The 57,016-nt window shown below is 46.3% G+C and overlaps 5 protein-coding genes across 12 annotated transcripts in view; 4 read left to right on the top strand and 1 right to left on the bottom strand.

Annotated features, from left to right (window-relative positions):
* Positions 1-1,004: 1,004 nt before the first annotated feature.
* Positions 1,005-8,108, top strand: LOC147131988 (major histocompatibility complex class I-related protein 1-like). 3 transcript variants are annotated; one of them, XM_086014038.1, is made up of 8 exons: positions 1,005-1,170; positions 1,705-1,971; positions 2,083-2,361; positions 3,101-3,409; positions 3,521-3,628; positions 3,727-3,744; positions 3,991-4,073; positions 6,361-8,108. In XM_086014038.1, exons 1-7 carry the CDS (start codon positions 1,083-1,085, stop codon positions 4,053-4,055), a joined length of 1,134 nt encoding a protein of 377 aa, XP_085870164.1. In that variant the 5' UTR covers positions 1,005-1,082; the 3' UTR covers positions 4,056-4,073; positions 6,361-8,108. The 3 variants fall into 3 exon arrangements, 2 of the variants coding, with proteins under 2 accessions (XP_085870164.1, XP_085870165.1); XM_086014039.1 differs by lacking the exons at positions 3,991-4,073; positions 6,361-8,108 and having other exon boundaries at positions 3,727-3,752; XR_015082027.1 differs by lacking the exons at positions 3,727-3,744; positions 3,991-4,073; positions 6,361-8,108 and having other exon boundaries at positions 2,083-2,405.
* Positions 8,109-8,186: 78 nt separating this feature from the next.
* LOC147131987 (flotillin-1) lies at positions 8,187-13,257 on the bottom strand. 3 transcript variants are annotated; one of them, XM_086014036.1, is made up of 12 exons: positions 13,027-13,257; positions 12,516-12,579; positions 12,344-12,419; positions 11,998-12,088; positions 11,756-11,899; positions 11,545-11,664; positions 11,312-11,407; positions 10,363-10,697; positions 9,806-9,851; positions 9,580-9,717; positions 9,321-9,482; positions 8,187-8,524 (listed from the first exon to the last, which is right to left on the bottom strand). In XM_086014036.1, exons 2-12 carry the CDS (start codon positions 12,556-12,558, stop codon positions 8,504-8,506), a joined length of 1,272 nt encoding a protein of 423 aa, XP_085870162.1. In that variant the 5' UTR covers positions 12,559-12,579; positions 13,027-13,257; the 3' UTR covers positions 8,187-8,503. The 3 variants fall into 3 exon arrangements, with proteins under 3 accessions (XP_085870162.1, XP_085870161.1, XP_085870160.1); XM_086014035.1 differs by having other exon boundaries at positions 8,187-9,482; positions 12,996-13,257; XM_086014034.1 differs by having other exon boundaries at positions 8,187-9,482.
* A 548-nt stretch (positions 13,258-13,805) lies between these two features.
* Positions 13,806-25,050, top strand: LOC147131986 (uncharacterized). 2 transcript variants are annotated; one of them, XM_086014033.1, is made up of 11 exons: positions 13,806-14,045; positions 15,914-15,973; positions 16,226-16,246; positions 16,522-16,788; positions 16,873-16,960; positions 17,451-17,680; positions 17,750-18,037; positions 19,066-19,247; positions 20,099-20,124; positions 21,665-21,757; positions 22,290-22,504. In XM_086014033.1, the coding sequence occupies exons 2-11, from the start codon at positions 15,919-15,921 to the stop codon at positions 22,354-22,356; spliced, it is 1,317 nt and encodes a 438-aa protein (XP_085870159.1). In that variant the 5' UTR covers positions 13,806-14,045; positions 15,914-15,918; the 3' UTR covers positions 22,357-22,504. The 2 variants fall into 2 exon arrangements, with proteins under 2 accessions (XP_085870159.1, XP_085870158.1); XM_086014032.1 differs by lacking the exon at positions 20,099-20,124 and having other exon boundaries at positions 13,814-14,045; positions 22,290-25,050.
* Positions 25,051-26,924: 1,874 nt separating this feature from the next.
* Positions 26,925-32,488, top strand: tcf19l (transcription factor 19 (SC1), like). 2 transcript variants are annotated; one of them, XR_015082226.1, is made up of 7 exons: positions 26,925-27,136; positions 28,188-28,816; positions 29,456-29,625; positions 29,697-30,093; positions 30,196-30,664; positions 31,229-31,650; positions 31,715-32,488. XR_015082226.1 is itself a non-coding variant. In XM_086015238.1 (6 exons), exons 2-6 carry the CDS (start codon positions 28,540-28,542, stop codon positions 31,581-31,583), a joined length of 1,668 nt encoding a protein of 555 aa, XP_085871364.1. In that variant the 5' UTR covers positions 26,925-27,136; positions 28,188-28,539; the 3' UTR covers positions 31,584-32,488. The 2 variants fall into 2 exon arrangements, 1 of the variants encoding a protein (XP_085871364.1); XM_086015238.1 differs by having other exon boundaries at positions 31,229-32,488.
* Positions 32,489-43,089: 10,601 nt separating this feature from the next.
* Positions 43,090-57,016, top strand: part of pvrl2l (PVR cell adhesion molecule related 2 like) — a 107,495-nt gene continuing 93,568 nt past the window's right edge. Inside the window, exon 1 of one of the 2 annotated variants that reach the window (XM_086014142.1) lies at positions 43,090-43,668. In XM_086014142.1, the coding sequence (XP_085870268.1) occupies positions 43,563-43,668 (106 nt within the window). In that variant the 5' untranslated portion in view covers positions 43,090-43,562. The remainder of the gene's footprint in view (positions 43,669-57,016) is intronic. The other variant, XM_086014144.1, reaches the window with a different exon arrangement.

Here is a 57,016-nt window from a genome sequence, read left to right as displayed (position 1 = left end):
AGATCTTTGAAATCTGTGAAGAGTAAGAAAACCTTTGAATTTCTTTCATTGATCAAGAGACCTCGTTTACGGGAAATGGGCGGTACGTCTGAGTGGTGTGGAGGCGGGTTTCAAGCCAACATTGTGCTGTGCACATACAGGATTTCATAGTATTGGCCACAAAGGCATCGCATTCTCTTGGCAAAATGATGTTACAATGGCCAAATATGATCCAAAGTCATTGGCTGTGTTGGGATTCACGTTCTAAACTAACCAATGAGTTGCGATGGGCAAAATATCCTTAATATGAAAGGAGAGCAACACAAATGGACAAAAAGAGTTGTGCGTTCACTTTGTAAAACACACCATAAACAGCTTGAAGATTTTTGGGGAATTCTGCCAACCTGCTTTTTGTTTTCAATGAGTTAAGTTGAATGATCTGCCAATATAAACTGTAGCGATTATACAGTCGGGAATAAGTCATTTGGAAAACCATAGCTCAGCCTTAAAAGCTTTACCAAGTGCCCCTCTTTTCCACATCCAATACGGCGGCGACGTTAACATACGTTTAGCAATCAAAGTGGGCTCATGGACGTTTGCATCTCGACGGTAACGACGCACTCGGGTCACGTGATTTCAGAGAAAGCCAAACTAGCGCTTCCTTGCTGTAGTTACCGCTCGCTACCAGGAGGAGGGCGTCGCTGTTTTCACCACAAATCTCACAACCACTTGTGCTGCTTTTCACCCCATCTGACGTCTTCTCACACACACACACACACACACACATACATTTGCTGTCGTTTTAGCAACAGATGCAGCATGACGGAAGTGAACTGGTTTCCATTCGGGTCTAAAATGAATCGCTGCCATCAAACTCGAACGGGCACTATCCAGTTTGAGTGCTGCGTGACGTCTTCGCCACGCTGTACTCTGATTGGCTCAGGTGGGGTAGTCAAAAGCGAGTGCTGCGTGACGTCATCGCCACGCTGTACTCTGATTGGCTCGGGTGGGGTTGTCAAAAGCGCGTCCTACCGTTTTTTGTCATTTCGCGTCAGCCTTTCGGACGGGCAGCCGCCCCTTTGACTTGTTCGTTGCCCAGCTCGATGAAAACAGCAAAACAACTTTTGATGCCAGCTATGAATGTATTTTTCCTCTTTGTTGCGGCTGTACAAGTGCACAGCGTGACGCCTGGTAAGTGCGCTTTTTAAAATAACTTTATTATCCCATTGCTGTCGCTTGTCGCTCTTGATTTTGAGGCCAGGCCTCAAGTTTTTCATTTTCTTCATTTGTCCGCTGGGTAATAAAGTTGATCAACTTAAAAGACGACACAAATAAAGATGATGCACACCAGCATGGCAAATAAATATGAAATATGGAAAAGCTAACAGGCAGCCGTGAAATGTTATACTGTGTCATTCTAGAAATCACTTTTATATTTCTTTGTCTGTTCGACGTGGGGGGTAATTGCTAAAACAATAGAGTTACACTTCAAATGCTCTAAGCCGTCACATTGTCACAAGTAGAAAAAAACCGAGTGTGGGTCGTCACTCTCACGGGCGGGGAAGGTTGTGAGAAACAATGCGCCGAGATCGAGATGATATCAATGACGTCAAGTGTGTCGACGTTCACACTGCAGGCAGAATTATTTGAAAGAGGAATTGCGCAAGATTGCTGAATGTAAAACAAGTGAATAAAACGGGGGTCATTTTCCTGTTTTTCTTCCAGCTGGTCACACGCTCGAGTATTTCCTGACAGCGTCCTCTCAAGTTGCAAAGCTACCCGAGTTCTGGGAGGTCGCGTACGTTGACGGCGTTCCGATTTTGCACTACGACAGCAACGGCAGGAAAATGCAAATCAAACAGGACTGGGTGAACAAAATCACGGCAGACGATCCACACTTCTGGCAGAGAGAGACGCGGGGCAGTGTTATAAATGAGCAGGTCTTCAAAGCCAACATTGAAATTGCTAAAGAGCGCTTCAACCAAACTGGAGGTTTGTTTCCCTTCAACCTTCTTCTAATGAAATTCACCTGACGCGCTCAAACAAACACGTCACTGCTGGCTTCTCCTGTCGCTTCATCGTGTGTGCGTGCGATACTTTCAGGTGTTCACATGTTCCAGGTGATCCATGGCTGTGAGTGGGATGACGAGACCGGTGAGGTTGACGGTTGGGATGACATCAGTTATGACGGAGAAGACTTCATATCGTTTGAGGTGAAGACGATGAGATGGATCGCAGCCAATCAACAAGCTGTCATCACCAAAAACAAGTGGGAACAAAGGGAAGGATTCAGTCAACGCAGAAAGCATATTCTCACTGAGATTTGTCCAGCTTTTTTGGAGAAGCATGTGAGCAATGGGAGGGACTTCCTGATGAGAACAGGTGCAGCGGCCTCTCACACCTTCGAGCCTCACACTCTCGCCATGGTTCGCCCTCTCACACCTTCTTTCATCCTGGCCCACGTGTCCGTCGTTCGCCTCTCGCCCTTTTGGCCATCTTCTGTCCTCTCACACCTGGTCTCCAATCTTTGGATGCCCCCCAGTGTTTGTACTCTTGCACGTTCGCTCCCCTCTTTCACTCATCCTCGCATGCTGTTTTCAGTTCCACATTCGAACCCACATACTCTCAAGATCCCTCACATATTTCTTCCATCCGTCCTTCTCCGCACATTTTCTCACGTTGTCTTCATGCCTACTCTCTTCAACTTTCATCCTCTCACAGGTTCATCATTCGCCTGTCCTGTTTTCCTTCCATCTTGAGTCACGTCACTCATTCTCTCATACTTTTCGCGTTTTCCTCTCTCACGTCTCTGTTGAATTTGCTCTCACATTTGCGCCGCCCTTTGTCCTCTCACACATTTGTCATTTTCCATCTTTCATCCTTTCACACTTTGTCTCCAGCTCTAGTCCTCTCAGACATTGTCGCAACGTTTCTCCCTCTCACACATTTTCATCGTCTTTTGTCCCCTTGCGACTTCATTTCCTTTTTCTTCCCCTCTTTCTATCTTGCAGATTCTCCTTGTTGTCTCGTCCACATTTCTTTCCTTCTCTCGCACATTCTCTCCATCTTTGGCTCCTTCCATCTTTGCTCCCTCACGCCTTCTCTCCACCTCCGTGTGCAGAGCTTCCCACGGTGTCTCTGCTGCAAAAGACGCCTTCCTCTCCGGTCACCTGCCACGCCACCGGTTTCTACCCCAGGGCGTCGGCCCTATTTTGGAGGAGGGACGGCGAGGAGATCCACGAGGACGTGGAGATGGGGGAGACCCTCCCCAACCACGACGGAACCTTCCAGACGGCGGCCCACCTCAAAGTGGGGGTGACGCCCGACGTGGAGGGCAAGTACGAATGCGTGTTCCAGCTGGCCGGCGTCGAGGGAGACGTCGTCGTCAAGCTGGAGAGAGGAAGCGTCCTGAGCAACGCGCGCATCCAAGGTGACCGGCGCCCACCCGCTTGAATTGTCGCGTGTCGGGCACGGTGGCCGACCGGCGTCTTGACAGCAGTCGGTCACGTGTTTGTCTTCATCTCTTGCTTGCCTTGTGAAGAAGAAGAAGACCGAAAGAAGGCGGTGGCCATCGCTGTCTACTTGGCGGTCCTCGCTCTGGCGGCGGCGGCGGCGGCCGTCCTTGCCAAGCGTCACGCAACCAGACGAGGTGAGCGACACAAATGTTTGGCTGACCAAAGAGAAGATTTTTGGCCTCGTGCCGTTTGTGACGGAAAGTAATCTTCTCTTGTTTCTCTTTCATTTCAGCCAAATGCTCTCAAGCTTGTGAGTAAATCCTTTTTCTGTTTCCTTAGAGTCAAAATAAACCAGGCAGTGCTCAGAAGCCCCCGTTTAGACCTTTGCCACCCAAGTGTGAACGAGGGGTCACTTGACATGTCCCAAATTGAGATTCAACTGCTCTCTTTGCTCATCAGTACAGCACTAATTTAGTCATTCTATATGCTGAGGATATAAATTAGGGAACATTTGGATGTGGATTCTTGTGCACTATTTGCTCTGCTCTTCCTCCAGGTGCTGGACAACAACAACAAAAACAACAAGAAGAAGAACAACAACACTATTTCAACCCACACTGACTGTTCAAACAGCAAAAAGTACGATATTCCCTTTCACCCCTTCTGAAGCACCGACACACACTGTAAACGGACTCACAATTCGCCCCTCGCGGGTGAAGCCTGAGGGCATCCATCTTGCGTTGCCAGTGATGCTTACCACTTCCGCTTGTTTTTCGCTGAAAACACCGTTCTCGGTGCATGTTTTATGCAGAAGGCGTGTCCCTGTTTCCATGGACGCTAAAAACATTTATCCGATTCGCGGACTTGCGTGCTCATGCACTTTCAATCGGGGGAAAAAAACCCTATTTTGACATGCGCGGATTGACCAAACATACCAGAAGTAGTCATAGAAGAAGCCGTAGCGACTGCTGTGTCAACAAAACATCATTCCGTCCATTTTCTTCTCCAAACCTTAGCGTTATTTCGCTACATTTTTCCCCGTTTGCACTTTTACGTCGAGTTAACACTTCCTAACGGAGCTTCAAATATCCCATTTCAGTCGCCATGTCTTTCGCACTTTGTGCTACCACTAGCTTCCGGGAATAACAGAAACGCGTAAACACAGACACGCGCAGTAAACATTTCTGAATATGTTTTCATGTGAGCCGCTCGGATTAACAATCGAAATTAAACCACCCCTCTCGTTTGGAACAATATTCACTCATTGGAATGGACTGAATAGTCCCAACGGGTCGTGTACACAAAGCCTTTTTTTCCGATCGGGCTTTTAATCCGAGTAAATGTCGCCGTTGTTGATGCTAACACGATGCAGTCGAATCTTTCAGTAGCACTTGAAGATCACTACATTCTTAGCGATGAAATGTGGTTGTAGCACTTAACAGACTTTTTGGTACAACCGTTTTTGCCGTGTCGACAGGCAAAGTGAAATTGCAAGATGGCCGCCAGTGGCTTCATTTCTCGCTACGGCGAGTAAGTGGCATTGTGAGTCCATTCATTTAAAAAAAAAAAAAAAAAAAAGTCGTTCTTTAGGGGTGGGGGAGTCGACCGAAGCAATTCCCTCTCTGTATTCGAGATGAAGTCATGCCTTTTCTTATGTAGTTTCTCGGCGTTTTCCAAGCCATTCATTAGTAGGCACTTGAAGTGAGTACTACAAATCGTTCTGTGAAATCCATCCAGATGTGGTCGGGTGGGCATAAAAAGGTCCCTTGGTATTTTGTCACCAAGTCAGGGCGAGACGCGATCGTTTTCGTGTGCAGTCTGCATCTCGTTTTGATGTTAGGCTTGCTGTTTTGATCCACAGGCATTGCAATTGTATTATAGTTTAGACCAAGTTAAATACAGCATAACAAAACGATGGAGCCTATAGTCACTGTCACCATTTGCACCTTGATCTGCCCTCGGAAAATTGTACATTTGTTTTTACTGACTTGAGGACATGTAGTAGAATTGCAATGTACCTGTTTTTTTTCAACTGTGCAGATGCCAATTAATTCTTCTAGAACAGCTATCGCTGCATAAATGTTTTTCTTGGCTTATTCCACCACCCTCGCACACGGTTAAAGCACGCGTATCGTGTAATTCGTCTCGTCTTCATGTTGGTCTCTATTCTGACGCTTCCTCTCCTGGGAGTTTCAATGTTGTTTGGTGCAATTCCATTTTTGGCCATTGGGGGGGGCAGCGCGCCATTATTTAAAATGAAGAGAGAACAGCAAGCTCAGCATTTTAAAAATCCCCTCAAAAATGATAGTAACATCGCGTGTCCTAACACGCGAACAAGCAGGCAATCAGTCATCTTTGAAAAGCACAAATTTATTGAAAAAAAAAAAAAATTTAGTAAGAGTTAGATGTGAGTACATGCGTATAGTGGCCATCTTCAGACAACAAGGTCTTGTCTAAAAATAAACAATGAACCAATTGTGTGTTATACTCTGTAAATAAGCTTGTACACAAGCCAATTTGTAGGGTTGACAATAACTGAGTAGGATCAAGCACATACATATCATAAACATTCCATAAAATTATATGCACGTTCCGTCACTTCAGCACACACCTGAGAAATGCTACAGTAGCTAACTAGCAAGACCACTCCCACCCGAGAGTGATTAACTATTGACATTTGGTTACACCCCCCCCCCCCCCAGGGAAAAAAAAATGACACCAATAAATAATATATTTTTTCTTTTGCTAAACTGCTACGTTAGTCATCCACAACTGGATTAGTGGACAAAAAGTCAGTAAGGTGAGTAGCACTTGAAGTTCCAGGGCGTAGTAGTAACACAAATGATGACCTGAATTTTAATGTCTTGATTAATTTTCATTTCGATTAATCAATGACATGCCCCTTTTTTTTTTTTTTTTTCTTCAGTCGAACCCCAGGGTTCTCTTCTCCACTCTCTTCTCTTCTCATATTTACATGAGGAAACACTGGAAAGTTTTGCCCTGGTGATGCAAGGACACTTGTTCGAGTTTTCTCCCAGGTAAACCCAACAACCTGCCTTTTGGATCCAATTCCCACATTTCTTTTTAAGACATTTTATGGATTTTTTGAAGAACAAATTTTAAATATAGTCAATTGCTCTCTTCAGACAGGCGTCTTCCCAGCTGCCTTTAAAACGGCGGTGGTGAAGCCCCTTCTGAAGAAGAGCGGTTCTGACCCGAGCGTTTTTAATAACTACAGACCCGTATCCAACTTGCCGTTTTTAAGTAAGATTTTAGAAAAACTGGTTTTCATCCAGTTGAATCATTTTTTAAATACAAATAATATTTTGGAGAAATATCAATCTGGTTTTAGGATGAACCACAGTACGGAGACTGCTCTTTTAAGGATCTTAAATGATATTAGGTGCACTGCAGACGTGAGAAAACTCACAGTCTTGGTGCTACTGGATCTAAGCGCTGCTTTTGATACAGTAGATCACCAAATTTGATTAAATAGACTTAAAAATCTAGTGGGCATCTCTGGTACTGTTTTTGACTGGTTTTATTCCTATCTCACAGACCGATATTTCTTTGTAAGTATGGATACTTGTTCCTCTAAAACTCATGAAATTAAATGTGGGGTTCCTCAAGGTTCGATTTTAGGCCCCTTACTTTTTAATCTTTATATGCTTCCCCTCGGGGATGTCATCAGGGGACACGGCATCAGCTTTCACAGCTATGCTGATGACACGCAGCTGTATATTGCCGTGTCTCCTGATGACACAGGACCCATTGATACCCTTTTAAATTGCATTTTAGATATCAAGTCATGGATGGCAGATAATTTCCTACAGCTCAATGAGCACAAGACTGAGGTTTTAGTTATCGGTCCCGAAGGTCAGAGAGAGAAGCTTTTACCAAAACTACACATTTTTAATCCCTCACACTGTGTGAAGAACCTTGGCGTCATTTTTGACTCTGAGCTCAGTTTTATTCCTCATATTAAAAATGTAACCAAGATTGGTTTTTATCACCTTAAGAATATCGCCGGAGTCCGCCCGTTTCTCTCTCAGGCTAACACGGAAGTGCTGATGCATGCCTTTATTTCCTGTCGTTTAGATTACTGTAATGCCCTGCTCTCTGGCCTCCCGAAAAAGAGCATTTCACCACTGCAACTACTGCAGAATTCAGCCGCTCGGTTGCTGACGAGAACCAGAGGGCGGGAGCACATTACGCCAGTTTTGAAATTGCTGCATTGGCTCCCTGTGTGTTTCAGGATCGATTTTAAAGTACTTTTATTAGTTTATAAATGTGTTAATGGTCTTGGGCCATCTTATTTATCTGATTTGCTTTTATCATACCAGCCCTCGCGGATCCTGAGGTCCTCTGGCGCCGGCCTTTTATTTATTCCAAGGGTGGGGACCAAAATGCATGGCGAGACTGCATTCAGCCATTTTGGTCCTCACCTTTGGAATAGCCTGCCAGAGGATGTCATGTCTGCAGAGACTGTTGATATTTTTAAGAGGAAGCTCAAGACACACCTTTTTAGTTTGGCTTTCAACAACTTTTAAATAATTTATCTTTTCTTTTGATTGAAGATAATTCTATGTTTTGCTTTGAATGTTTTAAAGCACTTTGAGTTGCATTTTTATGTATGAAAAGTGCTATATAAATAAAATGTGATTGATTGATTGATTGATTGAGTCCAGTCACATTCCTTCAACTGCCTGTTGCTTTCAAGGAGGTGACTTCGTTCATGCCGAAGCACGTGACTACGATTTATCGACAAGCTTTATTTTTTTCAATTCTTTTTGTCATGTTATTGGATAAATACTAACACATACGTGACACATTAGCGTGCTGGTATATGTTGCATTTCTTATTTTTTCCAAGCATTGATGATTTCTATAATTGCGTCCACCGCTGCCAAACTTAAAACACAATTGCTAATACTGCTGGTGAGCCACAAATGTAGCAACAAAAATGTGTGAAGGAGGTGAGTGTGTCTGTGACTGTGTGTAGTGATGATGATGATGATGATGATCAATGCAGTTGATCGACAGCCCAAACACGAGGCCGGCTGCTCCTCCTCAGCCACTGCGGGAGCTCACCTGCAACGAGGAGAGATGACAGAAGGAAGGAGGCGGAGTTATCGAGTTCCTTCCTAAAATAGCACCTGTTTTAAAATCCTGAACGGCCAGTCAGAAGCCAGAAGGAAGTCATTTCCAGAAAAGGCACAGATATGGGAATTGGAGTGCATTTGTGAGTTCAGGTTACAAATGAATTGCGCACTTAAATATAAACTTAAAGAAGCATGAATTTATTCATGTTAAGTAATTGGTAAATTGATTTATTGAAAGTTAAAAATATAGCTAAATATATATTTTAAATCGTTGGTTGATTTTAATAACTATAAATAATATGGGCCCGTAACATTAAAATGAACAACTTCCACATTTTGCTAAATAATACAAAATGCATTTATCTGATTTAGAGGCACAACAATCAAGTAGTCGATGAACACGTTTATTTGAAAACAATTTTCAGAATTCATTAATCGTTTTGGGACTTTAAAATTGTCCAAAGGTAAATGCTTGAATGATTTTTGTCCAATTTCTGACAGGCTAAACTAGTCATTGAATGACAACCAATTTGTGCATTTTCTGAACGGTTAATTTCTGTTTTGGAATAATAAAGGGTGCGAAGTTAAAAAAAAAAAAAAAAAAAGATTTATAAATTAATTGAAAAAGCAATCAACAGATTAATCAATGATTAAAATAATTGTTAGTTGTGGCCCTAATCTGAAAACTTGAGCAATGGGAGGGATAAATGGTACAATAATCAATTCTCAACATGTCACATTGGCCCAGCACTAGTTCAGTCAACGTGTGCGTGCAAGTGTGTGACCTGGGCGATGTTGACCCCAGTTAGCTTCTCTAGTGTTTCGGGGAGTCGGGTCATGATGTCCAGAACCTCGCCGGACAGTTTGGCGGCCCCCACTTCGCCTCCGCTGGACACCATGGTCACTTTGTTGGCTTGGCACAGAGGCTTGCTGATCTCTTCCGCCATCTAGTGGAAGTAAGTGCAAAAAGCGCCTCAAGTACGTCAATCCACCATTTTCTGTTTGGGTGAGCTGGAGTCCACCCGGGACTGGTGCGTGTCTCACCAGGGGCAGTTTCTCCAGCAACATGTCCACCATGGCGCCGTCGCCGTACAGCTGGAAGGCTTCGGCCTTCTTGGCCATTTGCTCGGCTTCGGCGCGGCCCTTAGCCTCCACGGCAAACGCCTCCGCCTCGCCCTTCATCTGCCGGCGGAAAAAAGAAAAGTGTCAACAGTTTACGTTTTTGTTTTTATCTGTCGTTAATCCCCCCCACCCCCACCCCCGCCCTCACCCTGATGGACTCAGCCTCGGCTTCCGCCTCCATGATCATCTTGAGGCTGCCAGGACACAAAAATCAACTATTTTACATAGAATTTTTTTTTTTTTTTTAATCAACATCATGAAAAAAGTGGCAAGGTCATTGTAGTTGATGCAATCTGACAAAACTCAAATGAAATGGAAATGCTTTAAAAAAAACAACAACTAACTTTAGCAACATCTCACGTTCATAAAAGTAACTACAGTTATCGTGAAAAATCCTTTGTTTTTAATTTCAGTCATGCGGCTCCGGGGCTCATTTGAAGTGTGCTGCGTTTATTTTACTATTGCGTTTTATGTCCGTACAAATAAGACAGCTATTTAAGAAAGACTAAGAGTAATTAAAAAAACTCAAATGAAACGTTTTCCAAAAAATAAAAGGTTACAAACCTGCTCTGAAAGTAACTAAATAACGACAATCAAAATCCTCTTCCAACTATTTTCCATTGACGTTTTTTTTTCTGCCCTCCCATCGGTGCATTTAAAAAAAAATTTTTTTTTTTTTTTTTTAAAAAAGCGTGCACGACTGACCGCTGGGCCTCGGCCAGCTTCTCCAGGCGGTACTTCTCGGCCTCGGCGGGTTTCTTGACCTTGGCCTCCAGCTCCTTCTCCTTGCGCGTGATCTCCTGCTCCTGCAGCGTGATCTGCTGGCTGCGCTCCACCACCTGCACCTGCATGCGCTCCTCCTCGATGCGCTGCTTGGTCTTGGCCACCTGCAGCTGGTAGGCCATCTCCGACTCGGCCTTCTTGGTGTTCACCTCCACGTCGTACGCCGCCTTCTTCAGCTCGTAGTCGCGCTGCGCCTTGGCCATGTCGATCTCGTTCTTGTACTGGGCCGACACCTTCTCCTGCATGGCGTGCGCCTCCTGCGGGGGGGGGGGGGGGGGGGTGGTTGGGTGGCCGAGCCGAGCCGTTAACGGGGACGCCACTTCAAAAACGTCTCCGCGATCAATGACCAATGGCCGAGCGGAACCTTCAGACTTCTGCTAGAAATCAAAAAACGTGACAGGAAAAGCCTACTAGAACATCTGAAATGGATCTAGGGTTAATCAGATGCACTTCAGTTGTCGGCAGGTGTGCGCTAACTCCCGTTTAACACGAGTCTGAATGCGACCGCTTCATTCTGCGGGCCATGACCAGTTTGGATGTAACAAAAGCAAAGTAAGCAAAAAAAAAAATAAATAAATAAATGGTCAGGAAAAGCCTACTAGAACAGAGGAGCTTTTAAATGCGCTATCAAAATGAAATTGTGTTGTATTAAGGCGACTTTGAATGTGATTGGTTCGTGCTGAACACAGCCACGCCCCAGCTCACCCCCCCCCCACCCCCAGTTATGAGGAGGGTGTGCACACTTGTGCAACCACATCATCTCATTTGTTTTTCTGTTTTCAGTAATCCAGTCCCAAGAGTAACAGCTCCAATCCTGCCTTCTCATGTGCAGTTTTTTCTCAAAAGGTGAGACCGAGCCGGACCTTCTCACCCTGATGACGGCGTCCCTCTTGTTAAGCGCCTCGCCGATGCGGGCGTCCTTCTGCACCTGCGCCGTGCGGGCCTTCCCCAGGGAGTGAAGGTAATCCTAAGAGAAAAAAAAAATCCCAAAACACACAATGGATTGCAACTTGAAGAACTGGCAAGTCAGGGAAAAAGTAAATGGCGGTTTCTGGTATGTGCGATACGTGAGGCGGCGTTGCCGGGGTGGGCGGAGCCACCGACCTGGTCGTCGTGCACGTCTTTGAGCGTGTAGCTGACCACGCTGATGCCCATGTTGAGCAAGTCGGACGACGCCACTTTGAAAACCTGCTCCGAGAACTTCTTGCGGTCCTTGTAGATCTCCTGCGGGGGTTGGGGTGGGGGGGGGGGGGGTGGGGGGGGCAATGGCATGATGAATCGCAATCACGCAATCCAAGTCCCGCGTTCGAGTCACCTCGACGGTCAGGTGCGCGATGATGGCCCTCTGGTGTCCCTCCAGCGTCTCCAAGGCGATGTGCGCAATCTCCGCCTCCGATTTGCCCATGAACATCTGGCAGGCGGCGGCCAGCATTTGCTTGTTGTGACCCTGAATCTTCATCTGTGGCAAAATCAAGACCAAAAAAAATCAATAAAATAAGGCTCGCGAACGCAGAATCTGCCCGGTTTCTTCACGCCCGAGTCGGTCTTCCAGCTGACCTGCGCGATGCCCGTGACGGAGATGGGCACGCCGTGGCGGGTGTACACTTTGTCGCTCTTGACGTTCAGGGTCAACGTGTTGAGGGAGATCCTTAGGATGAAAAATGATCACTTTAAAAAAATGTTTGTACATTTAAATACTATTTTAGCCCAGCAAAGTTTTTGTTCAAAATGATTACGTCATCCGTTGTAATCCTGCTTTTTAACGCCTCCAGAAACCAACGACTGTTGGTTCATTTTCTAATGAGATTTTTGGGAATGACTATTGATGTTGTGAGGCGATACGTTTAATCCTTCCTGTTGCTGTATTTGTATACGTTTCAGGCCTCTGTGTCGTTTCGGCTACCTCTGCAACTGCTGAACGCAGGGGATGACGAAGACTCGGCCTCCGGCGATCATCAGCGGAGGGGAGCGGCAGAAGCCTGGGATGTGGTGGACGGCACAAGAGAACACGTTATCTTCGAGGATTCACAAAGTTTGCGGCGGTTGAAGCTCGAGAGCCGCTGTTGTGATGTTACCTGACACCACCATTGCTTCGTTGGGCCCACAGGTGTAGAACATGTCGGCCGGTGCTCCTGCAGCCTGAAAAGCAAACGTTCCTCTTTGTGTATTTATGGCACAAAAGGATGGGAGGCCAATTCAGTACTTTAGCTGCTAGATTTAGCAACATTTTAGCCTACCATTTGCCTTCAGTGACAATCCCAAAATAGACAATTGTGTATAAATACAACCGATTGTGTGTTTTTATATGACTAAATGACGATAAACTCCAAACTGACACATTTCATGTGATTGTTTCTCAGCTTAATTCAATAATAATAATAATAATAATGATGACGTATTGACGCAATGACGTCTTCAACGTCATCTAGCAACAGAGACCCGCCTTGAGCAACATCCGCGCACATAAATCACTTGATAACACTGGGGGCAGTTTGCGAATTAAATGTAATGTAAAACGTTGAAATAAGCACGAAAAAACAACGTCGGCAATTTACCAAGCAAGCAGAAGAGATGATTGAAACCCACCAGCAGGGAATGAGCCGAACGGGGCTTGCGTTTGTGTGGATGAGACGAGCACAGCGCAGATGCGTAGCGGGTGGTCGAATAGCAAAACAATGTGTGTAAATTAACAGCAACAACGATGCGCTCAGTTTACGGAGCAGACGGTAGAAAAATAATGACGTCGATTCCCGGTGGCCGTCGTTTGAGTGACGCAGGAGACGGCAGCTCGACGCTTTTTCACGAGGACGTGCTCTGTCGCCCTCAAAAGGCCTAATGGGGAATTACACAAATTGTACACTTCGTGTCTCAAGCGCTTATAATACTATATTTATTGTATTTGACTGACTTAAGCCTGTTAATGTTGAATTATAGGCAATGTTTTATTTCCCATTGATATACAGCATATTTCACTTGTTTTTAGCCTGTGAAAGGTGCATTTTAAGTAATCTCACCGTTAAGACACCATTTCCTGCGTATTTTAAGACTCTCTGAATACATGCTTGGACATAATTATCGATTGAACAACCTTGATTCACGAAATCTTGCCAAGTGAAATTCTCTTGCTAAAACCCGATCATTTAACTTGTTTTGAGTACCGTTGGCCCTCAGATTTAAAGATTTCCTCTTGTTTTAATCAGATTTTGTAGCAGTAGCAGTTCTGATAGTCCAGCGGAGAAGACCTTGCTGTCGCTGACCGCTTACCACTAATGTTTCGTGACAAAATAATCGCACGGAAGGCGTCTGTATCCAAATACAGTAGAGCGCCAGCTGGCGGCTTCCGGCGATATCTGCCGAAAGCAGCCGAAGATTGCCGAGCGTCACCGAGTCCCTGAAGGCGCACAAAGGCAGCATCGTCGTGGTGGTCGTTACGGGGGAAGTCCCGCTCTCGCTCTCCTCCTCTCTCATATTCTCTCGTTTTTCTCCAGATGGCTGTCGTGCTGTGGTGCGTTCAGCTTGGTCGAGCTTTTTGAAAGAGAGAAAAAGGTGATTTCCACATAAGAAAGGAGCACTTTGCGTCCTCGTTTCTCCAACACGACGTTAAGGTAAGACACCAACTAGTCCACTGCAGCACCGTGCACTGTATGCACGTATTACGAATTGGCATTCTTGGTTTTGGGCGTATTGGTGTCGTTACAATCATTTTCACACCACCACGACGCAATTATTACCTCTTTGCACACACAATGGACTTTTGCTATTACTCACACATGCATTCATTACCTCTGTGTATTGATTATGAGATGTATGTAAACGTGCCACATTCTTTCTGCTTTTGACGAGTTCTGATTTAAAGTGCTCTCCAGCGTGCTGTAATATAGACATCAACATCATTTATTTCAAATGCGTCCTACACACACAGGATGCCCCCCCCCCCCCCGCCTTCCCTCCACCCAAAATCTCATTACGCACAAACTTGACCAGCATTGCACTCCCATCATCCTCCATCTTTCTTCCATCTGGGACAACCCCCCCAACCCACTCACCCCCCACCCCCAGGAGTGGGCCGGGACTGACAGCAGGCATGCTGGTCCTGACACACCCTTGGCTGCATCACTAGCTGCATGGAGGAAGATGAAGAGGAGGAGGAGGCGGGGCCTCCCGGGACAAGAGAGGACCGAGCGACCCGCTTTTTCAATTTGGATTGAAGCGCGCTAAAATGGCGTCTGATTTTTCAGCCGTCATGAGTGAATATAACGTTAGCAGGTGGAGTGGATGTGGTCGCACCTTGACTTGCTTGCTTTGTGGTGTCAGCTAAAATTTGACATACACGCCATTGAAGTGGACAAAACAAAGCGATTAAGGTACTTCAATGCCCTCCGTGTGGGCAAGGAGAGCCACAGTCACCGATGCGCTTTCAGCCGTCTCTTGAACGGGACCGACCTACAAACAAACACCCAAAATGAAAACGCTTTCGAGAAGCTGCTGTCGACCACAACTCACAGCCAGATGCTTACGTGCAGATGACTCACTTGGCCACACCCCTTAAACGTGATTATTATTATTTTTGATTTTGTGTTGAAATTTGTATTTTTTTTTTTTTTTTTTTCCTAACACTTGCCCAGCCCTTAGTTGAAAGGAAGGACGTGAAAGTCGGTGGTGGAATGAATTAATTGCATTTCAATTACAATAGGGGGAAATTGAATTGTAAATTGAGTTAGTAGCTTGGTCACAAATTGAGTTAAACACACAAGTCAAGCTATCGCTATGTAACAAAAAAAAAAAAGAAAAATGGAGAATCCGACTGAAAGTGCAAGTGGAGAATGTTGGAAGCCCGATACCTTCCTCTCCTCCTCCTCCTCCTCCTCGCTGAGTGACTGACTCGGCGGGATGGAAGCTGCCGACGTCAACAAAGCTGTGCTAATTGCGGCTAATTGGCAGAGGAGCAATGACCACCCGTCAGGAGGGACATGTTTAGCCAACGTGCATTTGGTACCCGGACCTTCAGTGGCGATTTCATCCATCTCTTAATAAAAAAAAAAATAAAATGCATACAGTTGAGTTGAACGTTCTACTCTAGAAGCTCTACTTTGACTATAATTGACCTTGGTCTAAAACATCTATTTTGATTTGGAGTGATATTTGTCATGAACCTTGTTGATTTTTGTACATATTATTGTGTAATGTACACAGTCAAATCAGTTCATTGTAAATGTTTTTATAAATTTTAGCAACAAAGGCCAAAAATGCTACGTTAATTCTAAGGCTTCATGAATTATGTATAAAATGTCGTCTCAATTGCCCTGTATTGATTTTGGCTCTCTTGTGACACCATATGCCAATATTTAACCAATCATGCTGACGTGACATGGATCGTTTTTTTTTTTGTTTATTTTTTAAAAATATTTTGTGTTTATGGTGTATGAATGTCTTATCCAACAATCTTCATTTTTATTAATTTTTTTCCCCCCAGCCTGCATGTTGAAGATGAGAGGGATGGCGTGTGTGTTGCTTAGCAACCTGCTCTGCACGGGTAAGCATCACCGCTCGCTGGGGAGACCTTCTCCAGACGCTCATCGCAGGAATCCGCCGCGTTCCGCTTAATCGCTCCCCCCTCGCCGTAATTTGTGCCAACTCGGCGTATCCACCCCCCACGCGTGCTATTGTTAGCTGTCGCTACATTTCAAAGGCTCCGGCACTAAGAACGCTTTTAACTTATTTACAGATCAAATAAAGCTCGCAAAGATTTGTTAAATTTAACTCTCTCTAACTCTGTCTTTTTCAGCTGCGTCGGCGTCCTTTAAAGGTAAGCCTCTCCTCCACTTAGGCTTGGCAATAGCACAACTGGGATGTTATTAACTGAGATGTTGATAAATGTGAGCAAGGGGGACGAAAAGATACCAAAATCATCAACATACTCAGCTCGGCTCAACTTTATTTACAGAGCGCTTTAAAAACAGGCAACAGCAAATACAATGAAAACCGCAGAGGCCCCAGAATTGAACTCTGTGGAACACCAAATGATAATGGGCAGACTAACTAACTAACTAACTAAGCTTTTTATTTTCCCGCGGCGTCCAGTCAAGGAAGAGCACAGGACGGCCTTCTTCGGCGAAGACATCCACATCGACATCCCGCCCGGCGACCTCGGCGAAGTGATCTTCCGCCCCAAGACCAACAAGAGTGCAGAGGTGCCGCTCCTTCGAGCGGGAAAAGTGCTGCACCGACGAGCTCGTCTCAATCCCTACGGCCACCTGGTGCTCGACGACGTGCAGGAGGAGGACGAGGGCGTCTACGTGGTCAGCAGGACCGAAGGCGTGCTTAGGCGCCTCACACTCGACGTCCGAGGTAAACGACAAAAAGGGGGTTGGGGGGAAAAGACGAAAAGTTCACATCAGCCTCGTATTTAGATTCTTTTTTTTTCCTCTTTAGATTGTGCCGTGGAGGAGGTGGTCAAGTATGGAGACACTTACTACATCCACTTGAACCAAGTGCAAGGTCCAATCAGCTTGGAGTTCAGGTACACTTGACTTGATGTTGCTCAGAAAAGAAAAAAAAAAAAAAACAGACTTCAATTCAATGTTTTACTAAACTAAAAACTGAGAAAATTACAACTTGTGTATTTCGAATACACCACATTCCAACACATAACTTCAGCTTTGGCCCACAAGTTTAGCTTAATGCTAACAAACGATACCAAAACTCCATAGACATGCTAACGCATAGCAGTGGTGTTAGGGCCTGTAAAAAATGGACAGTTGAAGAAGCAACACATGTGACAGATAAAATAACAATACAATGCAAGTTCGCTAGCTTAATGCTAGCAATGCTAACATCATAGAAAGTAACTGCATCTCTTCTCATTTTGGCCCATGAATTCGGCCGGCCGATTCATCGCTACTAAAAAAAAACAATATAAAACAATCACTTCAAAATCTGCGACAGTACTCCCCGGCCGACGTCATTGGAAGTCTCCGCCACTGATCCGCTCTCTCCCCCTCGCCGCTCAGGCCCGGTCCCGTCCGCCACGGCAACCACTCGGACTTCCTGCACGCCACCGAGCCGCCGGCCGCGCTGCTCTTCCGCCACGCGCTGGTGCTGGCCGACGCCTACGCCGGACGCCTGAGCGTGACGGACAAGAGCGTGGCGCTGCACTCGGTCAAGATGGCGGACGAGGGCAGTTTCACCGTGCGCGACCACGAGGGGAAAGTGCGCAGGAGGAACTGCCTGCATGTGCGAGGTGGGGAGGTAACCCGCGCCTGTTCCAGTATACAGTAAGTCTGTTTCGATGTTTCCCTTGGGACCGCAGAGCACCAGGACTTCCTGCACCCCTCCAACGGAGCCGACATGACGGTGAAGCTCTACCTGCACCACGCCGACGTGAACGTGGCCTACAGGCCGAAATCCGCCCACCAGGACCGGCCGGTCCTGGAGCGAGGCGTTCTGGTGACGCCGCCGGAGTCCCGGCTGGCGGGCCGCGTCAGCGTGGACGGATCCCAGCTGCTGGTGAGGAAGGTGCGAGGGTCTGACGAGGGCGTCTTCAAAATCACCGACCTGGCAGGATTCCCCGTGGCTCACGTTTATGTGGACGTGGTCGGTAAGAGATAGGGTTACGATGGTTTTGGAGTTTGCAATTTAGTTCCTTTTTATTTTGTTATTCGTCATTAGTTTTTTTTTCTAATTCAGTGAGTTTCAATTCGTTAATAGTGTTTATTTTTTTCAAAAATTATTTTGTTTTCATTTCGTTGATTAGTTTTAGTATTAGTTTTTTTTATACATATATGGAGATTTGATGAGTGCAAGATTAAAAGAAAATAAAAAAAATAAAGTCACATTTAGTATTAAGAAAATTACGAATTCCCAAACGACTGTTTGACCTTTCTTCTTCTTCACGGCCCGATAGTAATACCGAAATGGGTACATTTAAAAAAAAAAAAAAAAAAAAACTCAGAAAAGTGACATATGAATTGAATTGACAGATGAAAACAAAGGGCATTTTGGCTACAATTATAAAGTTAGTTTTCTAAAAATAGAATATAATTTCAGTTAGTTTTTAAAAAGCACTCTCATTTTTATTTTATTTTGTTGAGAAAAATGTTGTTGTTTTTCTTCCAATTTTAGTTTTAGTCACGTTTCCGATCTAAATTGCAGTGATTGAACGATAACTTTGTCGGACTATAGTCCATTGGCTTAATGCTAGCTATGCTAACATAACTAGCGTCAATGTCGCAGTCTTATCACACTGAAAAAAAATTACAACAAATTTTTATTTTGCAAAATCCAGATACATGCAACATTTTTCCAGACGCAAGTAAAAAAAAAAAAAAAAAAATTCTGTCAACCTTTTAAGCAACCAATATTTGAACATAAACATTGCTGCAATATATGAATACGACAATACTCACTGGCATATATTCTTTATCCTCCGCGAAAAGTGATGACTGCATCTTACTGACCAGCTGTGGTATACAGTATACATTCGCTTGTGTTATACTGCCCCCTGGTGGAGCTGCACAATGAATGCGTAACTCTTAAATCCAATACCGTGGAAGTGTACAATTTTGTCGTATTCGAAACCATTCTCGCATGAAGTTGCTGAATGGCCCTGTGCCATGTCGCCGGCAGCCTCCAAGCTTCCGCCGCTGACGCTGGCCGTGCTGTCGCTGCTCAGCCTGCTGGCCTTCATGCTGCTGGTGTGCCTGCTCTCGTGCCTCTACAAAGTGCACCAGAGGAACCAGAAGAACAAGAAGCTGACGCTGCTCGCCCAGCAGGCCGGCAAGGGCGAGGAGGGCGAGGCCTTTCGGCAGGTAAGGTCGCGCCTGGCGGCCGCCGGTGCTGCGCGTGGGGGCGAAAAAAAAAATGGGCCGCGTTTGAGTTTTAAAACGCACGGATGGGCCGGGTCGGATCTACTCAAGGTTATTATAAAAATACTACTACTATTGCTGCTACTGTGACTACGACACTGATTACTTATAATAATAAATACAATATTACTCATGAATAAAAATACAAAAGTATAATCTTGGTTTAAAAACAGCAACAAAAAAACAGCATGGTGACTTTGAGACACTCTGCATGTTATGTGAAGATTTGTAATTGAGGGAAACCTTCAAATTATTTCTATGCATTTATTTTGCGTATAAAATGCTGTCTACATTTTATTTATTTATTTATTTATTTAAATGATCATTATTTTGAATGAAATATTCTCATTTGACTTGAATGTCATTCATCAGCCAATTATTTCACGAAATACGTTTAGAAAATGTAACGTAAAAATGTGAACTTGTTTGTTTCAACAATGAAATCATTGTTCATTCCATTTTGCATTTTGCTCATGCTTGATTGTTTAATGAGTTAAAAAGTTAAAGGTTTTCATAGATTTATTGCATATGGACAGTATACGCTGTATTTTTACATGAAAAATTGGACTGCTCATTTCTATCATTTTTTTTAATTTCATGAGCAATATTTACAATTAGCTTGAATGTAATTGACTGGCTAATTATCTTATAAAATGTAATGAACGCACCAAATATGTCCGGAGTCCTGTTAATGTAAAAGTTTCATTCAAGAAGGGATCGGACCCCCACTGCGTATTTTGACTGCTTTGGTTGTGTTGCGCAATAACGTTGTCGCCTGTGCCTCTGACTTGAAGGAGCGTCGAGTGGGAGCGTTTTCCCGGTGAGACAAACGTGTTGTGGCTTCCTTCCTTCCTTCCTTCCTTCCTTCCGTCCTTCTTTCTTTCTGCTCTTCGTCTTGCAGCTAAATGTCCCGTCCAGGAACTTTTCTGCCAAATAAGATCCCCGATCAACTTGAATGGCGGCAAAGCCGAGTGAGCGCATGAATTTGTGGTGCTGTGTTGACCGACGGGGGCGGGCGGGCACAAGTTGATCCATGGACTTATTTGGCAAAAAGTCCAAAAGTCACCATGAGCGGATCCGGCACAAAATGTTTCGGGGATCCCGACAAGCTGCCCGGTTGCGCAGTCTTGAAGGAGAAAAAAAGAAAAAGAAAGATCCATTTCAATGTACTTGCTGACTGCAATTTGAACTTTTCACCCCAAATGCTGCACGCATGCAAACATTCTCACGTCGTCATCAAAAATTCTTCATCGTGGCTCGTTTGCAAATCGATCCCGTTCCCTTTTCAAAATCTGGTGACATTTTTAAAAATCAAACATGCTGAAATGGTTCTGTCGTGTCAGCTACTTGCTAGTAGAGCAAAGTTTCACCTTCTTTCGCCCTTCCTTCCTTCCATGTTCACTTTCTTCCGGAGTTTGTTCCCGCCTTCATGCTTCTTTGTTTGGTCCTAATTCCTTCCTTACTTGTTTTTTTTTCATCTTTGCTTCTTCCTCTCCTTCCTCACTTTCTCGTTCCCTAGCCCACCTTCCTTCCCTCATGACTCTTTCCTTCACTCATTTGCCCTCCCTCCTTCATTCTTTTCTTCCTTCATAACCTTCATTCCTTCACCCTTTCCTTCCTCTCTTCCTCCCTCCCTTCTTGACACCCTTCATTTCGTCCAACCTTCCTCTCCGTCCCTTTCTCCTTTCTTCCCTCCTTCCTTCTTATCCCCTTAATTTCTTCCCGCTTTTCCTTCAATACTTTCTACTTCCTTTCTTCGCTCCCTCCCTCCTCCCCTCAATTTCTTCCTCGCTTCCTTCCCCCTTTTCTTCCATTCTTGTGTCCCTCCTTTTTTTCCTTGCTTCTTTGACTCCCTTGTTCGCCTGTCTTCTCCTTGTCCTTCCTCCGCTGCCGCAGTTGAAGCTTGGTCACTGTGTGTGTTTGTCCCGTCCCGTCACGTCACGTCACTTCCTGTTGTTTGCGTATTTGTGTGTCTTTTCCTGACCGTGTGTGTTTGTCTGTGTCGTGCTCAGTCCGAAAGCTGTTGCGCTCTCCTTTCCGGAAGGTATCCCAAGCGTTCAACGAGGCTTTACTTATATGTGGGTGTGTCCTCGTGTGTTTGTGCCGCCAAGTCTTCCACCCTCTGCGTGTGCGTGGGCGGCGGAGGTTGAGATGATTATGGCGCGACTGGACAGGACGTGGGCCGTCTTTCGGGGGGTGACCCCAAAGACCGCCAGGACCGCGTGTCCATCCTCCGCCATCTCGCTTCGTCCCCTCCTGCTTCCTACGTGGCGCAACCTCGAGATGTCCCGCCACCCTGAAAGTGTCTCCCATGGTGATCTTTGTTTATGTTTTGATATTTCTGTGTGCGCCGCGTACAGGTGGTCCACGAGGCATACAGCAGGTTCACGGAAGAGTCGCTCACACAGTCGACGTGCAACAAACCAGTTGAGGACAGCGACGTCACCGTCAAGGTCAGTGTGGCCAATAATGCGAAAAAAAAAAAAAATCCAAAATGTTACTTTAGGCTGATATCGCTCAACCGACACTAGCGTTGTCGCCTGTGTGTGAGGAGTGGAATGAATCTAAAAATAATCTGGGTGGATTGTGTTCATAAATGAGTGATGACGTTTTTTTTTTTTTTTTTTTGCGCTGACCTCAATTTGGACCACTTTCTGTTGTGTAAACTCTTCCCCGTTATGCCTGCTCTACACTACTTCATCCTTAAAAAAAAAAAATACACTCAAAATGTACTCCTCTTCAATGTCAAATGACATGTTCACTGTGTTTATGTGACATTAGCCGTTAAACTAACTGCTGGGAATGGACCATAAATGGACCATAAACATTTTTAATGTGGCTTTGGCGGAGGTCCTTTTACATTTCTTCCAATCAAGGGCACGTTCACCCTTGATTGGTCACCAGGTAATGTCAGGTCACATTTGAACAAACAAAGTTCTTGAATCAATCCCATTCCCGTCCAAACTGCCGCTTCGCTCGGTGCAGGGCGCGGACGTTTCCAAAGCGGGCGGCTACCAGGCGCTCGCGTCAGACGTCAACTTCCTGGAGATGAGCGACTCCGGAGTGGACTCCGGCCTGCCCCTGGACAGCGACACGGAGGCCGCCGTGACCTGCGCCTCCCACAAGCCTCTCCTCAACGCTCGCTTCCCGAAGCCCGAGGCGGACCTCCCGGATGGCCAGGTGGCCGCGGCCGTGCCCGACGGCGACGCCCCAACACCCGCCGGCGACGAGACGGCGGCCGAGGCCGGGGAAGCCGAGCGGAAGGACGGCACACCGCAGAGCACCTGAAAGCTCGCAATCCCGTTAGCATTAGCATTAGCAACCGTCTAGCGGTGGGCTCTTTGGGTGAAGCACAATCACGGATCCGGACATCAGTGTCGACTACAACAAGGGTTCTCAAACTTTTTGGGTCCAGGGACCCCGCTTACATGGGAGTCATTTTTCAAAGGACCCCCTTTTAATCCTGAAAGCAATTAAACCTTACATTTAAACCTTGGTAAATATATTGCAAGGAACCTTTCAACCTTAATTTCCACTTTTTCTGAACCAAATTGAGTTCTCTTACGCTAACAACATGTCTGCGGACAAAAGAGGAGCTAGTTTCTAAAAGCAGTCGGTGTTGACAATTTAGCAATCTCCAGCAACTGTTAGCCATGCTAGTTAGCTAGTTAGCTGCCTCTGTAACGAGCTTATCGTATTTGTTTCACCAATTGTGGACACGCCAACTCCCGCCATTGGTTGCAAAAAGTCATTTCAGGACAGGGTTTTCGTCATATATTAACAACTTGAATTTGTTGAAGAGCAGCACTTTGGTAAATTTGATATCCTACTGGATGTTTTACCTTCTATAGCGGCCCCTCTTGGTAAGCACATTTTGCGTATCCTTTCTCTACCAAGTAGCTGAAAAATTTCTCAAGGGGCGAGAAATGATTTTGCCGACTCTCATGGGCCCGGGGATCCCCAGTTTGAGAACAAGTTGACTGTAAGACTTTGCACTTAGAGCACAATATGGACAAGAACGCCACGTCAGAAGAAGAACAAAACAACTAAGTGCATGACTTCAACACACGCACACGTAGTTGACTTTAGACTAGTCCAATCACTGCATGTGAGCCAAAAACTAAACCGCTTCCGTTGAGGTCTTGGCCTCTGGGCATTTGTTGGAAACAAGGATTTTGGATAATTGAACCCCGGCTTGCACGGAAGCGTCTGGAATCACCGCAGGTCAGGGACTCACTCGAGACACTTGACTTGGCTCGAGACAGTTTTAGGGTAATCCCAAATTTTCAAACATACGGATGTATTTTGGATTGATTGATCACGACTTTCCGGTTGAAGACTGAAGGACACCAAAGACAAAATGATCCAATTTTCTCGTCTCTAAATTGAAGCAGCATCAGGGAGTCACATTTGAAGAGTGGACAAGTGTGTGTGTTGGTGTGTGTGTGTGTTTAGATCAAATTAGATATCAGGGCCGGACAAGGACAAGCACAACATTGAAAAAACAAGACAAAAAACGAATAATAATCCTCCTGCAAGTTAGTAGCAGCTAATGTAAATACGTCTGTGAACGTATACTGTACTAACCAATGTTAAATTCTTGATTTTTCTATGGCATGTTTCTTATATACACACACACACACTTATATATATATATATATAAAAGGAAATGCTTGACTAATATAAGCAATATATCTGATAATAGCACTGATTGATATGAAATTAAATCGTCCTTTTTGCTGGCGGTTGTCAATACAAACATTTTCATCGCGCTGCATGTTTTTCATCAATTTGGGCATTTAACCACATTGCGCCCCCCCCCCCCCATCTTTGAAAGATGCGCTCATGTAGGCTTCTGACAAGCGCAAGCAGATGTAAATACATATTTTCTAATTTGAAACATCAAAGATCACCCTATTACTGTTTGTAAAATCAAAGTGTTCTTTCCGATCCTTTCTGATGCTAAGCTAAGCGCTAATGATTTAGCGATGACCGTTTTGCTACCCGGAAAGTCTTGATTGTGGATTCGTAAATGTGAGTAACGTTGGCAATATGTCACTTTTGTCGTTTCAAATCAAAGAGCTTTTTGACTCTGACGCACATTGGGTTCTACGTTAGCCGTCAACGCCGCCGCCATATTGGTAAGGGCAGGTCTCAACTATATGCATGGACGCAATGCCTTATGACATTTTACCATCATTTCTTTTTTACCTTGACAAACTGCTAGCATATATTTATTAGATGTGAGTTACTCAAACACATAAACATGTTTCTTTTTCGTACTAACATAGTAGCGCATGCACTTGTAGAAATAGTATAACAAGTACAGGCTTCATGAAATATGGTCATTTTCTATTTAAATCTTGTCTTGATTCACTATGGAGGCCTGAAATGAGATTTTACGTCACTACGGGATTTGTTGAAGTATTCCCATGTACTGATTGTACAGTTACCAAGAAAACATGGATGTGCTCAATGTTCACCAGGTGTCACACGTGTGTGTTTGTAAGAACGTGAACTGCTTTGCGTGCATGCGAGGAGAAGCCTTGTCGAATGTTTCATATTGCTTCATATTTCTTCTTAGCTTTAACCACTTTGCTGTACAGCCACAAGCAAACGCTCCATTGTCAGCTGGAAGAACCATTCCGCATTTCTACAATCCGTACGACTTTTTTGCGACCTTTTGGAGTGCTTCTCTTTTTCTGTCATGAATGAATAATTCAGAATAAATGCATTTTCAATACAATCTTCCTGTTATTGTTTCTCTCTTTGCATCTTCTTTCAAGTTGAATCATCTTGTCTCAGGGGCGGCGCTATGGGTGGGCCTGCCCACCCAGATTGACAGACTGCCCACCCAGTGAGATTCATGAAAAAAATCTATACTTTCAAATTTTAAATTATTAAATTATTTTTTGAATTTCTGTTTTCCTTGTGTTTTTTTTTTTTTTAATTGTATTTTATTGAATATTAAGAATGGCATAAATGTGGTTGTCTAAGGAAGATCTGAACTTCATATTATTCGGTTTGTCATTTTATTTGAATATACCATGTGTCAGGACAGGGAAATTGTGCAAAGTGAGATAAATATTCAGGCCCATCCTGATTTTTCCAGGCCCACCCATTAGCCACGTTCTGGCTTCGCCCCTGCAAAACACTGAATAAATAAGTAGCCTTTTGCTTGAAGGTTGTAATCTACGAGTGGTCTGTTTTGTCAGAATGTAATTGTTGTACTGTACAGCCTGTATTATGTTGCAAGGTGATGCTGAAGTAGGGTGGGCTGTTACTCGGCTGCAGTGGAGTGGGATGGCGCAAAGAACCACCAGTTGGGCGTACTCATCACTCAAGCAGCCAATCGGGTGACAAACGCACACCTGATTGTACCGAACGTTTTGCAGGATGAACAATGAGACGGATGGGGTTAACCCGCAAAGTAGAGACGGCAATGAAAGGAGCTCGTGACATCCAACTACAGTATCTCCTCCTGTTTCTGTGCGGACCAGACGATCGGTACGAGAGTCCCATGGGAGAACCTGAACAGGGTCAGAAGAATAAACGTCCAAATCAAAGTGGCAGTCCCAAAAGTAATACTGTGCTTGTTCAGCTAGGATGAAAGGGGAGCCGGATGCGAGGCTGGACAAAGGTAAGAAAACGCATGGCAAATATAGAAGCCAATGGCACACAATGACCTTTTTTTTTTTTCTAGTCGCAGGGCTCAGAAGGCCATTGTTGTGATGAAAAAGAGGAAGGACGGCGCCGAGATGAACAGCTTCTCGGCTCTTGAAGACAGGGAGAGTATGTTTTTCTTCTTCCACTGGGTGTGTGTGTTTGTCTGCTCTCTGTCACTAACTCACTCGGTGTGCGCTGACTAACACTGACATCATTTTGTACTGAGCCGTGCGTCAAGGCAACAATGCTTTGTTGGAGTAACTTGTTCTCTGAAATGTCGTTTTGACATGTTTGTATTTTCTTTTGTCTGAAGCGACATGTAAAGTTTCCTTTTTCTATGTCCCAAATGTGCCTTTGTACTTGAATTAAAATTGTGAAATAATTTCAAGTGGTCTATTTTTTTGACATGGGAGAGGGCATACATGTTGCCACGTTTTATAAAAATGACTTTGTGCAGGGGGGGATTTTCCTAAACATTCCATTACAGGCCATTTTTAAACAATGACTAAAGGCTTACAACATGATTAATATATAGTAACGGTTCAGTATTTATTGCAAAACACTTCCAAAGTATTTTTTAAAAGTAATTCAGGACAAGTACAGTATAGTAAAACAAAACAATTATTCTAAACCCCAAAAGCACAGCATAAGGCATGACTCGTCTTCAGGCGCCACGTTGTCGCCATCTCCTGGTCAAGAGGAGAAATGCTGTCGGTCACAACTTCGCCGAATCCAATGTAGATTTGTGTCCCTTGCTATACTATATTTTCGTTGTAAATAATCCTACAGAATAATTTCATTGATAGTAACCGTATCCGTACAGTAGTTTCACTTTTGTACTTCACACGTCCTTTGTTTCATTTTTTGCAGGTAAGCGCTTGACCTCATTAAAAAAACACGAAGCCCCTTTAAGAGGGGGCGCGTCCTCGCCAAAAGCGCCCTGGCTGCCGGCCAATTGGGGAGGAGCCGGACGTGACGTACATTGGAGTGCAAGGAAGCCGCTGGCCCGACGCGCCAAATTTCAAAGCACTTCCTCCCCGGAGAAAAGAAAGCGGAGCGAGCAGAAGGCATCTCGGAGGACGACGGCGGCCGAAACCGAACTTCCCCGCCGCGGTTCGACATCTATTCGATGGTTGTTCAGGAGGAGAGAAGCCCGCTAACTTCTGGTGGGTGTCGTAAATTTAGCGTTTTGGCTGTTTCTGCCGAGGAGGAAGCGACGTCAGCTAGCTTACGCAGCGCCGCTGACGGTTCGCTCTCCCTGAGCATATCCGAGACGTACGAACTTATAAAAGATAAAAATAAAAAATAAAGTAGAAGAAAAGTCAAAGTCAGGCCGCTAATTTGTGCGATTTGCACTTATGTAATCACGTTTGACCTGATTGCGGGGCTTTCGGTGACGCTTTTCTTTGATCCAGAAAGTGACACTTGAACTGGTGGGCAAACTGTGGCCCGCGTCCTCAATACGTCCCGTGAGACAAATTAAATGGTCACAGTAGCAATATTCATACACATACACACTACTGTTGTTAATAAATAGAAACATCTATTTAAATCCAATCTTCACAACACCTTCACACAAGATTTTCTCAAGGCATCAGTTTGTAAAACAGTGAACAATTCTTCCAAAATAGACTTCAAGCTGTTTATTCCCACTCCCAGTTGAATTGAGCTGAGACCATCTCCATGTACATTATGTCTCTGTTTTAATATCGTGCCCCCAGGTGGGCGTGTACACCAGAAGGAGCAGCACAATGTCCATTGAATTGACGTAAAAATGCTATTTTCCGTGTTAAACACATTGCAAACATTTGGTGGTACTAGAACAGATTAATTATATTCGCATTATTAGATATAGAGAAATATGATTTGAGGTACTAATGATTTTTTTTCCAATTTTTCTCTCTTTTGTAAAGTTAAATACAAAACGACAAAGTAATGAAATGTTCTGCCTATAATTCATATCTTTATTTTTGTATGTGTTCTGGTGCCAAATAAGACATTATATTCATTCTGCATTTTTTTAAATTAATCGTCAGATTAATCGTTATCAGACTATTATTCAAAAAGTTCATAATGGTTCCCGGCGCTAATTGTAGCATGCTAACAAATCACTGGTACGATAATTGCTAATTGTTGCTGTCTTCTCACGTAGTTACTTGTACAAATTTGGAGAGCATGACTGTCGGTGATTCATGGATTATATTCTTTTTCTTTCAGATGATGCAGCCCGAGCACAAACCATGAATCATTAAGATTAAAGGAATTTAATTTATTTTTTTCCTTTTTTTTTTTTTTTTTTGACAGCCTATTCTTTACTCACATACACTCGAGCAGAGAGCCCCCGGCCAGGCGAGGATAGCTCGTTTGCATAACTCATCAGCTCAGACAGCCTCATTTATTCATGTCAGTCCTCCCAGCTTCACGCCAGCTGCCATTCAGCCTGCTGCAGATGCCTTCGTCGTAATAATTTACCACAAGCAGAGCGCCTCCCCGAATGCAACGCGGCCCGCTGTAGCGCCGGGAGGGCAGGGTGGGGCCGTCTGGCTTTTCCAGGACAAAAGCATCCGTCATGCTCTCGGGGGCTCAGCCGTGCTTCCAGCTGCTCCGCATCGGATCCTCGGCGGGGGGCTCGACGCGGGACCTGTACACCTTCAGGCCGGCGCCGGGCCACTCTGTGTTCCGCCTGGGCCGGGCGGAGGAGCTGTGCGACGTCACGCTGGACTCGCAGGCCGTGTCGCGCGTCCACGCCGAGCTGCACGCCGAGCGCGAGGCCAGCAGTGACGGCGGCGAGGCGGCGGCGCAGGAGGGGGCGTGGAGGGTCCACATTAAGGACCGGAGTACTCACGGTGAGATCGCAACATAAGCACATGTATTTGTGAACAAATATACAGTACATGTAAAAAAAAAAAAAAAAAACTTTTCTCAACCATACTTGTATAAACATAACCACGCAAACTTGTAAGCAAAAGAAAAAAACACTTGTTGATAAACTATAAAAAAAACGTAACCACACACACAAACAAAAAAACACACATACTGCTACTGTTAGCATAAACATGTAAGCAAAAAATGTGAATCCAAACCACACATGTAAACAAAAAACAAAACCTAAACATAACCATACCAAATTGTCAACAAAAACTTATCGGCACAACTGCGTCATTTTGGGAAAAAATAAACATTGGGACAACCACACCTAATTGTAAACAAAACTGACCACGCAGACCACACGACTGTAAACAAGAACATGTATAATGTTGGCAGAGGCCATTCAAAATTGTGAACAAAAAGCATGGCACGTCTGCACAGGCCGCAAAATTGTAAACAAAAAGCCTGATGTCGACACAACCACACAAAATTATGAACAAAAAAAAAAAACATGTCAACATAACTTGATAAAATTGCAAACAAAAACACATTTGTGAACAAAAAACATGCTGACACGACCGCTCAAACGATTGCTAACACAAACGCGGCGTCGCCAGGCACTTGGGTGAACGAGGTCCGCCTCCAGGCCGGCGTCCAATGGGAGCTGTCGGACGGCGACGCGCTGACCTTCGGAGGCCGCGCGGCTCCCGGCGGCCCCGAGTTCTACTTCCTCTTCCAGAAGGTCAAAGTTCGTCCCCTGGACTTTGACGCCATCACCGTTCCCAAGGTGAGACGTGTGATTTACAGCAGTGACCCCTCGTGGTCTTGGTCTACGTTTATTTCTCGTTTTCCTTTCAGGCGGGGACATTTTCCTCGGACCTGCAGAACCGGATCAGGACCAACGCCGAGTGCAAGGCGGCACCGGGCGTGGATCTGTCCAAGCTGTCCATCAACCGCTCCACCGTCATCCTCAACTCCATCGGCAGCCTGAGCAAGATGAGGGGCAGCGCGTGGACCTTCAGGCGGAGCCGCAGCCACGAGGGTGCCGGCTCCCACCCGGCACCCTCGTCCTCGCCGCCCACTCTGGCCGCCGGGCGCTTGCCGCTGCTGCCGCCTTCCACGCCGCCGTCCTTCTCTCCCGCCGCCTCCTCGCTGGCCCCCAAGCCCCTGGCGCCGGCCTCCAGGAGCCGCAGGAAGTCGGCGCACACGGTGCTCCTGGAGGACGACAGCTCGGACGAGCCCCGGAGCAGGACGGGTGAGACTTGCCGATGCGGTTTCCCGCAAGCACGTGGCGAGATTCCAATTGGATGAATTTATGCGTTTTCACGATGATGATGGTCTGGTTGTGTCCTGGCAGGTCTGGAAGAGGAAGCGCAGCGATCGCGAGGCAGGAAGAAACGTCGTCTCTACAAGTCCGACTCGGATGATGTCTGCTCGCCGCCGCCGCCGCCGCCTCCTCCGCCGTCTTCCCACCCGCGCCCCCACGAAGCCAAACCCTTCCCGGTGGGCATCAGGACCATCGGCAGCTTCCATGGTGCCATGACCAACAACTGCCTGGACCACCACTACCAGCACCGCATCCTCCCTGCGCCAGCGAGACAAGACCGCCAGGAGGCGCCAGCGCTGCCGCCTCGCCTCCAGAACACGGCCGCCTTCCGCCAGCAGAGGCCGCCGGCGCCGAGGGGCCGTCGGAGGGCTCACAGCTCGCCTGTTTTCTCCCCACTGGTGGTGGGAGGGGAGAGCTACAACCTGGCTTCGCCCTCAGTGAGGGTTTGCACGGCGCCGCGGGGCCGCGCAGCCTTCAACAGGTTCCAACAGCAGCCGCGGTAAGACTTCCAAAACTGCTCAACATTATTGACAAACAGGAAGTATGTAGTAGTACGGCGGATAGTGAAACTTGCGTAATTGGCATTACTCTGTCGAATACAAAAAGGGGCGTTGGCGCTATCCATAGGCAGTTATAAATTTTTCATGGGGGGTGTCAATTGGGGCCAACCAAAATGGATTTTTAATTTTTTTTGTGATGATTGGCAAAAATAAATTGAGATATATCGAGCATTTTTTGCAGAGGATAAAGAATATATGCCTGTTTGTTGTTGTATTTGAGTGAATTTCTACCGCTTGTCTCCAACTATAAGTTGTTTAGGGGTTTATAACTACTGCAACATGGATGCTAATTTCTTTAGCCCGTAAATGGCGTTTTGCGTCGTATTTTTAGCTTAAAGATGGTGGACTTTGGTAAAACAAAGTTAATGCAGTTTCTTGAAATACACTGGGTGTAATTTTTTTTGTTTTGTTTTATGCTTCTTTCGAAAGTGAATTTCACTTTATTTTGCGAGTAAATTTCACACCTATGTTGCCTCCTCTCATTCACTCTATGCTCGCCGCAGGCGTCGCGGCCGACCCAGGAAACACCCCCTTCCTCCTCGGCCCTCTTTACCCTCGCCGTCCTCCTCCTCCTCGTCCTCCTCCACCTCCTCCGCCTCGTCCTCCTCGGGCTCGTCCTCGTCGTCGTCCTCCGACGAGGACGAGGAGGAGGAGGAGGAGGCAACGAAGGCCGCGGTGTCGGCCGGCGGATCGGTGGAGCCGTGCGCGGCCCCCCGCTGCCTACTGCCCCAGCACGACCCGGTCCAGTGGATCCAGTGCGACGTGTGCGACGCCTGGTACCACATCGACTGTCTCCGCGTGGACCGCAAGAAGCTGCTGAGGGACCCCAACGCCGACTTCCACTGCGGCTGCTGCTGAGGGCCGCCGCGCACATTTGCTCGTTCCCAACTTCCTCACGCCGCCTTGGGCGAATCCAACGACTCAGGTGGGATTTTACCGTCGGATATGATGACATTCTTGACTCGGACAAAGACGCTTTTCCCCCTCAGCCTTAAAAAAAACTTTAGGAAATGTACAAGATGACCCTGGGCACATGATCCGTTTTTTTCCCTGGGGATGAAGACGCTCTGGACGATAATCTGATGCCCAACCGCCGCTCTACACAGGCACCTGCGCCATTTTGTGCAGATGGTAGCCAATGGGACCATGTCATGGTGCTCATCCTCACAGGTCACTTTATTAGGTACACCATCTTTTGAGCTCCAAGTGCAAAAAAAAAAAAAAAGAACTGCCTTTACAAAAGTAACGATCAGTTTTGACTGACACCCATAAAATGTGTTATGCCATTTATGAATTTTTCGTCCTTTTCCAATGAACTAATTACCTTTTGATTGTTGTTGTTGTTGTTAATTGTATATAATTTCAGGTGGGCCGCAACATGACCCCAGTGGAGCACCACCTTGAAAAAATAGAAATAATATAGAAACAATACTAGGCCTGACACAAGTCTGACTTTCTTCAATTACCGTTATCTTTCAAGTCAAAACTTGACATCTTTGTAAAGACAGCGTTTTTGATATTGATGTTATTAAGGGGTGTACCTAATAGAGTGTCTGATCATCCTCCCATCTATTGGACCTGAATGAGCTCTTCAATGTTCACAGGGATGGTTTTTTGGAGGGGGGGGTGTGGCGTAAGTAAACAAAAAAAAAAGTGATAAAAGAAAAAAAAAACATTGTCAAACTTCAATCATATTTTAACAAGAAAATGGTGCTAATGCTTATGAGGTGACAGGCAAGCAATAAAATGCAAAATAATCTTCATGGATGTACTTGTTGACGAATGTGATGGAATGGTGTTGTTTTTCTTTCTGTTGCCCAATCAGATTGCTTGTACTTCATGTTGTCAGTAGGGGGTGACAGAGATTAGTAGAATCTGTTCAATTGTCACCGTTACAAACTTTTATTCACTGAGCTGTCAATGTTTGAAGTAACAAATCATTTCCATGCAGGAGGGTTTCAAATTATCGCCAACCAACCGCGTGTGTGTGTGTGTGTGTGTGTGTGTGTGTGTGTGTGTGTGTGTGTGTGTGTGTGTGTGTGTGTGTGTGTGTGTGTGTGTGTGTGTGTGTGTGTGTGTGTGTGTGTGTGTGTGTGTGTGTGTGTTGATGCAGTAAACACAACAATGTTCATCACCTACCTCGCTAGGCTACTTTGTCTATTTAGCAATACGTGGGTTTTCTACTTCTACTATCATCTTAGGGATTGACTCCATTAGTCGACTGAACTACTCCGACTTTTAAAGTGCAACGTGGGCTAATTGTTCATCACGTTTTTAGCTTCTCGTCCTCCGAATGGCCAATTTGCAGAGGGGTTTCGACTCGCTAATCGGTTGCCGCTGCACGACGATAACGTTCTTTTGAGGAGTGAAATGTCCAGCCAATGAAGCCAAACAGTCTTCATATGACTGCGTGGGTTTGAGAGTATGAAAAGAAAATGGTTGTGGATGAGAATAGCGGTTAGCCATGCTAGCTTTGGCTGTTCGCTAGATGCCAAGTGAGTCACAATCATCCTAATTGGCCAAGTATGTAAGAACACAAAACGTGCCAAAATATTGTCTCATACGCAAGCAAACGTATTAAGGACTACTTGCTAATTATAACAATTTCAGTTAACACGGTGAGTTGTATTTTGAATAATTAGCGATGTCATCGATTTAATCTATTCGACTTTCATTGTGTTTTTTTAACAACAAAAAGTTGCTCAACCCGTAGTGAACTAAACGCAATATAAAATGCTAATATTTTGGAGCTTGGTTAAATTGCATACAGTTTCGTAGTGCGGTTCCGTAAGAAAGCTGTTCCTAATAATTTGACCAGCGTGTTGTCAATATCATGCAGAAGGGGGCAGTATTGCACTGGTGGCAGATGTGCTCTCATTACTTTGAATGCCTCGCAGAGAGACTTTTTGTGTGCGTGTGTGTGCGTGCTTTTTGTGTGTGTGAGCGTGTGTGGTTGAGCTCAATAACATCGCCCTTTCTTCTGCATCCTACTTTTGGTCCTCCTTTTATCTTCTCACCATGGCATCTTTAAAAAGCCTCCGTGGGGCTCTTGAAAGATCAGTGTGCTCTTTTGAAGGCCGTCTTTCTGGAAGGCAAAATGGGCACCCCGACAAGGCTGCCGTGATGAGGGTTGACCAAAGCGGGGAACACCGCCGAGCACCATCACCATCAATCCATGTGTTCCTTTACAAGACATTGATCGAATGAGGTACAGTATTGATTTAGCCCTAAGGCTAGGTGATATGGTGGATTTACCTCACAAAAGTCCGAATTCTGATTTTTATTTTTTCTTCCCACTTTGCTAATTGAGAAAGCAAATGTCACAAGAAAAATCTGAATACAATTCTGCTCGTGTTTTTTTTTTTTTTTTGCGCTCTCTTTTGAGAAATTGTTTACTAAAAGGGTTGGAAAAGTGGCTAAATTTTTTTTTATTTAACATCCTGACAAAAAGAAGGATGGAAAAGAGAGGAAGAATTAATCGTTAAAATTGATGAATTGCCCAGTCCTAGTTAACATTTATTGTAATCAAGTGCAGGTGTATCTATTGAAGTGTCTGATGAGCGCACCTTTGGCCTCCTCTTTCTTGTTCTCCATCAGGAAATGAGATTTTACACTTTTTCCTCTGCTGTCCCCACATCGACCTCTAGCGCGCATTGCGTCCCTGCTACATGCAAACACATACATTAATAACGCCATTAATCATTTCTCTGTACGAGCGGCCTCAAAGTGAGCTGCGACGTGAAAGTGGGGCCCCCCCGAGCGGCGACGCGGTCCCCCGAAAGCTGGGAATTAATTGGCCTTTCATCTGGTGCTTCGCGCCGGCCTCAAAAGACGCAAAAAGATGAAAACGCGCAGCGTGAAAAGTTCAACACAACAACCGCGCAGAAGCCGACAAAGGACGTTTAGCTATACATCTTTACGTGCGCACACGTTTGAGGATATCTGCAAAGTGGCGAGTCATTCTCTCCGGAATTATTAAAGCGCCAAAACACACAGTATAAAAAGTGCAACACGCAGCTGCCAACAAAGGACATTTAGTTGGCGTACATTTTTAACCACACACAAATGTTTAAGGGCATTGGCGTATTAGCAAGTCATTCCATCCGAAATGTTAAAAGATAAACACGCAGCGTGAAAAGTGCTGGGTGGCAGCAAACAAAGGATGTTTGGCTGGTGTGTATCTTCACACATACGCGCTTGAGGACGTCGTGAATATTAGCAAGTTATTGCCTCAGCTAAATTCTGAAAGATGAAAACACAGCATGAAAGTTTAACTTGAAGCGGAAGTCAACCCAAACATATTTTTTTCAAGAATATGTTCCCAGCAGGCCCACTAGTTGAAACGAGGCATTCGGATTGATTTTTGGCTTTGTGGAATGTAAGTTAAGCAGCAAAATGGACTCGGTTTTAGCCATCTCTGGGGGCGGCCATTTTGTCTTCTGTCGACTGAAAATGACATCACCACTGCTCACAACGACCAATCACGGCTGACCTGTTTTCTGAATCTGAGCCGTGATTGGTCGATGTGAACAGTTGTGATGTCATTTTCAGTCGACAGAAGACAAAATGGCCGCCCCCGGAGATGACTAAAAACGAGTGGATTAAAATTTATTCCACAAACTCCACAAAAAATATGTTTGCGTTGACTTCCCCTTTAACTGCGCGGTAGCAAAAAAAAAGGATGTTTATCTTGTGTATATCTTTACACACATATGTTTGAAGGCGTCGGGAATATTCGCGAATTATTCCCTCAGCTACATTCTGAAAGATGCTAATAGATGAAAAGTTCAACATTACTGCGCGCTAGCAAACAGGATGTTTAGCTAGTGTACAGTACATTTCCACACATGTTTGAGGACTTTGGGGAAAATTAGCAAGTTATTCCCTCAGCTAAATTCGAAAAGGTGAGAACGCAGCGTAAGACGTTCAAAGCGACGTTGCCAACAAATTGTTCCGCTGGTGTACTGCTGCACGACACGCGTCCAAATGTTTGAGGACATTTTGTGTGAAAAGTTCCACACGGGATTGGAACAGTCGAGTGACCGAAGCCTTCCCACCTGCGTTTACGTGATTGCCTGTGCTCATCAATTTGCTAACATACGTGAATATGCGCATTCATATAGTGCGCCAGTACGCTTAAAACGCATCGTGCACTTCAAATGCTCCTTTGTACGTACGAGCGCTCGCTATTGAGCGTCCTCGGCGAGACGATGGACGCTCACAGGAGCAAAAAGCTTGACAAAGTGTAAGATATTGCCGTTATAGATTACTTTTATATGTACCGCACTGAATTAGCCGAGTTAATTATTCAAGAGGTTAAATATTTCAACAGGACATTAAGGCTTTGCATCCCAACAAGACCAATTGTTGTCTGGACTGTGGGCTTACTGTAGTAATACTGCATGATTCCGTACCGTAATAAACTGTAGTGTTTTAACACAGTTAATTTGCACTTGAAAGGTGAAAGTTTGTTTGCGAACTTTTAATGACGAGCAAAATGTCCCAGCCGCTTTGAACGTGAGCGACGTGGTCGTCCTCCCCGAGTGAGGTAAGCCTTGCGTCAGTCGCCACGAAAAGAGAAAATATTTTCCTTCAAGATGCGACGAGCACGATTTTTTTCCCTCCCCCCCCGCCCAAAAAAGCCAAGTCGCGACAAAGACTTGGCGAGGTGGTGCCTTTGTGATGCTCTCTGAGTGTGGAGACCACCTGGGGGGAAAAAAAAAAAAAAAAAGATCAATTCCTGCTGGACACAGTCGCATTTCTTTGCTTTTTCACTTTATTTATTTTTGTTTCTTTAACCCTATGCTTTGCTTTGACCAGTTGTTTAAACTACAAAGGTGCGCCTGTGAGGTGCAGGTACCACTGTTGTCCACTTGGGGCCGCCATACTCACAATCCACTTTGTATTAGCTGTGACTTTTGAGTGTGTGGCTTTAGAAGGCGGGGCCTAACCTGTTGAGTGACGTGGGTGTCAGCGAATGAGAGTTTAGAGTTGTCTGTTGCCAGGTTAGCGGCTAGCTGTTAACTGGCTAACCGTTAGCTCGTCTGCGTGTTGAGTGGGTGCCAGCCCACCTCCTTTGCTTCGAACGGTTTGCCCATTTGTGACAGATTGTGCGATAGCATGCTATTTAATAAGCTAGTACGCTAGCTACTGGTTAGCCTCATGTCGAAGGCGGTTTGTTTGTGTTGAATAATGGACCTGTTGGAATGTTTTGCAGGTCTCTAGAGCATAAGCCCAATTAGCAATTTACAAAATAACTCTTTACTAAATGCGTGTTCGTTTTATCTTTCAAGAAGGTATCCAATGTAAATAAAGACTCACACACGTCGATTGGGAATCGTACAATGATCAGATATGGGCAGATTTTCCATCCTAGCAAATGCTCTCACCCGATATATATTAATCACAAGAAAGTCGCAAAGTGTTTCACATGCCCATAGATGACAAAATATTAACGACGTCCCTTGATCTTAATCCCCAGGAGGGCAAGGAAAAACGAAACAAAAAAAAACAACCGGGGAAAATGAATAACTTATGTTGTTGCGAGCTTTTGCCACCTTTACGCAATTAAAAACGCTTTTGGGGGAGGGTGTCAATTATTTTCAAATTTTCACCTTTTGGGGCAGGAAGTATGTTGTTTGTTTGTATGATATACCCCGCCCCCAACCCCCAATTGTCGCGATTAATCGTCCACTCCCCTACTATATCACATATTCTTAAGCGATTGTTTCTTTTTTTCGTTTTTGCTGTCGGCTACCGTCCCGCTCACCCTCAAACTCACTTCCACTCAACAACAACTTGTCCCCTTCACCTTTCCATTCACCCATATTAACCCCCAACACACCCCCGAGCGCACCCCACCCCGAAACATTATCACCCCCCCCCCCCCCGCTGCTTAAATTTCCCTGTTTTTTTTCTCCCGACGTGAAGCAAGATGACTTGGACTCTTTGTCACTGCTGGGGGGCTAAACAGGGATTAGGCTGACGCACACGCGCACACGAACAAACACACACATAGGAGACATGGTTCATTTGTAAATGAAAGTGTTGTTTTATCCCGCGTGACTCATGAACCTCAATAGTGAACATTCTTTATGTACACACACACACACACACACCTTCTTAAACGTGTTCTCCAAATGTTGTTTCCTTCCCGCCGGTGCTGAGCCTGTTGTTCTATTTATGGACGATGTTGACTTGATGTAAGACGATCGCAAAGTGCCTCTCTCCCATCTCCATTCTGCTTGGAGGTGTGTGCGTGCGTGCGCGCGTGTTAAGGCCTGTCAAGGTGTGCGTGTGTCGTGGAGTGATGGCCACATGCAGTGCAGTGTGAGCAGATGCGATGTCGACTAATCAACGCCGTTAAATGCACAACTGCGCGTGTGTGTGTGTGCGCGCGCCTGCTAAGCACATAAATGTCGGAGTGGCTCGCGTGTAAAACGCTAAACAAGTTGTATTAGCGTCTTCCGAAGCACTAAAGCTTTTGGTGCCTCGCTCCGTGGCGTATTGTAAGGTAATGTTGCGCGCGGCGCCAAACGACATTTGCACACAAATGGCGGCGTTAGCTTCCGACGCAGCTTGACATGCTAGGCCTGCGCTCATTTGCATATTCACTTTAAGGGGTGTTAAATTCAAACCGGTCTGCTCCTCTTGTTCATCTCCTCGAAGCTAAGACGTTGTCAAATAAAGTCAAACTACTTCTCTACGTGTAGTAGTTGTGTAAATTGCTAATGCGTGTATTTGTTTGGACCGTGTGTGATGTCGCATTAGTTTGGGCTAGTTATTTAGGCTAGCATGCTAGTGCTAATAGGCCTCTTTGTGAAGATGGTTTGTTTGTGTTGGATCGTGTACTCACCAAGGTTACGGTTAATGAAAACTAACGAAATAACCAAGATTGAGAGAACATTTTAAAAAGAAATGCTTTATACAAAAAAAAAACCCAACTGAACTGAAGCTACATCTTAACTTTATGAAACTAACAGAAAATGTCCCTTGTTTTTGTCAGTTAAAACTAATCTCGCACATGAGCTTTTGGGGTTCATTTTCAATGTATTTTTATTCTACTCTATATTATTAAAAAATAAATAAATAAATAAAAAATAATACTAAAACAAAATCTAAACTGAAACAAAGCATTAAAAAAAACTTTTAAAAATCTACCAATCCTGCTCTAAAAACGAAAACAAAATAAAAACGCCTATAAAAAAAAAAAAAAAAAAAAAAATCCCCAACTCTTATTCCTCAGATACCTACTGACTAATCGTTCATGTAACATGGGTTCATGGTCGTGTACATGCTAGCACAGGGGTGGGCAATTTCAGTCCTCGAGGGCTGGATACGTGGCGTCGATGCCTCCCTGCTTCGAAGTGCTTCCTCGTGATCAAATGCGCGCGGACAGACAACATAACAATACTCACAAGCATATATTCTTCTTCCTCTGCCAAGAACGAGAAATATCACTGCACATTACTGTGCAGCGACCGCCTCAAAAGCCGTACATCTCACACCACTATTCAGTACGTTGGTTTCCGACGTTACAAAGTGCGTCTTTGTGTCTCTCTCATATACGAGCTTCCGGTCTAGCGGCTTCCGCGGAGAACAACGCGTCAGCGCGGCGTTAACGGCAAGCTAACATGATGTTCGTTTAGCATCGCTTCCTCGCGCCGCTTAATTCCTCCCCGCTTCCTCTCCGCCGCGCACGTTTGCGCCCGCCGCACCTCCCATCCAGCCGTGTGCACGTCACACGCCATTAGCCTTAATAGCGCTCGTTTTGCGTGCGCGCGCCCCAGATTGTATTTCAGTATCCAAAATGAGGCCTCCGCCATCCTTACATCTGGACACTTCATTAGGTACACCCACACCTTGTGAGATCCGATACCAAATTGTCCTTGCAAGCTGTCAGTATGTGCCCTGGCAGTCTCATTGGTTGTCTGTGACCAATCCGGTTTGTCTGTGGCCCAACATTGGCGACCGGTCCAGGGTGTGTCCTGCTTCTCAGACAAAGTCAGCTGGGACACCTGCTCACCCAGAAAATAGCTAGCTAGGACAGACGGTCAAAAATATTGGGAATGCATTGCAGTTCTGTCCAAGCACCAAAATAATCTTTGAACATGATCTTGTTCAAGGCAGAATTTATGCACCGGATCTCATTAGATAATGGACTCGACACACACGGCCAATATATGAACTTGCAGTGTGTGCAGTCGTCATAAATGGAGCTCGCGTTGATGTCGTCGTGATGTAAATAAACCTCAAAAGAAGCAAAGTCCTAATTAATTGTAAACAAAGCACCTTGCGCCGGCTGGTGCTGTTGGGAGGTGGTCGGGCGGCGTGGGAGGGGGGGCGTGGGGGGGATCCCGAGGTGAAGATGGAGGGAGCGAACGAGAGGAAAGAAAGAAAAGAAAAGAAAGTCACAAGAGGCCGGGATGAGACGACGAAAGAGGGAGGAAGCGGCGACAAGTAGGGAAGGCTTCAAAGGAGCGGCGACGAAGGCAAACGTGACGAGGAGGGAAGAGACAAGGCGGAGGTATTTTGGGGAGGTGTGTGCGTGCGTGCATGCGTGCGCGGAGAACACATCCTCCCGGGGGCTGTGTGTATTTGCAGCGCTTTAATGTCTTTAATTAAAGCCAACAGTGTTCCTCTCTCGCTGCGGCGTTAGCCAAGCAACACTCGGATGCGCCGCCCGCCTAATGAAGGCGAGAAGCCCCCCCCCCCCCCCCCTACACCACTCATTATATCCGGCGGGCTGGAGGTCAGGGACGCCAGGGTGAGCGGGGTTGGGCTCCATGTGCTAAGAGGAGAAGAATGGAAAGCTGCTTGAGCATTTAGTTCACATCATTCATATTCAGCTTGAGGTCCTGCACACAAGTACAACATTTTTTTCCCCCCACTATTAATGCCAAATTTGTTTGTTTTTTTCTTTACTAGCAAACTTCTGTGTTGCACTAATTCACAAATTCTACTAAGACCTATACTACACAATGGTAAAAAAACAACAAATCAGGTTGAAACTTTTCAGATTTTTCATTTGACCCAAAAACTTGGGTCAAATCCTTCATTTTGGGTTACTTTTTTGCCTCATTGTCAGTGTTGAGTGTTTGCTCGTCACCTAGCGATGGCAAAAGAGTCTTTTTTTTTTTTTTCAAGTATGATATGACCGCCAGCGTCTAGACAGGTTGTTGACATGGGGCTGTAATCTTGACGTTCATCTTGTTTTTCCATCCTTGTTTCTTTGCCTCTGAAAAGCGCTCTGAATTTGCCCTGGCGCCGTACAAATAAACTCGACCGGCCTCGTCTAAACGCGCAGGCCGCTGACGGATACGCCGTCACATTGCGCCGCCGGCTTGCTTAATCAATCTGACTTCCACGCCGCGCGGCCGCTCGCTAGCTCGCTTCCCCGCTTCCTTGCCTGCTCGCCGGCCGGCCGGCTCGCACGACCCCGCGTCACGAAGGCTGCAGCCATGGCAACCGAAGCTGGATGCCGTGTGCGGGAAAGCCTTAGTTACGCTTGATTTTTTTTTTCCTTCCATGTAGGCAAAGTATGAGGCTCGGGGTTCGAATCTGGGCTCAGGCTCGAATTTTCTACCGTGCTGCCCGCCTTGTGGAAACAGGCCTAATCAAAAACAGACAGACATATACAAGTAAGACAGTTAAAAAAAACAAAAAAAAAAACATGCTTGCCAAGACTATTGGTTCTCTGTTGACCCACCCCCTCATTGCGGAGCCTGCAACCCATCACTGGGTTGCCACGGTGACCAGCCCACAAAATGACTGACGGGCACCTTTTGAACTTTTTTTTTTTTTTTTTCATAGAAACTGAAAGATGATAGCCGCCGCCTCCGTCTATTACAGCTCCTGCTTTCAAACTATAGCCACACAAATATGCCACCTGTGTGTGTGTGCGCGCGTGCATTTCACTTAGCTTAGCGTTGACTGCGCCGCCGCAGGTTAGCTTCAGAGGCGCGCCGAAGTAAATACATCTGCGGTCCGGGCCGGCCATCTGTCACCAGGCTACGAGTTGATTCATACCCGGACGTGCACTGACAGCTGGGGCGGGTGGGGGTGGGGGTGGGGGCGGGCGAAGGTAGGAAATGGAAATGGAAGGGTGGATGGTGGAAGGGGAGAGGTGAAGGCCGCGGGCAATTAAGGAGCCCAGGCCGAAAAGTGCAGCTTGGAAAGCGAAAGACGGATGAACATCTTTGGTAACAACAATAAAAATGGAAAGCGCAATTTCACAGTGGTTACAGTAGAATAACATTGAAATCGTTGTGGCAAAATGTCAAATTTTGTCTCAATTTTCATTCAGCCGCTAATTGTCATTTGCCATATTGAGACGGGTGTCGTCAAATATCGAAGTATTTTATTGGTGCTAATGGGGAGGTGGGCGGGGTCTTCGGGGGCCCGCCAGAATCATATCAGCCTTAGTGACATTTTGCTCGTCGCTATTCGGATTTTTGGGCGGTGAGACGTTGGGACTGTAACGTCTTACATGTCTGAATTGGCAGGAGGCTGCCGTTGCGTGATTGCGGCGGGCGCCGTGTCGGCGCCTTTGCGGGCCTCGGACTTCAAAGTGGTCCTCTGTAAGTGGCGTCTCTCGCCGGCTGAAGCCAAACTTTGCTGCAACTTAGCTGCCTGCCTTTGAAGCTTGGTTGCCATCAAAGCTCAGCTCAGTGCGGCGGCGGAGAGGAGGAAGAAGAGAAGAATAGGAAAAGGAGGCAGAAGAGGGTCAAAAAGCACACTGGGAAGATGAGGAGGAATAAAAGCTGAAAGATGAAAACGTGACAGAGGAGGAAGTAGAGGAGGAGGGAGGAGTAGCGAAAGAAGAGGGAAAAAAGAATAGAAGGTGGTGGGGAAGAGGAGGAATAAGCAACCAAATCTCCACAGACTGATGAGACAATGAGGCACAAATGGAAGGAAAAAAAAAAAAAAAAGCTTAATGCTAACTCTAACTCATAATGGGAAATGTCATTGGCAATGATTAGAATCTCTATATGTGGCGGTGTTATAAACCTTTAAGCAAGCGGTATATTTGAGCACAAACTCCAGCAAGTCACAGTTATCAATTCTTTATCCTCTGCGACGACTGACACATTTTCCTGCTGAGTTGTGACGTCTCCTATCCGTATATCTGGATTATACTGCCCCCATGTGGTGAAGCGGTGCACACAGGAATGAGCAGCACAGAGTGCATTGAATTGAATGAGCAAATGTGACAAAACTATTTTTTTAACTCCACTTCCATGAACTGTATGTTTTTAAAATGATAATATTAGCGAGTGCATGTTTTCCTCTCATGAAAAAAAAAAAAAACCACTACAAAATGTTTTAGGGGGAGGCAAAAACAGATTAACGGCATATGTCGGCTGTTGTCCTCTTGGTGTCGCTGTTCTGACATCACAGTTCCAATCCACGCTGGCGGGGCTTCACACGCTCACACACACACACACACACACACACACCTTCACGCATTCATTCACTCACACACGCGCGCTCGCACAGTTTCTCCTGCTCGCTCGCTCGCTCGCTCGCTCGCTCGTTCGCTCGTTCGCTCCTCCGCTCCTCACGCCGTCACTCGGGCATCCTGCGGGGGGCTGAGAGAGTGCGCAGTGCGGCCGGCCCACCCGGGGAGTGGTTCCGCTCCTCGCCGTCAGTCACGCAGCCGGAGGAGGCGCGCGCGCACGCACGCAGACACGAGCCGCGCACGTCGCCAACTTAGCTGCGAGTCCTCAACCAAACACACGTGCGCACGATCTCTCGCCCGCCCGCACAAGTTCGTGGACTAATCTGGCTCTTGTGGATTTCCCCCCTTGACGTCCACCTGCTCCGGCGAGCGCAACAATGGCGAGAGACGGCGCCCGGTTCTCCGCTCGGTCCTCCTCCGGGTCCGCCCGCCGGCTGCTGTCGCTTCTGCTACCGGCGGCTTGGCTCCTCCTCACCGGCCGAGGTAAGATAACCGTGGCGGGGTCTACGCTCGGAAAAGTTTACGGCGGCTGTCGGTGATGAGGTCCCGCGCGCGGACTTTGGTGTGCTTGTGCTCGCTTGTCTTTGCTGCTTAAATCGACGGCTTCGGGCGGGCGGCAGGTGACCGCTCAGGGAGCTTAATCCGTCTTGAGCCGTCACGCTCGGCTCACGTTCACCTGCTGGAATGCTCCGTCGGACACCCGCGGAGCTGCCGCCGCGGCGTCATGAATGGCAACCGTGCGCACCTGCTTCTCACGGGAGAAGACACTGATTATTTCCGCGCAATGTCCCACCCCCCCACGCGTGTTTAGAGCAAGGAAAACAATAACATTTGATTCGTGGCAGCGTTAAAGTTGTCGAGGCGTCTCCCACGTTTTTGCACGTTAGCCCACATCACGCTCTATAAATAACTGTGATTAATTAAGACGCCCGCCTGCCTTCACACGGCAACTTTGCAAGAGATTGAAGTTATTGATTGCGGCTCTGTTTGGCCTCCACGTGCAAATTGATCACGGCTTGGTGGTCACGCTCCGAAGTGATTTGTGAAGGAAAAACACAAATAAAGGGGGGGACCACGCCCATCTTGACTCCAAGCACATGTGCGTCGCTGCTTTTTGCGGATGAAATTTGACCAAGCGACTCGATTTTTCGTCAAAGCATGCAGTCTATCAGGCGGGATAGGTAACCCTTGAAAGTGGTTTATTAATGAAAAAAAAAAAAAAAGAAGAAAGAAGCAGCAGCACGAGCGTCTTCTGCCTTAGTGTGCTGACATGCTGTTTGTTTTCGACAGCAAACATGATTTCAGACCTTTACCTGGCATGAGGATAACTGTTGAAAATGGTTCATTGATGAAAAGCAAAACTAAGGATGATGCCCACGTTCTGCAAAGCAGCTGTTTGATTGAAATCTGACATTGTCGCTCTACTGTGCCCCCGCTTGTGCTGACAGGCAAGAGGGTAACTCTTGAAAGTGGAAACAAAAATAATCTTGCGTGCAAACGTTTGTGTTTTGACATGTGACCTTGCTGCTTTATTTTGTCTGCAATAATTGATCGGACTAGGCGAACATACTGAACGTGGCTTATTAATGACCGTGCAAAAATTGGCTTTGCCCCCCCTCCCTTCTCCTTCGGCATGTGTGTAAATCAGCTGTTTGTCTTTGACATCAATATCGTTGCTCTACTTTGCCTTCAATTGTAATTGATCAGGCTTGAGGGTGACTATGGAATGTGGTATATTAATGAGAACCATGAATATGGGCCATGCCCATCTTGTCCCTGAATTGTTGTATGAAAAGTTAGAGAGAGAAAAAAAAAAAAAATCATCCCCTGATACCAGTTTTAGCGATTGACATGAAATTGGTTGTGCGAGTCCATCATGGTAGCGCGCGCGAAAAACTCTCTAGGGCACATGGCCGAAATCGGACAGGAAGTCGTCCATTTTGGTCTCGTGTAGCCATTTTGGGCAAATTCCAAATGAGCCGCTCGTGGCTTTTAATGATTATGGCTTTGGCGTGCTGTGCTGTGACAAGACTGCCTTCGCATGTTGCTCATTTTGTTATGCTCGGCTTGTATATTTGAATGCGAAACAATGCAACTGCCAGCCTCGGGCGGCGCCGCTGCCGTGTTTTGTTAGTTCAAGGCCGTGCGTGTAGATTTTTTTGGGACGCCGCTGCCATCGAGTTGATTCATCAGCCGTCGACTGCTGGTTCCTAATATTATGACTGTGGGCAGGCTGGCGCTCCAACTGGTTTTGCGTGTTGATGCAGGACAATTTGCAGTGTTTGCAAACAACGGGCGGCTGAGTCGGCCACACGCGAACCATTCCAGCGTCCCCCCCCCCAAAAAAAACCACATTTGTGCCATCAATCCGAGCAACAGAAAAGTCAAGATCGAGCCGCTGAAATAATTTCGATTTTTTTTTTTTCACCAAAAGAATCACTCGGTAGTAGGCTAGATTTATGCTAATTATGCTAACATGCTAGCCTGTTACATCTACCATGACCAAGGTCATTTTATTTATTGCCATCTAAACGAATTAGCTAGTCCCTCGGTGATGCTTAAAGGGCCTGTCAAGTGAAAATAAATATCTTAAATTGCCAAGTATATAATGTTTAAATCTTTCAAAATGGTGAAAAATCTGAAAATGGATCTTTTTCATCCGCATCACGTTGGCTGAAATACAATCCACCGGGTTGGACAACGAGGCGCTCTAAAGCGGCCACGACAGTTGAAGCTCCTGTCCGCACACTGGCTGCTGTTACATTGGATTTCGAGGCGTTTCCAAAACAACCTGCACGGGTGACACAGTTGAAAGCGTTTTAATGAACGTTTTCACGCCGTACAACAGGAAACTTCACAAGTGCCAAAGGAGTGTCTGCTTCCTGCGCCGCGTTTTTCCGTCCGTGAGCTCTGCTTTCGCAATCAAGATGGAGGTAACGTGACGGCGGGTGGGGGGGTGGGGGGTGGAGTGACTTCTTTAGCAGCAATGCTAATGAAGTGATGCCACAACACCTCCCTATAGATGCGACCCCGTGCTGAAATGTCAACGATGCCTTTGCCGTTGATGAGCTTATCAGTCGGCGAGCAGGCGCCGATGATTATCGCTTCTCGAGCGGCGCGGCTCTTATTAATGACTCATCCGGTGGCGCTTGTTTGCGGCGAGGACGGCGGCGGCGAGCGTTCCTCGCCTCCCGAGCCCGATATCGCTGGAGGGGGGGGGGAAAAAAAAAACCCCACCTTTTTTTTCTTTTTTTTTTTTTTTTTTTTTGGAATGAAAGGTCAGCGTGAAGTTTGCGTAAAATAATTGTAATTATTTGAGACCTCGCTGTTCACCAGCTATTTGTGTGTTCAGCTGCCGTTTCACATTTTCTCCTCGCTCCGGCTTGTTAATTCACAACAAACAACGGGCCTGCGGCCCGACAACAATTATTGCGACACGCGGAGGTTTCCGTTTTAATCATAATTCATGCAGTTGTGAACACGGGGTGTGTGTGTGTGGGGGGGGGGGGCGGGGGGGGGGGGGTTGTTGCTGATGAGCTGAAGGTACGACGAGCGTTGGATGTAGGCTGGCGTGCAAAGAGCAAAACTACCAATGTTCACAATTCAGCGTCATCCATCTGTGTCAAGGTTTCAATCTGGGAGCAATCAGAAAAAAAATTCCATAAGTAGTTTTGAAGGACGCCTGGAAATGTCCAAAATAACCCCCAAATTCCACTTCCAAGCTGGCACAACAGTCGGTCTTGTGTTTGAAATTTTAGTTTGGTCGCAAATGGACAAGATTTCGACCCGCGCATATAGCGAATATGATTCTCCAATGCCGGGTGCGAAGCAAAATAGGAGACTTTGTGTGTTTTTGGACATGGCTTCTTGAAACTTTTTTTGCGGGTCTGCTCATAAATAGACATGCCGACCAAATTTCACATTCCGAAGTGAAAAGGGCTTTGCCATTGGCAATGCTCCACCGACGACAAAATCATTTCAAACGAACCCTTTTTGTGTGTTTTCGGCCATGGCTTCTTGATTGTTTTGTGGCTCTACGTGTGACAGACATGTCTGCCAAATTTCATTTGGCTCGGCGGAACCGCCCCTTGGGCCTGAATTTTCGAATAATTCCAGAATTGGCTGCGCAGAGCGTTGGTGTGTAAATTTGCCCTCTGTGCTCATATGAAAGTAAAAGGAAAAACCAGTTTTAAATCCTATTTGGACGCATGGTGGCCTCGGCGACCCGAGACTGAGATCCATTTGGAGAATCAGTCACCTTTTTAAAAAAAAAAAAAAGTAATTCTTTGGCGTAAAGGTCCGCAGCCCTCTGTGGCTCATGGCGCATCGACTAAATGTCAAGAGCCTGTCTTGAGACTGGTGGTTCTTTGTGTGTGTGTGTGTGTGCGTGCGTGTGCGTGTAGGTGTTCACTGCCTTTTCTTACTTTTCACACGCACGATAAAGCCCAGCCACTAGTGGACGTCTCGTTCCAGCGTGCTGGAAAAGCCAAGTTGATTCACAAACACAAACGATTTTTGTGTACCGATTCTTGGCTACTAGTTTTGCTGTGATTCAAAATTTGAATCACTGGTGAGCCGTCACAGTTTCGTAGATGAAACCGCCAATCAAAACGAGCTTTCCGAAATCAAAGTAAAAAAAAAAAAAAAAAACGTCAACAGCCACTAAAAATAGCCATACTATTTCCTATATTCTTGCTTTTTTTTTTTTTTTTTTTTTTTTGGTGGTCATCTACTTGTTCCTTGACAATCACGCCATGTTTTTGTGGTTCAATAAAAAAAAAAAAAAAAAAAAAAAAAATCATACAGTGAGGCAAGGCTTTTTAGGCCTTTTTTGTGGGTCGTGATAAGCATGCTTACGAAATTTCGAAACTGTCTGGACATGATGGCGTGTCGTCACGACAACAGCCTGATGACCCGCGCGCCGAGTAAAAGAAAAGAGGGAAGTTTTTCCTCCGATGAAAGGTTGGCCGGCGTTTGCAGGCGGTTGCGTCACATTGTTTGTCTTTTCTCACGCTGGCCTCGCGGGCTTCTTTATCGATCCGCAGCGTTAATGACCCGGCGCGCGCTTAATGAGCATTGCACCTCGCCGCCTCTTGCATTATGCATCCTTCCTAAATCACACTTCCTGTTTTGCAAGCCCGCGGCCGGCGTGACAGGTCGCTCTCGCCTATTTGGAAATGGTCGCCATGGATACGGCCGACGAAGCCGTCTGCCGTCTCCCGCGAGCTGTGCCGTGAGGGTTTCTCGGCGCGGACGATGAGTGAGCCTCGCTGGCGTCTGGTGTGGGGGTTGAGGGGGGAGAGGGGGGGGGGGGCAAGGGAGCGGGGGGCGGGGGGGTGTTGGCGTTGCCGTGGGAGTTGTCGCCAGTGCTCAAAAGCACTTGTGGATTCTTCAGCAGGTCTGCACTCGCTCAGTCGCACGTTGACGAGAGCTGAAGTCGTCACTTTCCTAACAACGCAAGGCGCCAAGTCTATGATGTCATCATGTGATTTTCGTAATTAACGCGGTCCAAAAAATTGGACTTAAAAAAATGAAATTGTGCGAAAACCAAAGCGATATCTCCAATAGGAAACCATGTAAAATGAATTAATTCATTGTAGATCAACTCAAAATAGTCACAAAAAATACATTTTAGAAAGAGTAACTATTGAAAGACTGAAAATGGAATCGGGGGGGGGGGGGGGGTGGAAAGACTGTTTGGGGCCCTTTGAATCCCCCGTCGATAAATATGTCATTTATAAAACAAAAACCTTTGATAAGTATAAGTAGTAAATATGTTACCCCTCACCGCCGGGTGGACACAACTTAAAAGAACTTAAAGGTATTTTGATCGGTAAAATATCTTTCGACACTCTGATTGGCTTGGCTGACGCCCACGTCACTCACCAGGCTGACCTGGTGAGTGACACAGATTCTCTCTCTTTTTCTTGGTTTCTGCATTCTTGGGCTGGCCGGCTGCCGCGTCGGAGGCCCTTTTGTTGGAACTGCGCTTTTTGTGGGAATTAGAAAGGCTGCCAATGCGCCCCCCCCCCCCACCCCCCCCCCCCACTCACTTCTTCTTTCAGCCCTCCAAACACTCACTTTTTATTCAGCCTCATTGTTTACACAGCGAGGCAGCGAGAGGTAAAATGTTTCGCGTCATTTCCAATCAATTTAGAAGCGGCTCTCAATCCGTTAAGGTTAAATTATCTTCGCTTTTGGAGACATTGACTTTTCACTTCCTCTGGGTGCCATGCATCGACATACCTTCTTTTTTTTTTTCCCCAAAATGTGGAAAAAGGCGGCACGGTTTCATTTTTTTACGGCCGGGATCATTTCCTGCTCGGGACCGCGCTGACTTTCTGTGGGTTTCTAGTGGTGAGCAGGAAGCGGAAACGTTTCCATCGCGGCACCTGCAGTACGTTTGCCCATCGACGTTGGCCTTCTGCTTCCTGTCGGGCATCCCGTGAGACATCACTGAGTCATAACAGTTGCTCTGTACATGGTGCGTTTTGTCGCCCGGCGTAGACGGCTGAAAAGTTTTCCAAGGACTTTGTGAGGTTAAGAGTTCTTTTCGTTATCAGCTTTGGATTCCTTGTTGAAATCGTTTTGATCCAGCAGAGCAAATGATTCAGGCAACAATCAGCAAATCACTTCATGGCCACCAAGCTCGATGATTCGCTGTGAAACGCAAAAATGTAAAACTCCACTTTTGGAAAATGCAGCCCCTGCGGCCAGTTTCACTTGGCAACATGAAATTTGGAAGGCAGTTTTATCACCCACAAAAATATCTCAGGAATTCTGCCATATTGCTTCAAAGCTGCCATGCCAGGTTCATTTTGGGGTCCATTTTAGTTGTCCTTCAAAGACTAACTAGTCCAAGAACTTTTGTCCGATTGCTACTGAATTTGAAGCACATGTACTAGATAGATGAGTCGTGCCAAATTGTAAAAATGTTTTGTTTTCGTCATTGATTGTGGGCGGAGCATGGCAACAATGCAAAAAATGTAAAACTCCACTTTTGGGGGGAAAAAAAAAAAAAAAAAAAAAAAACAGCCCCTGCATTCAGTTTGACGAAGCGACATGAAATTTGGTAGGCATGTCTATCATGAGCAGATCCACAAAAAAAAGTCTCAAGAAGCCGTGCCCGAAAAGACACGGGAAGGGCGCCATTTTGCCTCAAAATAGTCATTAACGTTGTAGATTGCCGCTGGCGACACAGTTGAAAATAAATAGGCTTCTTGTTTTGCAATGAACTAACATTGTCACTAGGATCCTTGTTTGTATCGGCGACAGCATTCTACCAGTGCTCCAAAAAAGAAGAGCCCGTGTTGTTGTTGTTTGAGGCAGTCATCGAGTGACATGCGACACAAAAGCACCGCGGGGGTGGGAGGAGGGGGGGGGGGGGAGCGGGCTCTCCCGCGCGAGGGGGCGCTTCGCCGCGTGTGGTCGGCCATTACTCGAAAAGAGGAATGGCTCTTCCTCGGTCAAAGGAATGACAAGTCAGCGGGATGCCTCTTTCACTGGAAACGTCCTCACCTCAGGCACATTTTAAGCGTCAGAAACACGAGCCGTGTTGTAATTACCGCTTGGTGCTACTTACGGATGTTGATGCAGTTAGGGGTGGTACCGAGCCCCCCCCCCCCCCCCCTCGTTCAGCCCCTCCCTCGTTTAGCCCCTCCCTCTAGGTGTTTTTGTGTTTGTTCATTAAGCGCCAGGAGCGTATTAACCCCACACGACTAGCCCGTCTTCATCCTGGCGTCTGTTGGCAGGCGGCGACTCGGGCATGGATGACTTCTTAATCCCCAGGGAGGCTTTCGGAGGCTCCAGTGGTTCTGGCAGTCGTGGGGGGGGGGTGTAGTAGTCTGCCCGCCTCGCTGGACGGGGGGTACTAATGAGGTGTCTTGCCTCACTTTCATGTTTGTCCACTTTGCCTCCCAGCATGCAACGCTGCAAACTTTCTAACAACTTTGCAAAGTTCTTCTCTCCATTAGCTTTTGGGCTTAAATCGTTTGAATCCAGCGGCCCAAATGATTCAGGCAATATCGCACAAATTACGCGCGCGAATCGGCAGGAAACCTCGAATGTCCAAATGTTGTCAATTTCATATGTGTGTGTTTTGTTTTTTTCCCGTCTGTTATTTTTGATCAAATAGCTTCAGAACAACTTTTTTGCAAAACTTTGCCTCCTTCCGTGGAAGCTGCGCGGCTTATGACGTCGCCTCACGGTGGAAAGTCTGGATGTTTTATTCAAGACAATAACAAGTCAAAATAGTTCGGTTCGGTACTTTGCTGTCATGCTTTTGTGCAGAAGGAACCGTTAAGCCACGAAGGTACGTTCACGCGCCAATTCATTTTCGACTTTTCCACTGCTTAGTCAGCTCATCGTTTTATTTCTTTTGTCTCTGACACTATTGAGAAAGATGAATGGGAAAATGATGTCATCACAGTGGTTTGCTTTTGTGAAGTGTGAAAGGTTTCTTGTTGCGTTGGGGGAAGGGTGGGTCAAATTAATTTTCAGAGGTCTTTCAAATACGGAGTACTCTGAGATATTTTGTCTGATTGCTTCCACATTGGAGAAAAAAAAAAAAAAATCAAATAACTTCATTCTTGGTCATTCCCTTTGAGTGGAGCTTAGCAACAAAGTCGGATTACCCCTGGTAGCATGCTTTGCAGCTGTTTTTGAAAATTCAGCCCCCACAGCCGGTTTCACTTGGCAACATAAAATTTGGTCGACATCTCCACGGCGAGTCGACCCACAAAAAAACTCTCGAAACGCCATGCTGGCTTTGAAGCATTTTGCTTTGGGCCAACTATTGTAGGGCCGTTTCCACGGATCCCGAAAAGGTGTGTTCACACAGCCGTTTATTTGTAATTCTCCCAAATGTGGGACAGGCTTGCCTTTGAGCTGATGATGTAACAGCGCGTGAGGAGTCAATATGCAGCGGGCGCGGGGGGTCAAGTGCCAATTAGCGCCGCTGGCGCGCATCCGGCGTGAAGACGCGTCGGGTAACGCGGAAGAATTCAGAGCGCTCGGCCGCCGAGGCTTCGTCGGAGTGACGAGAAGCTGCGGCGACGGGGACGTTTGGAGGTGTTGAAGAGACGAGCGGCGGGGTAGATAACCACCCCCCCCTCGCTGGACACTCTCGGGCCTCTTCAAAATATTTTGGAGAAGAAAAATAGCGCTCAACTTTATGATGAGCTATAAAAGAAAAAAATGCACTGCCATGACATAATTTGAATCAAACAGTTTGTTCATCATGATGATAATTTAATGGGCACTCCTGGTGTGTACATTTTTTTTATGCACTGGACTGCGTGTGTCGTTTCTGTTTGCTGTGGAGTTCATAATTACAGCAGCATACATGCTAGTTTCATTAGCCCGTTTATGGCGTTTCCCGTTGTGTTATTTACAAATGTAGCGGGGACAAGGATACGCCTTACGACTTGCTCAGGCGTGTGCTAACTTGGGTGGCTAATCGCGGGTGCTAACTGGGTGCTAGCTTGCTCAGACCGGAATGTCTCCATGCGTGGCGCTAACAGTAACCTATGCACTTTTTAATTTGTTAATAATTCATCAAAGCGCTGCTGATGAAGCAAAGCTGGTGTACATTTAAGCGTGTGAGTGAGACCATCATGCGCGAGGTGCATTAAGATAATGGATGCCGACTGACCTCATCTCGACGCGATCGATAATCCCGCGTGCGCGCTTTCCAATTCGCCAGATTGTTGTCATGCTAATCACACGCGTGATTTCTAACTTCTCTTTTCAATTAACCAGGCGCCGGTTTGATTTGTGTTGTTTGTTTTTAATGAGGGAAAGGAACACAACGGGGTATCACACGCACACACATCATTTGTCTTCAAATGAAACTACTACTGTTCCTTTTCTCATGTGAATAAATATCCTGTGTGTGTGTGTGTGTGCGTGTGTTTGTGTACGTGTGTGTTGCGCTATCAGGCCCAGCAGTGTGTGTACTAATTACAGTTTTTGATAGCTTGTGAAAAAGTGACTGCGGTGTTATCGCAAGCACCCACTGCTTCCATCACCGAACTGCCACTGTGTGTGTGTGCGTGTGTGCGCGCGCGCATTCCTCATTAGTGTGTGCGTGTAATTTCGGCACCCTGGTGAACATTGTCCACCGTGTGCACAACAATGCAGCAACAGCGGCAAAACACTCGATCTTTGCCGCCGCTTCATAAACACGCACCTCTGAAGAATGCGGACCGTGAGGGTCCCTCGCCACAGGCGAGTCCAAAACTTCTTGGCTGGTGTCCCTCAATACAAAGGGGTACGCATGTCATATATATATATTTTTTTTTAGCAAAAGAAACACGTGAAGCTATCCGACCTCGGGGGACCGTTGCGGCGGCAGTGTTGTTCCTCCGCTGCGGACCTTTGTCACCAGCGCTGCCCACCGGCGGAGACGTAATTGCGGTGTCAAGTGGGGATTGGCCCGTGAAGACCAACAAAGACGAGTGGAGGGACACACACCTGCAGCAAACACACAAACACTTATCAGGCGCGGAAAAGACGCGCACACGCACACCTACACACGCGGCGGCGGCGGCGGCGAAGAGAAGCCATTCATCATGAGCCAAAGAGGCGCAGGAGGAAGCCTGCAAGGCAGCAGCTCCGAAGAGCAAATGTGTGTTATTTGGCCACCAAAGTGCTCACGTAACCAGTTGGGTCTGAAGTCCTGATGTGGTTTGTACCGGAAGGCTTGAAGGCCACACAAGACGACTTTATTCGTACAGCCCTCGTTTTTAACATGCAGCCTGTTAAGGACTTGTTACTTTATTCATACATGCTCTTTGTGTGGCTTTACTCTTTATCATGGACTCCACTGCAGAAGTGCGTGTTGCTTCAAAAAGTAACAACGTATTATGAATCCAAAATATATATAGTGTGCCCTTTTCTGTTGTAAAAGCGTACTAGTCGGGTCCGCAGTACTTTTTGCTACTTTATTAATACAAAATGTTATTGCGCCCATCCCTGTTTAACTATAGTAACAGTTTGTCGTTATATGCTAATTCAATTCGTATTTTTTTTTTTTTTTTTTTTTGACGGGGTCATGTTTGTCTCTCATGAAATGTACATGGCAGGCCCACAAGGCAAAGTGGTGGTGATGGTGGTGGTATTGATGACTCGGGGCCGCCCCCTTGCACCCTCCTTTTGTATCGTGCTAAATGGGCACCAGTCAGTAGCGTTCACACGCTGCTTAATGTGCCGCGCCGGAGCTGCTAATTAGCCACCTAGCCTGCCGGCTGACATTTGCCTTCCAATTAGCACTGTTGTGCGTCTCGTTGCACAAAGCGCATGAAGGGAGCAAAACATTTGACCCCGCGCTCAATGCACGGTCTGCTGGCGAGCGGTCACCGCATGAGCTCGGGTCGCCGCGGCGGCCATGTGGTTAGTTGTGTCTTTTGGGACAGCTCTTGTTTTGTTAGCTAGGTAAGTAGATGTAGTACTTATACCTGTAATTAACACCTTCCAAGTTGCCATCCAATTAGAAGAATGCCTTTGTTCTTGCCATGGTGACTCCCAATCAACTACTTGCGGGATGCGCTAGCGCTAGCCGCAAGCGCTAGCTGCAGTGCTAGCACTCTTGTTATTGATTTTATGTATGTGTCCTTTTGGCGGCTTCACCACGCCCCAAAAGTCGCCAATTTTGGCAAGCCCATTTATCCTTTGAAAAATGCCAATATCTTGGGCGTCCCTGACACGACACCCCCAAATTTTCTACGTAGCGCCCCGGGAAAAATTAGAGCAACATTTCTCCCGAAGGTCTCAAGGACTCGTGGTTGTCTGTCATTTTGATTTGAAGCAGCCATTTTGGGCAATCCTTATGGATGCTTCAAAGCCTCCCGCAGTGGCGCTAGTAGCATTTATTTATTTATTTTTATTTTTTTTTTCATTTCCTCTGCCTGCGGCCCACGCTGGCCATCCGTTTGCTTGTCGCAATTTCTTTGAGGGATTCAGTGCGCTGCGTTTTCAAGTAGCACTTCATTGACGTCCACTGCTTTTCACACGGGATTTATGGACACGGGACGTCGGCCGTTGGAAGATTTAACCCCGGAAGGTGGCCATAAAGAACAAATGGGGGTTAGGTCCAGTCGAATCAGGGTCGAGCTCGCATGTTGTGTGTGCGTGTAGCGCAAGAGTGCGTGCGGTAAACGGCGAAAATTAGAATCGGAGTCCATTTCACGTGTGGCTACGTGTAGGATAAAAGTGGAGACGGACGGCGCGCCCGCACAGGTGTCGACCGGCGTTTTGAACCCGCTGTGAAGTCACGCCGCAGCTCGGCATGCTGGGACTTTGAGTTGGCTGAGTAGGAGGCGGAGGAGGACTTTGCGAAGATGAAAGAAGACAAATCGCTGCCTGCTCATCCTGTTTATCAGGCGGCCGCATATTGCACATGGCGGCCGGGCCGGAATGTTTGCGAGATGATTGGACTGATAGTGGCCCGCCCCCGGGGAGCCATTTTTTTTTTTTGCACACTGTCCACTGCGCTTGTTGATCAGCCTGCCAGCGTCCTTCTTGTTGTTGTTGTTGTTGTTGTTGTTGTTTGTCATTATGTTGTGTTGTGCAGGCTTTTTGGGGACCTCTGGACACAAAGCTCGGGCTGCAGGCAACAATGGAATTACAAGCACTGGCAGCAGCGCATGGCAGCCCGAGAAGATTAGTGTTATTCCATAAACTGTGCACTCCTTTGGGAATTGTCAGTCGTAGCGCTCACTTAGCGGGCGACGTCTCTGCCAGGATTTCAGCTTGTGCTCGCTGGGATTTTCCACACCAACACGGCTCGCTCTTGGCGCCTCTGATCAGTGACTGCCAGCTCGCCAGGCGGAAAAGTAGCTCGCAAACCAACCGCGGACTTGATACTCGGATTCCGGAATCTGCGACATTCCTCTGTCTTAGCTGCCTTTCAAGCCTGAAAGACGTCCGCTCCGCGTTATCGGCTACCGCATCAACGAGTGGCTCTGGTGCCGTCACTCTGCAATCTTTTCAACCTAACACATGTGGCTTCAGCTTAGGGTTGAGGGTACTATTCCTGAGATTTTTGGAACTGAAGCGGGAGAGTTTGTCCTGAGCTTGTCCACGCCAACTGCGGTTGGAAGGACCCATGATATCCTTGTGCAACAGACTCCAGAGATGAAGTGACAAAAAAGCCATCGTGAAGCCATAGTTCGACGGACCCTTGGGACCCCCACTAGACGTCAGTCTGCAGATGGCGCTTCGGTCGAAAGGGCAGCCTTTCTCAACTGCGGGTTGTGGGTATTACTCCAGAGACCTTGATAACAAATGCTGCCCCGATGTCGGATAGTTAGTCGTGAAGTCACAGTTTGAAGGACCCTTGGGACCCCTATGCGATGGACTCTGCGGATTTCTCTTTGGGTTCGTGGACAGGCTTTTCAACTCTGGTTTTAGGGTACTACTTCAGAGACTTTGGCGACTAATGGTGTCAGTCGCGGGAGGGTTAGCCATGTGGCCATCCATGCTGTGCCCAATTTGAAGGACTCCGTAGAACCCGGTGCCTTAAATTTCGAGTGAATGGGCTTTTAAATTCTTAGTTGAGGGTCAAGAACCCGCAGACTGGAAGAGTTCTAGATCGATTTGGTCCTGATGCTGAGCACAAGCAGGAGGTTCTCAGAGCAGTCGATAAAGAGGTCGATTCTCTGAACAACTGGAATGCCGAGTCTTCTAACGTGATCTTTCTCTAAATTTGCGTTTCGACACCGTCCCTTTCGTTTTGGCAACGTTTTTAGTTGACAAACAGACAGCTGCTGATGTTATTGATCGAACGTGGCTGTTAAAATTCCGGTCCGAGTCCAATATTACCCCGAGGTTT

Source organism: Filicampus tigris, chromosome 18, assembly GCF_054856515.1.
Source record: "Filicampus tigris isolate MCC_2025a chromosome 18, RoL_Ftig_1.0, whole genome shotgun sequence".
Lineage (NCBI taxonomy): Eukaryota > Metazoa > Chordata > Actinopteri > Syngnathiformes > Syngnathidae > Filicampus > Filicampus tigris.
This window is presented reverse-complemented; position numbering and strand designations above follow the sequence as displayed.

Coding starts and splice junctions, on each gene's coding strand:
- LOC147131986 (XM_086014032.1), top strand. CDS start 15,919: ATGTTGAAGATGAGAGGGATGGCGTGTGTGTTGCTTAGCAACCTGCTC. Junction 16,789..16,872: donor CCTCACACTCGACGTCCGAG/GTAAACGACAAA, acceptor TTTCCTCTTTAG/ATTGTGCCGTGGAGGAGGTG. Junction 18,038..19,065: donor CGTTTATGTGGACGTGGTCG/GTAAGAGATAGG, acceptor TGTCGCCGGCAG/CCTCCAAGCTTCCGCCGCTG.
- tcf19l (XM_086015238.1), top strand. CDS start 28,540: ATGCTCTCGGGGGCTCAGCCGTGCTTCCAGCTGCTCCGCATCGGATCC. Junction 28,817..29,455: donor TAAGGACCGGAGTACTCACG/GTGAGATCGCAA, acceptor CGGCGTCGCCAG/GCACTTGGGTGAACGAGGTC. Junction 29,626..29,696: donor ACGCCATCACCGTTCCCAAG/GTGAGACGTGTG, acceptor TTTTCCTTTCAG/GCGGGGACATTTTCCTCGGA.
- LOC147131987 (XM_086014035.1), bottom strand. CDS start 12,558: ATGTTCTACACCTGTGGGCCCAACGAAGCAATGGTGGTGTCAG. Junction 10,698..11,311: donor AGAGGGACGCCGTCATCAGG/GTGAGAAGGTCC, acceptor CCCCCCCCGCAG/GAGGCGCACGCCATGCAGGA. Junction 9,852..10,362: donor AAGCTGGCCGAGGCCCAGCG/GTCAGTCGTGCA, acceptor GTGTCCTGGCAG/CCTCAAGATGATCATGGAGG.
- LOC147131988 (XM_086014038.1), top strand. CDS start 1,083: ATGAAAACAGCAAAACAACTTTTGATGCCAGCTATGAATGTATTTTTC. Junction 1,972..2,082: donor GCGCTTCAACCAAACTGGAG/GTTTGTTTCCCT, acceptor CGATACTTTCAG/GTGTTCACATGTTCCAGGTG. Junction 3,410..3,520: donor GAGCAACGCGCGCATCCAAG/GTGACCGGCGCC, acceptor TGCCTTGTGAAG/AAGAAGAAGACCGAAAGAAG.